This window comes from Pseudophryne corroboree, chromosome 3 (genome assembly GCF_028390025.1).
Source record: "Pseudophryne corroboree isolate aPseCor3 chromosome 3, aPseCor3.hap2, whole genome shotgun sequence".
Lineage (NCBI taxonomy): Eukaryota > Metazoa > Chordata > Amphibia > Anura > Myobatrachidae > Pseudophryne > Pseudophryne corroboree.
Genome location: NC_086446.1, coordinates 757498946 through 757571034, shown reverse-complemented (window position 1 = coordinate 757571034; position 72089 = coordinate 757498946).

Here is a 72089-nt window from a genome sequence, read left to right as displayed (position 1 = left end):
CGAGGCTGGTTTTGCTTAGGAGGGGGGACCCCACGCATTTTTTTCTTCTAATTTTACATCATTTCCCACCCATTCCCACTGATAACCATGCACGGATATCATGGATCCGTGCATGACTATCAGAACACGGTAAAAAAAAAGCAGGTCTGTTTTAAAACTGCTTTTTTTACGATTTGTATTTTTTCACGGCAGTGTTTGGCTATTGCCGGCAGTGTTTGTGAAATACAAATTTTAGTAAATTACCGAGTTCTAGTAAATAACAGGCGTATTTGACCGATGGTGTATTCATTCGTAATTTTTTACTTTGACTTCAACAAAAATACGAATGCCCTCATCACTGCCGTGAATTGAGTTTAGTAAATTCCCGAGATGACACTTTGAAAGAAAACACCATCTTGGTCAAAATCGGGACTTAGTAAATATACCCCAGAGAGAGAGAGAATGCCAGCACACACCCAGCGCCAATGACCCAGGAAAAAACACACTATGGTGGTCATTCCGAGTTGTTCGCTCGGTAATTTTCTTCGCATCGCAGCGATTTTCCGCTAACTGCGCATGCGCAATGTTCGCACTGCGACTGCGCCAAGTAAATTTGCTATGCAGTTAGGTATTTTACTCACGGCATTACGAGGTTTTTTCTTCGTTCTGGTGATCGTAATGTGATTGACAGGAAGTGGGTGTTTCTGGGCGGAAACAGGCCGTTTTATGGGAGTGTTTGAAAAAACGCTACCGTTTCTGGGAAAAACGCGGGAGTGGCTGGAGAAACGGAGGAGTGTCTGGGCGAACGCTGGGTGTGTTTGTGATGTCAAACCAGGAACGACAAGCACTGAACTGATCGCACTGGAAGAGTAAGTCTCGAGCTACTCAGAAACTGCACAGAGAAGTCTTTTCGCAATATTGCGAATCTTTCGTTCACAATTTTGATAAGCTAAGATTCACTCCCAGTAGGCGGCGGCTTAGCGTGTGCAAAGCTGCTAAAAGCAGCTTGCGAGCGAACAACTCGGAATGAGGGCCTATATGTTTACCCAGATAGCGCTGTATATCTTATTTGCACCAAATTATGTGCCCCCCCTCCTTCTTTCAAACCCTCTTTAACCGTGGATAAGCAGGGGAGAGTCCGGGGAGCTTCCTCTCAGCGCTGTGCTGTGGAGAAAATGGCACTGGTGAGTGCTGAGGAACAAGCTCCACCCCCTCAGTGGCGGGCTTCGGTCCCGCTTAAAATTACAAAATATGGCGGGGGATCTCTCTTATATACAGTGCCCAGCCTGTATGTAAGTTAATGCCACCATTTGAGGTCCCTATTGCTGCCCAGGGCGCCCCCCCCCCCCCCCCCTGTGCCTTGCACCCTTACAGTGACTGCCGTTTGTATGTGCTGTGTGGGAGCAATGGCGCACAGCTGTACCGCTGTGCGTTACCTCAGTGAAGATCTGAAGTCTTCTGCCGCCTTTGAAGTCTTCTTTCTTCTCATACTCACCCGGCTTCTATCTTCCGGCTCTGTAAGGAGGACGGCGGCGCGGCTCTGGGACGAACTGCAGGGTGAGACCTGCGATCCGTTCCCTCTGGAGCTAATGGTGTCCAGTAGTCTAAGAAATAGAGCCTGACGTTAAAGTAGGTCTGTTTCTCTCCTCTCAGTCCCTCGCTGCAGGGAGTCTGTTGCCAGCAGGCTCCCTGAATATAAAAAACCTAACAAATACTTTCTTTTTCAGGAAAACTCAGGAGAGCTCCCTGTAATGCACCCAGTCTCCTCTGGGCACAGTAATAAACTGAGGTCTGGAGGAGGGGCATAGAGGGAGGAGCCAGTGTCCATGTCTCCTGCGGAGCCCGTCTATCCCCCCCATGGTCCTTACGGAGTCCCCAGCATCCTCTAGGACGTAAGAGAAAGTGGGAAAACTCACCTATACTAGACGCTTCTGTATCTAGACTGTCTAAAAAGGTGGATTTACCTGTCCCGGGGTCTACTGCTTTGAAAGAACCGGCAGACCGCAAGATTGAAACTACGCTCAAATCCATATTCACTGCTTCAGGAGTGGCGTTAAGGTGCACTATTGCCTGTGCATGGATTTCTAAAGCCATAGTAAAGTGGTCAGGCACATTACTAGAGGACTTTGGATAGAAGTGACATTGAATTGTTTTTACGTAACATACAGGATTCTGCGGGTTTCATGGTGGAGGCCATGAAAGACCTAGGTAATCTGACTGCAAGGACTTTGTCCATGGCTGTCTCAGCACGCAGGGGACTCTGGCTACGCCAATGGTCTGCAGACTCGGAATCCAGGAGAAGTGTGAGGAACCTACCCTTCACAGGTCAGGCTCTCTTTGTGGAAGCTTTGGATGCGTGGATCTCCACGGCAACAGCTGGTAAGTCTACCTTTCTCCCCTCAGCTTCTCAGACAATGAAGAAACCCTTTTCTACATCTTCAGTGTAGTCTTTTCGGTCTGCAAGAGCGAAAAAGTAAAAGACTCCTACCACGTTCTTCAGGGGTGGCCGAGCTAAATCCAAAAAAACGGCACCTGCAGGTTCCCAAGACCAGAAACCTGCCTCTGTGTCCTCAAAATCCTCAGCAGGATGGTGGACCTCCCTGCCTGGAGAACGGGCAGGTGGGAGCGAGGCTCAGACGTTTCAGTCACGTCTGGGTGTCGTCCGGTCTGGATCCCTGGGTACAGGATATTGTGTCCCAGGGGTACAAACTGGAGTTTCAAGAGCTCCCACCCCACAGGTTCTTCAAATCAGGTCTGCCAGCATTGCTGGCAGAGAGGGCTATCCTTCAGGAAGCCATTCACAAATTTTAAAGGGCAGATATAATTGTTCCAGTTCCACCTCATCTGGGAAACCAGGGTTACTATTCAAACTTCTTTGTGGTACCGAAACCGTATAGTTCGCTCAGGCCAATTTTGAACATGAAGTCACTAATACGGGAATTTAGGTTCAAAATGGAGTCTCTGAGAGTGGTGATCTCAGGGCTGGAGGAGAGAGAGTTTATTGTATCCTTGGACATCAAGGATGCATACCTCCACATTCCGATTTGGCCGCCACACCAGGCTTATCTCAGATTTGCGCTGTTGGACTGTCACTATCGGTTCCAGGCACTGCCGTTCGGCCTCTCCACAGCACCGAGGGTGTTCCCCAAGGTAATGGCAGAGATGATGATCCTCTTCCGCAGGCAGGGGGTGAATTTAATTCCTTATCTGGTTGATCTGCTGATAAAGGCATCTTCCAGGGAGAGGTTGTTGCAGTCCATTGCTCTCACAACTCGACTGCTCAGGGAACATGGATGGATCCTGAATCTTCCAAAATCACATTTGAAGCCGACAAGGAGATGGTCTTTCCTGGGGATGGTCCTCGACACGGAAGTGCAGAGGGTATTTCTGCTGGTGGAAAAGGCATTGGTGATCCAAAGTATGGCCCGGTATGTCTTAAAGCCTACCCGTGTATCGGTTCATCAGTGCATTCGCCTTCTGGGGAAGATGGTTGCCTCCTACGAGGCTCTTCAGTACAGAAGATTTCATGCACGATCCTTCCAACTGGACCTCCTGGACAAGTGGTCGGGATCTCATCTGCACATGCACCAGAGGATACGTCTGTCGCCGAAAGCCAGGATTTCACTCCTGTGGTGGCTACAATTGCCTCACCTTCTAGAGGGCCGCAGGTTCGGGATTCAGGACTGGATCCTTCTAACCACGCATGCAAGTCTCAGAGGTTGGGGGCGCAGTCACCCAAGGGGAAACCTTCCAAGGAAGGTGGTCAAGTCTGGAATCCATTCTTCCAATCAACATTCTGGAACTAAGGGCCGTGTACAACGGTCTTCTGCAAGCGGCACATCTTCTACAAGATCGGGCCATTCAGGTGCAGTTGGACAATGTAACGACGGTGGCCTACATAAACCGACAGGGCAGAACGAAGAGCAGAGCTGCAATGTCAGAGGTACTGTAACAAGAATCATCCTCTGGGCAGAAAGGCACGTGTTGGCGCTGTCAGCAATCTTCATTCTGGGAGTGGACAACTGGGAAGCGGACTTCCTCAGCAGACACGATCTCCATCCAGTAGAGTGGGGCCTCCATCCGGAGGTGTTCACGGAGGTGACAAATCTTTGGGGTGTACCTCAAATAGACACGATGGCCTCCTGTCTCAATAAGAAGCTTCGGAGGTACTGTTCCAGGTCGAGAGACCCGCAAGCAGTGGTGGTGGACACCCTGGTGACTCCGTGGGTGTTCCAGTCAGTGTACGTGTTTCCTCCACTTCCACTCATTCACAGGATTCTAAAGCTCATAAAGAGAACAAGAATTCAGGCAATCCTCATTGCTCCGTACTGGCCAAGAAGGGCATGGTACTCGGATCTTCTGGATCAACTGCTGGAAGATCCGAGGCCTCTTCCTCTTCGGGAGGACCTGCTGTAACAGGGGCCGTTCGCTTATCAAGACTTACCACGGCTACGTTTGACGGCAATGGGGTTTAAAACCAGATATTAGCTCGAAAGGGCATTCCGAACAAGGTTATTCCTCCACTGATACAGGCTAGGAAAGGAGTAACGTCTAAACATTACCATCACATTTGGAAAAAGTATGTATCTTGGTGTGAATCCAAGAAGTTTCCTACAGTGGAGTTTCAACTGGGACGGTTTTTCCTCTTCCTGCAAGAAGGTGTGGATATTGGCCTGAAGTCGGGATCCGTAAAGGTCCAGATTTCGGCCATATCCATTTTCTTCCAGAAACAACTGGCTTCCCTCCCTGAGATTCAGACTTTCTTGAAAGGGGTTTTGCGCATCCAGCCTCCCTTTGTGCCGCCTACTGGGTCGAGCTCTACAGGAGGATGAGGTCAAGTTTCTCATGTGGAAGGCTGTCACTTTGTTGGCCTTAGCTTCTGCTAGACGTGTGTTGGAGTTGGGGGCTTTGTTTTGTGAAAGCCCCTACTTGATCTTCCATGAAGATAGAGCTGAGCTACGGACACGTCAGCAATTCCTTCCAAAGGTTGTGTCGGCTTTTCATATCAACCAACCTATTGTGGTGCCAGTTGCTACTGACTCCTCAATTCCGTCAAAGTCCTTGGATGTTGTAAGGGCTCTGAAAATCTATGTGAAGAGGACTGCTCGTCACAGAAAATCGGACTCTCTGTATGTCCTGCATGATCCCAAGAAAATTGGGTGTCCTGCTTCTAAGCAGACGATCTCTCGCTGGATCAGGGTCACTATCCAGCATGCATATTCTACAGCAGGATTGCTGTGTCCAAAATCTGTTAAGGCCCACTCTACTCGCAAGGTGGGTTCTTCCTGGGTGGCTGCCCGGGGTGACTCGGCTTTACAGCTTTGTTGAGCGGCTACTTGATCTGGGTCGAACACGTTTGCTAAGTTCTACAAGTTCGATACTTTGGCCTCTGAGGATCTATAGTTTGGTTATTTGGTTCTGCAGGAGCCTCCGCGCTCTCCCTCCCGTTCTGGGATCTTTGGTACATCCCCATGGTACTAATATGGACCCCCGCATCCTCTAGGACACAAGAGAAAATAGGATGTTAATTACCTACCGGTAAATCCTTTTCTTGTAGTCCGTAGAGGATGCTGGGCGCCCGCCCAGCGCTTCGTGATCCTGCAGAGGTTACTTAGTTCAGTACTGCTTTGTTCTTGGTTAAGTACTGTTTTTCTTACACGGTTAAGTAATATTGGTCCTCATTCCGAGTTGATCGCTAGCTGCCGTTGTTCGCTGCGTAGCGATCAGTTAAAAAAATGGCAAAACTGCGCATGCATATGCACCGAACTGTGCACGCGCGGCGTACGGGTACAAAGAGCATCGTGGTTTTGCACAGGTTCTAGCGACGCTTTCAGTCGCACTGGCGAACGCAGGGAGATTGACAGGATGTGGGAGTTTCTGGGTGGCAACTGACCGTTTTCTGGGAGTGTTTGGAAAAATGCAGGCATGGCCGGGCGTTTGCTAGGCGGGTATCTGACGTCATTACCGTGTCATTCGTCGCAGCATTCATCACACAGAATAAGTAACTACAGGGCTGGTCTTGTTCTGCACAAAATGTGTTTGCAGCTGCTCTGCTGCACAGGAGTTCGCACTCCTGCTATGCTAAAATGCACTCCCCTGTGGGTGGCGACTATGCGCTTGCATGGCTGATAAAAGTAGCTAGCGAGCGATCCACTCGGAATGAGGGCCATTGTTCAGCCGTTGCTGAGTTTTCAAGCTGGTTAGCTTGGTTTGCCTTGTATGTGTGAGCTGGTTTGAATCTCGCCACTTCCTGTGTAAAATCCTTCTCTCGAAGTTGTCCATATCCTCGGGCACAGTTTCTAGACTGAGTCTGGTAGGAGGGGCATAGAGGGAGGAGCCAGCCCACACTATCAAAGTCTTAAAGTGCCCATAGCTCCTGGTGGACCAGTCTATACCCCATGGTACTAATATGGACCCCAGCATCCTCTACGGACTACGAGAAAAGGATTTACCGGTAATTAGAATCCTTTTTTCTTGAACAAATTTCTGATTAGTTACTATGCAATTAACTGATTAGAAACCGTTGAGCAGTATTTGTTAATAAAAGTCTCTTAATGCAATCTCAGCTTCATGTTAGGATCGCCGAGTGTTTTACACTCTCACATGCCTCAGATCACACAACTAGATATTTTTGTGCCCTGTGCCGGAAAGAGAATTGGTTCCCACACCCATATTTAGAATAGGACAGTGCGCGCCAAAGGCACGTGCCAAAATGTAGAGGAGTGGCTTCATGGGGAAGGGGCGTGACCACAGAATAGTACCAATTCATATTACACCGCAAACCCTTACGCACATGATGCCACAGTAGAGCCCTTACACACATTATGCCAAGTAGAGCCTTATACACATTACGCCATGGTAGAGCCCTTATACACACTATGCCATGGTAGAGCCCCGTAAACACATTTTGCGCCATGGTAGAGCCCTCATACACATTATGCTAGGTAGAGCCCCTTATACACAATACACCAGGTAGAGCCCTTTACACACATTATGCTAGGTAGACCCCTTTATACACATTATGCCAGGTAGAGCCCTTACACACATTACACCAGGTAGAGCCCCTTACACAGATTATGCCAGGAAGTACCCTTATGCACATCACGCCAGGTAAAGCCCCTAACACACATTACACCAGGTAGAGCCCTCACACACATTACGCCAAGTAGAGTCCTTATACACATTACGCCACGGTAGAGCCCCTTAAACACATTTTATGCCACGGTAGTGCTCTTATACACATTATGCTAGATAGAGCCCCTTGGACACATTATGCCAGGTAGATCCCCTTACACACATTACCCCAGCTAGAGCCCCTTACACACATTATGCCAGGTATAGCCCTTATACTCATTACACAAGGTAGAGCCCATTACACACATTACACCACGTAGAGCCCTTACACACATTGCACCAGGTAGAGCCCTTACACACATTACACCAGGAAGAGCCCCTTACACACATTACACCAGGAAGAGCCCCTTACACACATTACACCAGGTAGAGCCGTTACACACATTACACCAGGTAGAGTTGTTACACTCATTACCCCAGCTAGAGCCCCTTACACCTATTATGCCAGGTAGAGCCCTTATACCCATTATGCCATGTTGAGCACTTACACACATTATGCCAGGTAGAACCCTTACACACATTATGCCAGGTAGATCCCCTTACACACATTACCCCAGCTAGAGCCCCTTACACACATTATGCCAGGTATAGCCCTTATACTCATTACACCAGGTAGAGCCCATTACACACATTACACCACATAGAGCCCTTACACACATTGCACCAGGTAGAGCCCTTACACACATTACACCAGGAAGAGCCCCTTACACACATTACACCAGGAAGAGCCCCTTACACACATTACACCAGGTAGAGCCGTTACACACATTACACCAGGTAGAGTTGTTACACTCATTACCCCAGCTAGAGCCCCTTACACCTATTATGCCAGGTAGAGCCCTTATACCCATTATGCCATGTTGAGCACTTACACACATTATGCCAGGTAGAACCCTTACACACATTATGCCAGGTAGAACCCTTACATAAATTACGCCAGATAGAGCCCTTACACACATTACGCCAGGTAGGAGGCCCTTACACACATTACGCCAGGTACAGCCCCTTACACACATTATGCCAGGTAGGAGGTCCTTACACACATTACGCCAGATAGAGCCCTTACACACATTACGCCAGGTAGGAGGCCCTTACACACATTACGCCAGGTAGAGCCCCTTACACACAAGCTGATTTGGTTAGTAGAAATACTGTAGCAGTTAATGATAGCGCGTTCTTTGCTGCTATCCCAGCATGGGCTAAATGCTCAATGAGACTCCTACTCAATCATCTCCAGCAGGGGTGATAAAGTAATATTTGTACATATAATTATAAATCTGTCCAGGACATAAATAATTACCCTCTGAATATGCTAAGTACTAGCCCAGTAGATTAGCATGACCATGTCAAAACTGAATTGTATAAAGAGCACTCTTTTCTCCATGGCCTTCCAGTCCCGGGGAGGTGGAGTCCTCAATGCTGTGTTTGTCTCATTGCATGCACACAGCGTCTATTGACCGCTAAGCAGAGCAGCGAGTGACAGAGCCTCCCAACTGCCCCTCCACCGTGGGACACTGTGACCCACAGGTGGGACAGTCCCAAAAAAACAGGACTGTCCCGCAAAAATCGGGACAGTTGGGAGGTATGCATATTACAGCGGGCAGCTAGCGGAGGTGGTGCTAAACATAGGCCCTGACTCAGATTCCCTGCCATAGATAGGTTCTCTTTCAGTGATACGTGGCTTTTTACATTTCATTTGCTGGTCTGGAACATATGTTTAGGTAATTATTCCTCTCACCCTCAGACAGTTTGCTGCTGTAACTATAAACCAACTACTGTATAAACGGAGGTGAAACACGGTAACAAGAGGGTTAATAGGGAAGCAAACGTTAATGTGTAGGCATACAGTAATTAAAGATAATTATTCTGTACACAGAGGAAACTGAAATCCAGGTCTTTCCTTTTGTAGTAGTTTGTGGATTCAAGAAGAGATTTAAACTCACTCATTTACATATCCATTCCAGGACAAAAATGTTCTGTTATACAGGTTGAGTATCCCTTATCCAAAATGCTTGGGACCAGAGGTATTTTGGATATCAGATTTTTCCGTATTTTGGAATAATTGCATACCATAATGAGATATCATGGTGATGGGACCTAAGTCTAAGCACAGAATGCATTTATGTTACATAAATTTTAGCCAATATTTTTTATAACTTGCATTTATGTTACATAAATTTTAGCCAATATTTTTTATAACTTTGTGCATTAAACAAAGTGTGTGTACATTCACACAATTCATTTATGTTTCATATACACCTTATACACACAGCCTGAAGGTCATTTAATACAATATTTTTAATAACTTTGTGTATTAAACAAAGTTTGTGTACATTGAGCTATCAAAAAACAAAGGTTTCACTATCTCACTCTCACTCCAAAAAGTCCGTATTTCGGAATATTCCGTATTTCGGAATATTTGGATATGGGATACTCAACCTGTATTCCGTATTTCGGAAAATTTGGATATGGGATACTCAACCGGTACCACTTTCAGACTGACAAAAAATTCCCGGGTTATTGCACATGAACGCGCATCAACCCGGGAATTTGCTCAGTGTGAAAGGGTACAGGAACAATATCCCGAGACGAGTGTCCCGGCATTTCATCCCAGGTCTCGACCAGGGTTGAATCCGGGATCGTCCCGGGATGTGGAGCAGTATGAACGGGTATGCTGGGTCAAGGCGACCCGGCACCCGTTATCTGCATAGGAGGAGGCGGTGCTTGGAGATTATTATCTCCAAGCACAGCCTCCGGTAATGTCAGCGGTGACGTCACCAACCTGGCAATATGCCGGGTCGGGCCGCAAGTCTGAAGGGGTCTCAAGCCAGGTCGCACCTGGGAAGCACCCGCGTACACATTCCCGGGTGCGACCCGGCTACTGTCAGTGTGAAAGGGGTATAAGTGGACTTCCCTCTTATTTTACGATTGATGTTATGTGCATTGAACTAGTTAATTGACAAGAAAGGTGTTTCACCACAGGTGATGGCAAGCGTATATGAATTGGGAAGTACAGGAAGTGAACATTTTGTCCCTCCTGGAATGGCTGACGTTGGGAGCTTGCATTTAGAACAGATGTAATGCAGAAGAGCAAGAAATCAATTGCGTGTTGAAAAAAGAATAGAGAACAATGACCAGTCTTGTGTTCAGGCTCAGAAGCAAATTATCACACAAGTATTCCAGTGGCAACAGCCATCATGTCCCAGTTGGAAGCCTATTCTAAAACAATACATTGGTGCAGGCAGTGAAGAGGGCTTTGTTATGAACCATCTGGTCCTTTCTCATGTTCCGGTGAAGACATTTCCCGAGAGTTTCCTAAACTCCATCATTACAGTCCAGGTTATCCGTGCTTGAGTCCAAATGGTAAATCAAACTGACTAATGTACTAATTGTCACCTGTGCTCAAGATTGGATATCCTTACAACCTGGACTGTAATGATAGCGTTTGGGAGCCATAATGGACTGCATAGATTTTGCATTTGCTTCCCAGCATATATTATTTACAAATGCAGCCCAGCTAGAATGATGTTGTGTTAAATGGCCACTATCTCCGCTGACAGGACATTAAGCTCCTGAGGGGGGTGTCGTACGGTATGCCGGCGCTCGGGCTCCCGGCGACCAGCATACCGGCGCCGGGAGGCCGACTGCCGGCATACCGACAGCGTGGCGAGCGCAAAGGAGCCCCTTGCGGGCACGGTGGTGCGCGTTTTATTCTCCCTCCAGGGGGGTCGTGGACCCCCACGAGGAGAATAGTTGTCGGTATGCCGGGTGTCAGGATTCCGGCGCCGGTATACTCTGCACCGGGATCCCGACATTCGGCATACAGAAGACCTCCCCCTGAGGGTGATGATCTTTAGCCCCCGAGGCGACCGCTCACTCCCGCAGCTTGCGCCACCCCCTAACAGAGCCAGAAGATCGCAGTGGTGAGTGTGTCACCAGTGACCAGACAAGCGGGTAGCCAGTGTAAATGGCGGCATTAGGGTAGGAGCGCAGTACTGACACTGCGTTCCGGACGGCTCAGCGGTACATCAGGTGTGGCGCTATGAGGGGCGCCCTGGGCCAGCGCATATACCCTAAAAACTGGTCACCTCTTCTATTAGGGACGTTAGTTCTACTGCTAGAATGCATTGCCTCAGGCCAGTATAATCCTGTAAAGTGCGGGAAGCCGCGCCATGTTAGGGGGTGGAGCTTCTCCTCAGAGCGGACCCAGCAGCTCACCAGCGCCATTTTCTTCCTGCAGTTCATCACTAAAAGACGCTGACAGGGAGAGCTGCCCTCCACACGACTCCAGCTATCCTGTGCGGTACCAGGGGGTTGTAGAAGGGGGGGGGGGGGGCTGTAAATTACTGTGCAATCTATTAAGGTACACAGTCATCGCCAGGCAATTACTCTGTAACGGTCGACTGGGGCGCTGTGTGTGCTGGCTACAATCTCTGTGTTTCTCTGAAGGTACTTGGGGGAAACTGTGTGTACTGATGAATGTAATATTTTGTCTCAACCTTCCGAATCCGAGCCCCAGTGGGTAGATTCTATTAAGGTAATGATATCCCAGATTTCTACTAGGATTGCACATTATGAGACTGAATCACAGATTTTTAAAACAATCTGTGGAGGTTTTGTCTGGTTCTGTCCCCACTACCTCAAAATCCCCTGATGTGTCCAAGAAAGGTGCTCAGATTATGCAGGTCGACATGGACACCGACTCTGACGCGGCAGAGGGTGATGCGGATTTGTGGGGGGGGGTGAGGCTTCCCTGACAAGAGGGGTGCAACTCATGATTGAGGCTATTAGGGATGTGTTACACATTACTGACAAACCACCTGAACAGGTAGTAGAGGCTTACTTTACAGACAATAAGAAAGCTTCCATGACCTTCCCTGCGTCTAAGGAATTAAACGCATTATTTGAAAAATCCTGGGAAAATCCAGAGGAAAAAATTCCAGATCTCAAAGAGGGTTCTTGTGGCTTTTCCTTTCCCTGAGGATGAGAGGAAAAAGTGGGAAAACCCACCTATAGTAGACGCTTCTGTATCTAGACTGTCTAAAAAGGTGGTTTTACCTGTCCCGGGGTCTACCGCTTTGAAAGAACCGGCAGACCGCAAGATTGAAACTACGCTCAAATCCATATACACTGCTTCAGGAGTGGCATTAAGGTGCACTATTGCCTGTGCATGGATTTCTAAAACCATAGTAAAGTGGTCAGGCACATTGCTAGAGGACTTATATTCTATGGATAGAAGTGACATTGAATTGTTTTTACGTAACATACAGGATTCTGCGGGTTTCATGGTGGAGGCCATGAAAGACCTAGGTAATCTGACTGCGAGGACTTCGTCCATGGCTGTCTCAGCACGCAGGGGACTCTGGCTACGCTAATGGTCTGCAGACGCGGAATCCAGGAGAAGTGTGGAGAACCTACCCTTCACAGGTCAGGCTCTCTTTGGGGAAGCTTTGGATGCGTGGATCTCCACAGCAACAGCTGGTAAGTCTACCTTTCTCCCCTCAGCTTCTCAGACGATGTTAATAAAAGTCTCAATGCAATCTCAGCTTCATGTTAAGATCGCCGAGTGTTTTACACTCTCACATGCCTCAGATCACACAACTAGATATTTTGGTGCCCTGTGCCGGAAAGAGAATTGGTTCCCACACCCATATTTAGAATAGGACAGTGCGCGCCAAAGGCACGTGCCAAAATGTAGAGGAGTGGCTTCATGGGGAAGGGGCGTGACCACAGAATAGTACCAATTCATATTACCCCGCAAACCCTTACGCACATGATGCCACAGTAGAGCCCATACACACATTATGCCAAGTAGAGCCTTATACACATTACGCCATGGTAGAGCCCTTTATACATTATGCCAGGTAGAGCCCATTACACACATTACGTCAAGTAGAGCCCTTATACACACTATGCCATGGTAGAGCCCCGTAAACACATTTTGCGCCATGGTAGAGCCCTCATACACATTATGCTAGGTAGAGCCCCTTATACACAATACACCAGGTAGAGCCCTTTACACACATTATGCTAGGTAGACCCCTTTATACACATTATGCCAGGTAGAGCCCGTACACACATTACACCAGGTAGAGCCCCTTACACACATTATGCCAGAAAGTACCCTTATGCACATCACGCCAGGTAGAGCCCTCACACACATTACGCCAAGTAGAGCCCTTATACACATTACGCCACGGTAGAGCCCCTTAAACACATTTTATGCCACGGTAGTGCTCTTATACACATTATGATAGATAGAGCCCCTTAGATACATTATGCCAGGTAGATCCCCTTACACACATTACCCCAGCTAGAGCCCCTTACACACATTATGCCAGGTATAGCCCTTATACTCATTACACCAGGTAGAGCCCATTACACACATTACACCACGTAGAGCCCTTACACACATTGCACCAGGTAGAGCCCTTACACACATTACACCAGGAAGAGCCCCTTACACACATTACACCAGGAAGAGCCCCTTACACACATTACACCAGGTAGAGCCATTACACACATTATGCCAGGTAGAGTTGTTACACACATTACGCCAGGTAGAGCCTCTTACACATGTTACGCCAGGTAGAACCCTTACACTCATTACCCCAGCTAGAGCCACTTACACCTATTATGCCAGGTAGAGCCCTTATACACATTATGCCATGTAGAGCACTTACACACATTATGCCAGGTAGAACCCTTACACACATTATGCCAGGTAGAACCCTTACACACATTATGCCAGGTAGAACCCTTACATACATTACGCCAGATAGAGCCCTTACACACATTACGCCAGGTAGGAGGCCCTTACACACATTACGCCAGGTAGGAGGCCCTTACACACATTACGCCAGGTACAGCCCCTTACACACATTACGCCAGGTACAGCCCCTTACACACAAGCTGATTTGGTTAGTAGAAATACTGTAGCAGTTAATGATAGCGTGTTCTTTGCTGCTATCCCAGCATGGGTTAAATGCTCAATGAGACTCCTACTCAATCCTCTCCAGCAGGGGTGATAAAGTAATATTTGTACATATAATTATAAATCTGTCCAGGACATAAATAATTACCCTCTGAATATGCTAAGTACTAGCCCAGTAGATTAGCAGGACCATGTCAAAACTGAATTGTATAAAGAGCACTCTTTTCTCCATGGTCTTCCAGTCCCAGAGAGGTGTAATCCTCAATGCTGTGTTTGTCTCATTGCATGCACACAGCGTCTATTAACCGCTAAGCAGCGCAGCGAGTGACAGAGCCTCCCAACTGCCACTCCACCGTGGTACACTGTGACCCACAGGTGGGACAGTCCCAAAAAAACAGGACTGTCCCGCAAAAATCGGGACAGTTGGGAGGTATGCATATTACAGCGGGCAGCTAGCGGAGGTGGTGCTAAACATAGGCCCTGACTCAGATTCCCTGCCATAGATAGGTTCTCTTTCAGTGATACGTGGCTTTTTACATTTTATTTGCTGGTCTGGAACATATATTTAGGTAATTATTCCTCTCACCCTCAGACAGTTTGCTGCTGTAACTATAAACCAACTACTGTATAAACGGAGGTGAAACACGATAACAAGAGGGTTAATAGGGAAGCAAACGTTACTGTGTAGACATACAGTAATTAAAGATAATTATTCTGTAAACAGAGGAAACTGAAATCCAGGTCTTTCCTTTTGCAGTAGTTTGTGGATTCAAGAAGAGATTTAAACTCACTCATTTACATATCCATTCCAGAAGGACAAAAATGTTCTGTTATACAGGTTGAGTCTCCCTTATCCAAAATGCTTGGGACCAGAGGTATTTTGGATATCGGATTTTTCCGTATTTTGGAATAATTGCATACCATAATGAGATATCATGGTGATGGGACCTAAATCTAAGCACAGAATGCATTTATGTTACATATACACCTTATACACACAGCCTGAAGGTAATTTTAGCCAATATTTTTTATAACTTTGTGCATTAAACAAAGTGTGTGTACATTCACACAATTAATTTATGTTTTATATACACCTTATACACACAGCCTGAAGGTCATTTAATACAATATTTTTAATAACTTTGTGTATTAAACAAAGTTTGTGTACATTGAGCTATCAAAAAACAAAGGTTTCACTATCTCACTCTCACTCAAAAAGTCCGTATTTCGGAATATTCCGTATTTCGGAATATTTGGATATGGGATACTCAACCGGTACCACTTTCAGACTGACAAAAAATTCCCGGGTTATTGCACGTGAACGCGCATCAACCCGGGAATTTGCTCAGTGTGAAAGGGTACATGAACAATATCCCGGGACGAGTGTCCCGGCATTTCATCCCAGGTCTCGACCAGGGTTGAATCCGGGATCATCAGTGTGAACGGGTATGCTGGGTCAAGGCGACCCGGCACCCGTTCTCTGCATAGGAGGAGGCGGTGCTTGGAGATTATTATCTCCAAGCACAGCCTCCGGTAACATCAGCGGTGACGTCACCAACCTGGCAATATGCCGGGTCGGGCCGCAAGTCTGAAGGGGTCTCAAGCCAGGTCGCACCTGGGAAGCACCTGCGTACACATTCCCGGGTGCGACTCGGCTACTGTCAGTGTGAAAGGGGTATAAGTGGACTTCCCTCTTATTTTACGATTGATGTTATGTGCGTTGAACTAGTTAATTGACAAGAAAGGTGTTTCACCACAGGTGATGGCAAGCGTATATGAATTGGGAAGTACAGGAAGTGAACATTTTGTCCCTCCTGGAATGGCTGACGTTGGGAGCTTGCATTTAGAACAGATGTAATGCAGAAGAGCAAGAAATCAATTGCGTGTTGAAAAAAGAATAGAGAACAATGACCAGTCTTGTGTTCAGGCTCAGAAGCAAATTATCACACAAGTATTTCCAGTGGCAACAGCCATCATGTCCCAGTTGGAAGCCTATTCTAAAACAATACATTGATGCAGGCAGTGAAGAGGGCTTTGTAATGAACCATCTGGTCCTTTCTCATGTTCCGGTGAAGACATTTCCCGAGAGTTTCCTAAACTCCATCATTACAGTCCAGGTTATCCGTGCTTGAGTCCAAATGGTAAATCAAACTGACTAATGTACTAATTGTCACCTGTGCTCAAGATTGGATATCCTTACAACCTGGACTGTAATGATAGCGTTTGGGAGCCATAATGGACTGCATAGATTTTGCATTTGCTTCCCAGCATATATTATTTACAAATGCAGCCCAGCTAGAATGATGTTGTGTTAAATGGCCACTATCTCCGCTGACAGGACATTAAGCTCCTGAGGGGGGTGTCTTACGGTATGCCGGCGCTCGGGCTCCCGGCGACCAGCATACCGGCGCCGGGAGGCCGACTGCCGGCATACCGACAGCGTGGCGAGCGCAAAGGAGCCTTTTGCGGGCACGGTGGCGCGCGTTTTATTCTCCCTCCAGGGGGAGAATAGTTGTCGGTATGCCGGGTGTCAAGATTCCGGCGCCGGTATACTCTGCACCGGGATCCCGACATTCGGCATACAGAAGACCACCCCCTGAGGGTGATGATCTTTAGCCCCCGAGGCGACCGCTCACTCCCGCAGCTTGCCGCCACCCCCTAACAGAGCCAGAAGATCGCAGTGGTGAGTGTGTCACCAGTGACCAGACAAGCGGGGAGCCAGTGTAAATGGCGGCATCAGGGTAGGAGCGCAGTACGGACACTGCGTTCCGGACGGCTCAGCGGTACATCAGGTGTGGCGCTGTGAGGGGCGCCCTGGGCCAGCGCATATACCCTAAAAACTGGTCACCTCTCCTATCAGGGACGTTAGTTCTACTGCAAGAATGCATTGCCTCAGGCCAGTATAATCCTGTAAAGTGCGGGAAGCCGCGCCTTGTTTGGGGGTGGAGCTTCTCCTCAGAGCGGACCCAGCAGCTCACCAGCGCCATTTTCTTCCTGCAGTTCATCACTAAAAGACGCTGACAGGGAGCGCTGCCCTCCACACGACTCCAGCTATCCTGTGCGGTACCAGGGGGTTGTAGAAGGGGGGGGGGGGCCTGTAAATTACTGTGTAATCTATTAAGGTACACAGTCATCGCCAGGCAATTACTCTGTAACGGTCGACTGGGGCGCTGTGTGTGCTGGCTACAATCTCTGTGTTTCTCTGAAGTACTTGGGGGAAACTGTGTACTGATGAATGTAATATTTTGTCTCAACCTTCCGAATCCGAGCCCCAGTGGGTAGATTCTATTAAGGTAATGATATCCCAGATTTCTACTAGGATTGCACATTATGAGACTGAATCACAGATTTTTAAAACAATCTGTGGAGGTTTTGCCTGGTTCTGTCCCCACTACCTCAAAATCCCCTGATGTGTCCAAGAAAGGTGCTCAGATTATGCAGGTCGACACGGACACCGACTCTGACGCGGCAGAGGGTGATGCGGATTTGTGGGGGGGTGAGGCTTCCCTGACAAGAGGGGTGCAACTCATGATTGAGGCTATTAGGGATGTGTTACACATTACTGACAAACCACCTGAACAGGTAGAGGAGTCCACAGGAAAAAATTCCAGATCTCAAAGAGGGTTCTTGTGGCTTTTCCTTTCCCTGAGGATGATAGGAAAAAGTGGGAAAACCCACCTATAGTAGACGCTTCTGTATCTAGACTGTCTAAAAAGGTGGTTTTACCTGTCCCGGGGTCTACCGCTTTGAAAGAACCGGCAGACCGCAAGATTGAAACTGCGCTCAAATCCATATACACTGCTTCAGGAGTGGCATTAAGGTGCACTATTGCCTGTGCTTGGATTTCTAAAACCATAGTAAAGTGGTCAGGCACATTGCTAGTGGACTTAGATTCTATGGATAGAAGTGACATTGAATTGTTTTTACGTAACATACAGGATTCTGCGGGTTTCATGGTGGAGGCCATGAAAGACCTAGGTAATCTGACTGCGAGGACTTCGTCCATGGCTGCCTCAGCACGCAGGGGACTCTGGCTACGCCAATGGTCTGCAGACGCGGAATCCAGGAGAAGTGTGGAGAACCTACCCTTCACAGGTCAGGCTCTCTTTGGGGAAGCTTTGGATGCGTGGATCTCCACAGCAACAGCTGGTAAGTCTACCTTTCTCCCCTCTGTAGCGGCCATTCAAATAATTGAAGAACAATGAAGTCTCTTTTGTAGATTTATTGCATTGTGAAATTCACAGGGCTCACGATAAAAGAATATCATGAACTGAACATTGACACGTTGATTTCATCTTATATACTTGTCATTACAGCGTTACATGATCCAATCAAATTTGCAGACCAATCATATACATAAACCAATCACAATTCATTTATCAGAATATATTATTAATTCATATACTCCCCTTATGGGGGATTTCCAATTAATTAGCTCAACATCTTGTGATTATGACTGTTTAATATCAAAATACATTTTACCTTTCACCTACTTTTCATTATCTTTATTCTGCAAAATACAATTCCTTATTTTGCAAAACACTAGCTAACCGCAGTCTTATGATACACTGCGCAGCTGGCCTTAACTTCTTGTTTTGACTAAAAATTCAAAGTTTCTGCAAACATATAAAAATCACATTTAAAACAACAGTTTCTTTTAAGCAATAGACAAACTGACATCCAGCTTCCATTTTGTATTCACTTATCCATATCATTCCTCTCTCTGCCAATATACTTGGCATTCTAATACACAAATCAGAAGGTTCGGTTTTACAATTCCTAATGAGGGTTAGGTAGACGCACAACATAGGCAAAAGGTAGGTTCACGGGGATGGGCCTGGCGCCAATGCTCACCGCACCGGACGGGAATCCCTGATTTTTTTATAGGAACCTTCCGGTGTTTGCTAAGAGGGTTTTGACACAGTTAGTTGAAACTCACTTGTATTTCATGTCTAACATACTCATCCTGATTAACTCCTACCCTGTTATTCAGTTCATAAGTAAAATTACCAAGCTGTGTACTTTCCCTACCTGTCTGATCCTCCTCTAAAGCCTGGTATATGGGCTCAAGTTCCTGGAGTTGTAAGCTTTCATAAGACTTGCTCATATCAGCATATACCACCTGTCTTTCCTGCTGCCCCTGACTAGTTCCCTGAGTCACCTGTTCTAGTGGTACCTCATCATCTACCACCACAATGGTCATTTCATGGTGCACTTTCAACCTCTTAAATCCTTTACCACATTGTACACAGACTGCTAGTCCACACTTGATGGTAAGATATATGATTCCTACAATCAGGGCAACAAACACAATGTACTGCAATATTCCAGAGAAAAGCTTTGCAATACTTCCTCCTAGCCATCCAAGTGGATCCCAACCTTCACCAGCACCTAACCTTCTCATTTCCTGCTGCAACTCTCCCACCTTGCTCAGATGAGCACCTATTTCAGCTCTGTGATCTTCAATATAAGTACAACATTCTTGTCCTACTACTGCACACGTACCCCCTTCTGCTGCCAACAGCTGATCCAGTGCCATCCTATTTTGTAAAGCCACTTTTCTTACTTGAGCCAGCTCTTCCACTGTCTGATTGATTGATTGATTGATTGAAACTACCAATTCCCCTACCATCTGATCTAGTACCGTTAAGGTTTGGGACACCGCCTTTTCCACAAGATAGATAGTGGACAGAGGAAACAGGGTTCCAGCTGTACGTTCACCATCAGAAAATCTGAAAGATACATCCCCTTTCTTCACTTCTCTTTTGCTTTGATGTCTCAAATATGTAAAGTCACTTGACACTAAATCATGTTCTACAGGGATATTCCTTGGGTATTGATCCAGCTTAGTAGTGGCTCTCACTAAGGGGACTACATAGTTGAGCACACATTGTCCTTTGGCACCTAAAGGAATCCATGAATATGCCCATTTACCACAAATCCAATACATACCCTTAGGCAGGGGCATTCCCAATATTTTAGTGTAAATGAGTCCTATGTATATCATAAAATACCCAGTGTTATTGCCATTGACATCTCTACACGTGCTGTTATCAAGAGTACACCCATCATGCAGTAACTGGTCTAGGGTGTTATTAGGTGTTAATACTCCATCTTTATCTATTGAATGCCAACAGTGTTTGAGGTTTGTCAGTGTACACTTATTTGACTTTTGAACTACAAATGTGGCTCCAGTACAGTTAGTATATCCCAGGTTTTGTCTTTTCACCCTGACTGTAATTTTCTTCCTACTTAACGTGTACTTGCCTGGCTTTGAATTGACACTTAAACAAAATTCAGGCCTCCCTGTGGCTGCGGTTACCTGTAGAGCAGGTGAATGCAGCAGACCTCTGTTTGAAACATCCAAATATGGGAAGTCTACTATATTCTGTACTTTAGGTGTCTTATTGGCACAAATGTGACTACCATTCTTTCGCTTATGGCAGGACCAATCTCTGTCTATCATGTCTGTTGTGCTTATGTAATGAGCCAGGAGGGGTATACCTGCATCTACACTGATGGGTAGGTGGGTACAAATCCAACATTTGCTTGTGTTGAGAGCCTTTGCAATTTTACTGTGCATTGCTATCATGGAATTACCTGTAAATTCTCCTCCATAATTAGTCTTTTGTAAGGCCCTACACACACGTGTCTTGAATAACATTTCATTGTAAACTGTTACATTACCTGTTTTACTGGTCACATTGTTAACAGACCCTGGAATGTATATACAACACTCAAGCACATTGAGTATGATTGTAATCAGACATGCCCATGAGAGAATGCACCACCATAGTCCACGGTCTGGCCTTTGGCCTATCCGCATCATCCTGTTCAGCATTGTCTGTGTTGTCCTTGATCTTCACAGTACTCTTCTAGGAGTTATGTACCCTCCACAGAGATACTGCGTTGGCAAGTGGCTCAAGGGATTATTATGCCCGAACCACTCACTTGCTGGTTTTACTGGTGAAGTGCAGAGGAGTCTTGGAGAATATCTTCCACATGTGCTGTCTCAGGAGGCGTGACTTTTCTGCAGTGGGTGTAGTGGATCCACGAAGTGTTCTACTTAATCTTAACAGCAGTTGGGGTTGTCAACAAGACTTGGTAAGGTCCTTCCCACCGGTCTGTCAGCGAGCCCGATCTCAGGAAATTTCTGACCATCACCTCATCACCAGGTTGTAGATTATGACAAGCACCTTCCACAGGGATCGGTTGTGTGCTGGTCACGGTAGCTTGGATCTTCTTTAGCTGGTTGCTTAATGAAATAAGATAGTTCACAGTTAAGTCATTTGTTTTACTGAGTTCATATGCGGGTGCAATAGTAACATTGGGCAATTTTCCAAACAGTATTTCATACGGAGAAATGTTCAACTCCCCCCTTGGTGTTGTTCTGATCGAGTGCAACACTAACGGCAATGCTTCTGGCCACTGCAAGCTGGTCTCTTTACATATTTTGGCCAGCTTATTTTTAATGGTCCCGTTATAGCGTTCCACTTTGCCGCTAGATTGCGGATGGTACGCGGTGTGTAGCTGTTGTTTAATGCCAAGAAGCTGGCACATCTTTTTGAACACTAGTCCAGTAAAGTGTGTACCTTGGTCTGATGATATCACATATGGTATGCCGTACCTACATACAAATTCTTGTACCAATTTCTTTGCTGTGATTGCTGCTGTTGCACTGGCCACAGCATATCCCTCTACCCAACCGCTAAATGTGTCGACACAAACCAAAACATACTGAAGCATCCTAACCTTTGGAAGCTGAATGTAATCAATTTGTAGGATTTGGAAGGGACCAGTTGTTTAGGGAATGTGTGAAGGCATTGTTTTAACTGCTCTTCCAGCATTCTTCTGCAAGCAGGTGATGCAAGAAGCACAGTACTTGGTTGCCACTGGCGCAAAGCCAGGTGCATACCAATAAGTCTTGATTAGACTTATCATGGCTGTCTTACCTGCATGGGTCAGTCCATGGGACATCTGTGCCAATGCTGGCAAGAGTGACTTAGGGGTAACAGGCTTACCTTCAGAGCTGTGCCACAGGCCTTTGTTGTCTTGGGTACACTTTGCACTTTCCCACTTGGTCTTTTCCTGTAAATCACAAACTTTTTGCATATCAATTAATGTTTGTTCACTTGGTATACATACATCAGTTACCATACAAACATTTTCCACTATAACCTTTTGTTGGGCTGCCACTTTTGCTGCAGCATCTGCCCTTCTGTTCCCTTTTGCAACTTCATCATGGCCAGTCATGTGAGCTTGACATTTAATAACTGCTATCTGTGAGGGCAGTTGTATAGCATTTAGTAATTCTTTTACTGCCTCCGCATGTGCAATCGGATTGCCTGTTGCTGTTAGGAAGTCTCTGTGTTTCCACAGTTCACCAAAATCGTGTGTAACACCAAACGCGTACCTGCTGTCTGTATATATATTTACAGTCTTTCCTTTAGCTAGTTGACATGCTTTAGTTAAAGCTTTGAGCTCAGCCAACTGTGCTGAGTGTGGTGGTGGAAGTGGGGAGGAAAAAACGGTTTGTGTGTCATCCACCACAGCATATCCTGATTGAGTAGCACCCGTTTCTGTTTGTCTGTGGCAACTACCATCAACATAGTAAACCAGATCAGGGTTCTGGAGTGGTGTTTCCTCCAGGTCCACCCTAGGGGTGGATTGCTCATCAACATATTTTAAGCAATCATGTGGGACATGTTGTTCTACTACCCCCTATTCCTCTCTCTGAAACTCATCAGTTTCATTTACCGGTAAAAGTGTTGCAGGGTTTAAAATATTGCACTTAATGAGGGTGATGTTTGTGGGCATAATGAGGGCTAATTCCCACTTTGTCAGGCGTGCTGCAGTGACATGTCTTGTCTTTTGGCAGGTAAGCAGGGCTGCTACGGCATGGGGAACATAAACTTTTAGATCACAGCCCAATACAATGTCTGCTTACTTGTCTACCAGCAGTGCAGGTGCTGCTATGGCTCGCAGGCAAACAGGTAGGCCACGTGCTACTGGGTCTAATTGTGCACTGTAATAAGCAACAGGTCTTTGCTTTTCCCCATGAAACTGTGTAAGGACACCTGTGGCATGGCCTAGGTGTTCATGACAAAAGAGAGAAAATACTTGTTTATAGTTAGGCAGCCCCAGAGCAGGGGCCGCTGTCAGGTCATCTTTAAGTTGTTGAAATGACATAGTTGTTTGTTCTGTATGTATGAGGGGCTCTGGTACAGAAGCCTTGGTCAGCTCATACAAGGGTGCAGTTAGCTGTGAGTAGTTAGGTACCCAGTTTCTACAGTAACCCACCATTCCTAGGAAACCCTTAGCTTTCTTTTGTTGATGGGCAACCTTATGTTTTGGATGGCTACAATCCTATCTGGGGACAGGTGTCTGAGGCCTTCAGATAAACAGTGGCCTATATATGACACCTTTGTTTGACATAGTTGCAATTTGTCTTTGGACACCTTGTGTCCATTTATTGCAAGGAACCTTAAAAGCTCAGCTGTGTCTTTAAGTGATGTTTCAAAATCTGGGGAACAAAGTAACAAATCATCTACATACTGAATCAATGTAGATCCACCTGGAAAGATGAGTTTTTGGAGGTTTTCAGCAAGGGACTGGCTAAAAATTGTCGGGCTATTTAGATACCCCTGCACCATCCTTGTCCAGGTGTACTGGTTACCTCTATAGGTAAATGCAAAAAGGTATTGACTGTCTGGATGTATTTGTATGGAGAAAAATGCTGAACACAGATCAACCACTGAAAAATGAGTGCTGTCTGCGGGGATCTGCATTAATATGGTAGCTGGGTTTGGTACCACTGGGTGCAAGGGTTCAACGATTGCATTAATTGCCCTCAGGTCCTGAACTAAGCGATAACCACGCCCATTACTCTTTGTCACCGGGAAGATGGGCGTATTGGCCTGGCTCTGGGTTTTAACCAACAACCCCTGTTGTAGTAATTCTTGGATTACTGGGAACACCCCCTGCTCAGCTTCTGGCTTTAAGGGGTATTGTGGTCTACTGGGAATTACTGCTCCTGCTTTGAGCTTGACTCTTATTGGTGGGGCATTCAGGATTTTCCCCACATTGTTGGAGCCCGTGGTCCACAGCTGGTCTAGAATTGTTGATAACATTTCAGACACTTCAGGGGGGAGTACACCCAAGGTATTCAGTTCCACCCTTTCTGTAGAGGGAGGGTCACTGAGCAGTGCATCGGTAACCAAGTCTTTGTTGGAATCTGGTACCTGTAGGTATACCCCATCTGGAGTGCAAAATACTGTGCATCCCAATTTACACAGTAAATCCCTCCCCAATAAATTTGTGGGGGCATCAGCTGCTAACAAGAAGGAGTCACTTGTTAAGGGTCCAACTGTTACTTTTACATCTTGTGTCTCCCTTAAGGGGATTACTTTGTTTGCCACACCTACTGCATGTACAACTATGTTTGTGGTAGGTAGAGTGACCTTGTCCGCTATCAGGGATCGTGCAGCACCCGTGTCAATCAGGAAAGAATGTTTAGAATCTCCAATCTTTAAATCAATAGTAGGTTCTTGAGAGTTACAAGGTATTACAGTCATGGTCTTCACGGGAGCTGCAGTATTCTGTCATTGTAAATCCTCATCACTTTCAGTGGTGCCCTTCTTTGCCTGGGACTGCCTTGGTTTCTTAGGGCGTCTGCAGTCCCTTGCAAAGTGTCCTTTCCTTTGACAATTGTAACAAGTAAGTTGCGATCTGTCTGATGATCGCCTGGCACCCATGCTATAATCAATTGGTCTATTAGCTAGGTCACAGGTGGCTTGTGCAGCTTTGACCTGTAGGTTCATGAGCTTGGTTTCTGTGTTCAATTTCTTGACCACCTAATTGTCCTCATGGTATATTGCAAGAGTGACCAGATCTTCTGGACCCTTTTTGCGCCATAGAGGATCATTGATGGTCAAACGGGTTTTTACCTGAGGCTTAAGACCTTCCACAAGAGCTCCAGATAACATGGGCTGAAGCACTTCCTCCTTAAATATATCTTCAATGCCTCCATAATTTTGGACCTCAGTTATAAATCTGCCCCAATAATCTCTAACTGTTTCCGTAGGACCTTGTTTAATCATCATTATTTTTCCCCAATTGGGCTGGCAAGGAAACTGCTCTGTAAAAGCTGTCATTAAATGTTGCCACTGTTGGTCCAGTTCTTCTCTAGCAACGTCTACGGGAGGCTTAAACCCCTCTTTATCCCACCCTAGGTCCGTTGTTAGCTTCTTGTATTCTTCAGTTGTGAGCAAAGCAGTAAATAATTGTGCCATGTCACTATGTGTTAGTTGATGTACTTTGTACAGGCGCTTGAGTTTGGTTTTGACTTCTGCTGGCTTTGATCTATAATCTGCTAATTCTGTGCAAATTTGGTGTAATTCAGCCTTTGACCAAGGAACATGTATGGACCACTGTGCACCCCGATCTGTAGTTACCACTCTCAGAGGCATTGTTGCAAGTGGTTTGCCCTGGGTGGATGTGCTACGAGTGCCAGAAGCCAAAATGTTCGATGGGTGTATGTCTGCAAAATGCGCTCCCATTACTGGTAATTTGTCTTCATAAGGAACTAAATTTCCCTGCGTGTTTTTGCATAAAGTGTGTGTGACAGTTTCACCACCTATGTTATTGTACTGAGCTTTGTATGTCTGACTGAGGGGGTCATAAACGTAAATTCCAGTAGAGTCGCCATCCCCATCAAACAAATCCATCTGCGCTACCCAAATCCCATCTTCCCCCACCAAGTAAGTGTCATGCTTCCCAGTCTTGGGGTTTACTAGAGCCTTTATTACCTTTTTCTTCTCCTGTACTGGAGGGGCACTTGGGACACCAGCCAGTGCCATCATTGCTGGGAGTATGTGTTCTAGTGGGTCTGGGCTTTCTTGTTCTAGTGTCTTTACTGGCATTGCCTGCACTACCCGTGGGGAAGCATGCCTGGGTTGTAATTGTAACGTTCCTTCATTATTTACATGACAGGACATTTGTGCAACATAGGCTTGTGGCGGGGTTACATTAGATGCCTCCAGCCATAGTGTGTAAGCTTTCCACTCCTCCCTTTTTCTTATTTTACCCCTTAAGTCTGTCCATTTCTGCATATCAAAGGTTCCTATCTCAGGTATTTCAGGTTGTTTTGTATGCCATTTCCTGAGAAATTTTACAGCCACACTTCCATATCTCTGATACATCACACTTGCTGGACTGCCGTGCGGGATCTCTAACATAGAAGAGCCCTTCGGTGTGGACATCTGTTGACCCATTGTAATGGCTAATCTTTATTTTAAAGTCCAGCCTCAATGTCCAATACAATGGTAAACAGGGACGCTCCCCTTGTTTATAGAGATATTACTCCACTTAGGAAACCTCACCACCTCGTCAGGTGCCACGGCTCTGAACAGGCACACGTGTTCCACACTCTGCTAAGCTTGGCCTTTTTGTGTACAAGGTGCTTTTCACAGTGGGTGAGTATCCCTGATATTATCCAGCATAGGAGAGTTTAACCGGAGCCTCTCTCCTACCTGGGCCCTGTCCAGACTCTGCCGGCGTGAAGCCTCGGCCAATCTCACTCACAATCACTCGCAGACTTCACTCTGAATTTAGCAAGATATGGCAGACAAAAGATCCCATTGTGATCTGTAACTATGATAACAGAAATTTCAGTCCTAAAATTTTATACAAATCACTGTAACTGGTAATAAAATGCAGATAAATTCAATTTGGTTCCATACTCACAATCTCCAAAAAGACTTCAAAGAGTTACAAACCAACAATAACACACAAAGGCAGCGGACCGAGGCAGGGACACATGGAGCAGAATTAAGATAACAGCTCCTACCTGTGGCCACGATTGATCCAGGTACCCCGGCACCAGTCCACCTTCCTTCTTCGTGTGTCAATGTTGGATTGATCTCGGTGGAACCTCCAGAATGTAGCGGCCATTCAAATAATTGAAGAACAATGAAGTCTCTTTGGTAGATTTATTGCATTGTGAAATTCACAGGGCTCACGATAAAAGAATATCATGAACTGAACATTGACACGTTGATTTCATCTTATATACTTGTCATTACAGCGTTACATGATCCAATCAAATTTGCAGACCAATCATATACATAAACCAATTACAATTCATTTATCAGAATATATTATTAATTCATATACTCCCCTTATGGGGGATTTCCAATTAATTAGCTCAACATCTTGTGATTATGACTGTTTAATATCAAAATACATTTTACCTTTCACCTACTTTTCATTATCTTTATTCTGCAAAATACAATTCCTTATTTTGCAAAACACTAGCTAACCGCAGTCTTATGATACACTGCGCAGCTGGCCTTAACTTCTTGTTTTGACTAAAAATTCAAAGTTTCTGCAAACATATAAAAATCACATTTAAAACAACAGTTTCTTTTAAGAAATAGACAAACTGACATCCAGCTTCCATTTTGTATTCACTTATCCATATCACCTCAGCTTCTCAGACGATGAAGAAACCCTTTTCTACATCTTCAGTGTAGTCTTTTCGGTCTGCAAGAGCGAAAAAGTCCAAGACTCCTACCACGTTCTTCAGGGGTGGCTGAGCTAAATCCAAAAAAATGGCACCTGCAGGTTCCCAAGACCAGAAACCTGCCTCTGTGTCCTCAAAATCCTCAGCATGACGGTGGACCTCCCTGCCTGGAGAACGGGCAGGTGGGAGCGAGGCTCAGACGTTTCAGTCACATCTGGGTGTCGTCCAGTCTGGATCCCTGGGTACAGGATATTGTGTCCCAGGGGTACAAACTGGAGTTGCAAGAGCTCCCACCCCACAGGTTCTTCAAATCAGGTCTGCCAGCATTGCTGGCAGAGAGGGCTATCCTTCAGGAAGCCATTCACAAATTGGAAAGGGCAGATGTAATTGTTCCAGTTCCACCTCATCTGGGAAACCAGGGTTACTATTCAAACTTCTTTGTGGTACCGAAACCGTATAGTTCGCTCAGGCCAATTTTGAACATGAAGTCACTAATATGGGAATTTAGGTTCAAAATGGAGTCTCTGAGAGCGGTGATCTCAGGGCTGGAGGAGAGAGAGTTTATTGTATCCTTGGACATCAAGGATGCATACCTCCACATTCCGATTTGGCCGCCACACCAGGCTTATCTCAGATTTGCGCTGTTGGACTGTCACTATCAGTTCCAGGCACTGCCGTTCGGCCTCTCCACAGCACCGAGGGTGTTCCCCAAGGTAATGGCAGAGATGATGATCCTCTTCCGCAGGCAGGGGTTTATCTGGTTGATCTGCTGATAAAGGCTTCTTCCAGGGAGAGGTTGTTGCAGTCCATTGCTCTCACAACTCGACTGCTCAGGGAACATGGATGGATCCTGAATCTTCCAAAATCACATTTGAAGCCGACAAGGAGATGGTCTTTCCTGGGGATGGTCCTCGACACGGAAGTGCAGAGGGTATTTCTGCTGGTGGAAAAGGCATTGGTGATCCAAAGTATGGCCCGGTATGTCTTAAAGCCTACCCGTGTATCGGTTTATCAGTGCATTCGCCTTCTGGGGAAGATGGTTGCCTCCTACGAGGCTCTTCAGTACGGAAGATTTCATGCACGATCCTTCCAACTGGACCTCCTGGACAAGTGGTCGGGATCTCATCTGCACATGCACCAGAGGATAAGTGTCGCCGAAAGTCAGGATTTCACTCCTGTGGTGGCTACAATTGCCTCACCTTCTAGAGGGCCGCAGGTTCGGGATTCAGGACTGGATCCTTCTAACCACAGATGCAAGTCTCAGAGGTTGGGGGCGCCCAAGGGGAAACCTTCCAAGGAAGGTGGTCAAGTCTGGAATCCATTCTCCCAATCAACATTCTGGAACTAAGGGCCGTGTACAATGGTCTTCTGCAAGCGGCACATCTTCTACAAGATCGGGCCATTCAGGTGAAGTTGGACAATGTAACGACGGTGGCCTACATAAACCGACAGGGCGGAACGAAGAGCAGAGCTGCAGTGTCAGAGGTACTGTAACAAGAATCATCCTCTGGGCAGAAAGGCACGTGTTGGCGCTGTCAGCAATCTTCATTCTGGGAGTGGACAACTGGGAAGCGGACTTCCTCAGCAGACACGATCTCCATCCAGTAGAGTGGGGCCTCCATCCGGAGGTGTTCACGGAGGTGACAAATCTTTGGGGTGTACCTCAAATAGACACGATGGCCTCCTGTCTCAATAAGAAGCTTCGGAGGTACTGTTCCAGGTCGAGAGACCCGCAAGCAGTGGTGGTGGACACCCTGGTGACTACGTGGGTGTTCCAGTCAGTGTACGTGTTTCCACCACTTCCACTCATTCCCAGGATTCTAAAGCTCATAAAGAGAACAAGAGTTCAGGCAATCCTCATTGCTCCGGACTGGCCAAGAAGGGCATGGTACGCGGATCTTCTGGATCTACTGCTGGAAGATCCGAGGCCTCTTCCTCTTCGGGAGGACCTGCTGCAACAGGGGCCGTTCACTTATCAAGACTTACCGCGGCTACTTTTGACGGCAATGGGGTTTAAAGCCAGATATTAGCTCGAAAGGGCATTCCGAACAAGGTTATTCCTACCCTGATACAGGCTAGGAAAGGAGTAACGTCTAAACATTACCATCACTTTTGGAAAAAGTATGTATCTTGGTATGAATCCAAGAAGTTTCCTACAGTGGAGTTTCAACTGGGACGGTTTTTCCTCTTCCTGCAAGAAGGTGTGGATATTGGCCTGAAGTTGGGATCCGTAAAGGTCCAGATTTCGGCCTCCCTGCGGTTCAGACTTTCTTGAAAGGGGTTTTGCACATCCAGCCTCCCTTTGTGCCGCCTACGGCACCCAGGGATCTTAACGTGGTGTTACAGCTTCTCCAATCGGACTGGGTCGAGCTCTACAGGAGGATGAGGTCAAGTTTCTCATGTGGAAGGCTGTCACTTTGTTGGCCTTAGCTTCTGCTAGACGTGTGTTGGAGTTGGGGGCTTTGTCTTGTAAAAGCCCCTACTTGATCTTCCATGAAGATAGAGCTGAGCTACGGACACGTCAGCAATTCCTTCCAAAGGTTGTGTCGGCTTTTCATATCAACTAACCTATTGTGGTGCCAGTTGCTACTGACTCCTCAATTCCGTCAAAGTCCTTGGATGTTGTAAGGGCTCTGAAAATCTATGTGAAGATGACTGCTCGTCACAGAAAATCGGACTCTCTGTATGTCCTGCATGATCCCAAGAAAATTGGGTGTCCTGCTTCTAAGCAGACGATCTCTCGCTGGATCAGGGTCACTATCCAGCATGCATAGTCTACAGCAGGATTGCCGTGTCCAAAATCTGTTAAGGCCCACTCTACTCGCAAGGTGGGTTCTTCCTGGGCGGCTGCCCGGGGTGTCTCGGCTTTACAGCTTTGTCGAGCGGTTACTTGATCTGGGTCGAACACGTTTGCTAAGTTCTACAAGTTTGATACTTTGGCCTCTGAGGATCTACAGTTTGGTCATTTGGTTCTGCAGGAGCCTCCGCACTCTCCCTCCCGTTCTGGGAGCTTTGGTACATCCCCATGGTACTAATATGGACCCCAGCATCCTCTAGGACATAAGAGAAAATAGGATTTTAATTACCTACCGGTAAATCCTTTTCTTGTAGTCCGTAGAGGATGCTGGGTGCCCGCCCAGCGCTTCGTGATCCTGCAGTGGTTACTTAGTTCAGTACTGCTTTGTTCCTGGTTAAGTACTGTTTTTCTTACTTGGTTAAGGAATATTGGTCCTCATTCCGAGTTGATCGCTAGCTGCCATTGTTCGCTGCGTAGCGATCAGTTAAAAAAAATGGCAAAACTGCGCATGCATATGCACCGAACTGCACACGCGCGGCGTACGGGTACAAAGAGCATTGTGGTTTTGCACAGGTTCTAGCAATGCTTTTAGTCGCACTGGCGAACGCAGGGAGATTGACAGGATGTGGGAGTTTCTGGGTGGCAACTGACCGCTTTCTGGGAGTGTTTGGAAAAATGCAGGCGTGGCCGGGCGTTTGCTAGGCAGGTATCTGACGTCATTACCATGTCATTCGTCGCAGCATTCATCACACAGAATAAGTAGCTACAGGGATGGTCTTGTTCTGCACAAAATGTGTTTGCAGCTGCTCTGCTGCACAGGAGTTCGCACTCCTGCTATGCTAAAATGCACTCCCCTGTGGGCGGCAACTATGCGCTTGCACGGCTGATAAAAGTAGCTAGCGAGCGATCCACTCGGAATGAGGGCCATTGTTCAGCCGTTGCTGAGTTTTCAAGCTGGTTAGCTTGGTTTGCCTTGTATGTGTGAGCTGGTTTGAATCTCGCCACTACCTGTGTAAAATCCTTCTCTCGAAGTTGTCCATATCCTTGGGCACAGTTTCTAGACTGAGTCTGGTAGGAGGGGCATAGAGGGAGGAGCCAGCCCACACTATCAAAGTCTTAAAGTGCCCATGGCTCCTGGTGGACCAGTCTATACCCCATGGTACTAATATGGACCCCAGCATCCTCTACGGACTACGAGAAAAGGATTTACCGGTAATTAGAATCCTTTTTTCTTGAACAAATTTTTGATTAGTTACTATGCAATTAACTGATTAGAAACCGTTGAGCAGTATTTGTTAATAAAAGTCTCTTAATGCAATCTCAGCTTCATGTTAGGATCGCCGAGTGTTTTACACTCTCTCACGCCTCAGATCACACAACTAGATATTTTGGTGCCCTGTGCCGGAAAGAGAATTGGTTCCCACCCCCATATTTAGAATAGGACAGTGCGCGCCAAAGGCACGTGCCAAAATGTAGAGGAGTGGCTTCATGGGGAAGGGGCGTGACCACAGAATAGTACCAATTTATATTACACCGCAAACCCTTACGCACATGATGCCACAGTAGAGCCCATACACACATTATGCCAAGTAGAGCCTTATACACATTACGCCATGGTAGAGCCCTTTACACATTATGCCTGGTAGAGCCCATTACACACATTACGTCAAGTAGAGCCCTTATACACACTATGCCATGGTAGAGCCCCGTAAACACATTTTGCGCCATGGTAGAGCCCTCATACACATTATGCTAGGTAGAGCCCCTAATACACAATATACCAGGTAGAGCTCTTTACACACATTATGCTAGGTAGACCCCCTTATACACATTATGCCAGGTAGAGCCCTTACACACATTACACCAGGTAGAGCCCCTTACACACATTATGCCAGGAAGTACCCTTATGCACATCACGCCAGGTAGAGCCCCTAACACACATTACGCCAGAAAGAGCCCTCACACACATTACGCCAAGTAGAGCCCTTATACAAATTACGCCACGGTAGAGCCCCTTAAACACATTTTATGCCACGGTAGTGCTCGTATACACATTATGCTAGATAGAGCCCCTTAGACACATTATGCCAGGTAGATCCCCTTACACACATTACCCCAGCTAGAGCCCCTTACACACATTATGCCAAGTATAGCCCTTATACTCATCACACCAGGTAGAGCCCATTACACACATTACACCACGTAGAGCCCTTACACACATTAAACCAGGAAGAGCCCCTTACACACATTACACCAGGTAGAGCCGCTTACACACATTACACCAGGTAGAGCCGTTACACACATTACGCCAGGTAGAGTTGTTACACACATTACGCCAGGTAGAGTTGTTACACACATTATGCCAGGTAGAGCCTCTTACACATGTTACGCCAGGTAGAACCCTTACACACATTACCCCAGCTAGAGCCCCTTACTCACATTATGCCAGGTAGAGCCCTTATACCCATTATGCCATGTAGAGCACTTACACACATTATGCCAGGTAGAACCCTTACGCACATTATGCCAGGTAGAACCCTTACACACATTATGCCAGGTAGAACCCTTACATACATTACGCCAGATAGAGCCCATACACACATTACGCCAGGTACAGCCCCTTACACACAAGCTGATTTGGTTAGTAGAAATACTGTAGCAGTTAATGATAGCGTGTTCTTTGCTGGTGTCCCAGCATGGGTTAAATGCTCAATGAAACTCCTACTCAATCCTCTCCAGCAGGGGTGATAAAGTAATATTTGTACATATAATTATAAATCTGTCCAGGACATAAATAATTACCCTCTGAATATGCTAAGTACTAGCCCAGTAGATTAGCATGACCATGTCAAAACTGAATTGTATAAAGAGCACTCTTTTCTCCATGGTCTTCCAGTCCCGGAGAGGTGGAGTCCTCAATGCTGTGTATGTCTCATTGCCCACTGCTCCCACCCAACCACCTGAGCGCATGTACACATACCTCCCAACCTTAAAGCTGGAGAAAGAGGGGCTTTGGCGCGGCATAGCCGCGCCCCGCCGGGAAAAGGGGAAGTGGCCCCCGGAAAGGGGTTGTTGCCTTTCGAGAGTGCCTCGATCATGAGCCACGCCCAATTTTCCTCACTGAGGGGGCATGCCCAGCGCTCCGTGAGCTGTTGGCATGTCCCCTTTCCCTCTGTCTCCCTGTGAATAGACGCTGTGCGTATGCACACAGCGTCTATTGACCGCTAAGCAGAGCAGCGAGTGACAGAGCCTCCCAACTGCCCCCCCACCTCCACCGTGGGACACTGTGGCCCACGGGTGGGACAGTGGGACAGTCCCAAAAAAACAGGACTGTCCCGCAAAAATCGGGACAGTTGGGAGGTATGCATATTACAGCGGGCAGCTAGCGGAGGTGGTGCTAAACATAGGCCCTGACTCCGATTCCCTGCCATAGATAGGTTCTCTTTCAGTGATACGTGGCTTTTTACATTTTATTTGCTGGTCTGGAACATATGTTTAGGTAATTATTCCTCTCATCCTCAGACAGTTTGCTGCTGTAACTATAAACCAACTACTGTATAAACGGAGGTGAAACATGATAACAAGAGGATTAATAGGGAAGCAAACGTTAATATGTAGACATACAGTAATTAAAGATAATTATTCTGCACACAGAGGAAACTGAAATCCAGGTCTTTCCAATTGCAGTAGTTTGTGGATTCAAGAAGAGATTTAAACTCACTCATTTACATATCCATTCCAGAAGGACAAAAATGTTCTGTTATACCACTTTCAGACTGACAAAAAATGCCCGGGTTATTGCACGTGAACGCGCATCAACCCGGGAATTTGCTCAGTGTGAAAGGGTACAGGAACAATATCCCGGGATGAGTGTCCCGGTATTTCATCCCAGGTCTCGACCAGGGTTGAATCCGGGATCGTCCCGGGATGTGGTGCAGTGTGAACAGGTATGCCGTGTCAAGGCGACCCGGCACCCGTTCTCTGCATAGGAGGAGGCGGTGCTTGGAGATTATTATCTCCAAGCACAGCCTCCGGTAATGTCAGCGGTGACGTCACCAACCCAGCAATATGCCGGGTCGGGCCGCAAGTCTGAAGAGGTCTCAAGCCAGGTCGCACCTGGGAAGCACCCGCGTACACATTTCCAGGTGCGACCCAGCTACTGTCAGTGTGAAAGGGGTATAAGTGGACTTCCCTCTTATTTTACGATTGATGTTATGTGCATTGAACTAGTTAATTGACAAGAAAGGTGTTTCACCACAGGTGATGGCAAGCGTATATGAATTGGGAAGTACAGGAAGTGAACATTTTGTCCCTCCTGGAATGGCTGACGTTGGGAGCTTGCATTTAGAACCGATGTAATGCAGAAAAGCAAGAAATCAATTGCGTGTTGAAAAAAGAATAGAGAACAATGACCAGTCTTGTGTTCAGGCTCAGAAGCAAATTATCACACAAGTATTTCCAGTGGCAACAGCCATCATGTCCCAGTTGGAAGCCTATTCTAAAACAATACATTGGTGCAGGCAGTGAATAGGGCTTTGTTATGAACCATCTGGTCCTTTCTCATGTTCCGGCGAAGACATTTCCAGAGAGTTTCCTAAACTCCATCATTACAGTCCAGGTTATCCATGCTTGAGTCCAAATGGTAAATCAAACTGACTAATGTACTAATTGTCACCTGTGCTCAAGATTGGATATCCTTACAACCTGGACTGTAATGATAGCGTTTGGGAGCCAAAATGGACTGCATAGATTTTGCATTTGTTTCCCAGCTATTATTATTTACAAATGCAGCCCAGCTAGAATGATGTTGTGTTAGACTGTTCCCGTCTGAAGGGACATTTTTTATTAGCTACAGGAACACCAAGAGGAGGTGGGGAGCGGCCCTGGGGCTTATTACCTGAGCACAGGCTAGTTGGAGGGGCATTTCTGGATCTGCCCATGGCTGAGGGGGTTCTGGTATGAATTGTCAACCACTATTGATTGACATTGGCATGGTCGATATGGGCAAAAGGTCGACACATGAAAAGGTCGACATGGATTTGTAAACTGTTTTTGGTGTCATTTTTTCCATAACATGACCAGGAACCTCAATTAGTCTGCCAAGGCCGATGCCCAATGTGATAGTAGAGGGCATGTAAAATCCAAAAAGCCAAAGTTCAGTATAAAGACCCCCAAAAAAAGAAATTTAAATGGTCTGAGGAGAAACATAAACTTGCCAATATGCCATTTACGACACGGAGTGGCAAGGAACGGCTGAGGCCCTGGCCTATGCTCATGACTAGTGGTTCAGCTTCACATGATGATGGAAGCCCTCATACTCCCACTAGAAAAATTAAAAGAATTAAGCTGGAAAAAGCACAGCAAAGAACTGTGCGTTCTGAGATGGTATCACAAATTCCCAAGGAGAGTCCAAGTGTGTCAGCGGTTGCGATGCCTGACCTTCCCAACACTGGATGGGAAATGGTGGCTCCTCCCACCATTCGCACGCCCCCTGCAAGTGCTGGAAGGAGCACCCATAGTCCAGTTCCTGATATTGAAATTGAAGATGTCAATGTTGAAGTCCACCAGGATGAGGATATGGGTGTTGCTGGTGCTGAGGAGGAAGTTAACGATGAGGATTCTGATGGTGATGTGGTTTGTTTAAGTCAGGCACCGGGAGAGTCAGGCACCGGAGGAGACACCTGAAGAAGCCCATTGTGATGCCTGGACAAACTACCAAAAAAGCCACCTCTTCGGTGTGGAATTATTTCTCCACAAATCCGGACAACAGGTGTCAAGCCGTGTGTTGCCTCTGTCAATCTGTAATAAGTAGGGGTAAGGATGTTAACCACCTAGGAACATCCTCCTTTATACGTCACTTGCAGCGCATTCATCAGAAGTCAGTGTCAAGTTGTGAAACTTTGGGTAAGAGCGTAAGCAGTCCACTGACACCAAAATCCCTTCTTCCTCCTGTACCCAAGCTCCTGCAAGCCACAACACCAACTCCCTCAATGTCAACTTCCTCCTCAGCCAGGAACGTCAGTAGTCCTGCAGGATATGTCACTGTCAAGACTGAGGAGTTCTCTCCTAACCGGGATTCCTCCGGAGGATCCTTGAGCCTGCTGTTGCTGCCGGGAGTCGATCGTCATCCCAGAGGGGAAGTCGGAAGACCACTTGCACTACTTCAACTAAGCAATTGACTGTCCAACAGTCCTTTGTGAGGAAGATGAAATATCACAGCAGTCATCCTGGTGCAAAGCAGATAACTGAGGCCTTGACACTTATGTTGGTGTTAGACGTGCGTCCGGTATCCGCCATTAGTTCAGTGGGATTTAGACAATTGATGAAGGTTTTGTGTCCCCGGTACCAAATCCCATCTAGGTTCCACTTCACTAGGCAGGCGATACCGAGAATGTACAAAGACGTCAAAAAAAGAGTCACCAGTGTCCTACAGAATGCGGTTGTATCTAGTGTCTACTTAACCACGGACATGTGGACAAATGGAACAGGGCAGACTCAGGACTATATGACTGTGACAGCCCACTGGGTAGATGTATGGCCTCCTGCAGCAACAAGAGCAGCAGCAACAGTAGCAGCATCTCTCAAATGCCAACTCGTTCCTAGGCAGGCTACGCTATGTATCACAGCTTTCCGTAAGAGGCACACAGCTCACAACCTCTTACTGAAACTGAGGGACATCATCGCAGAATGGCTTACCCCAATTAGACTCTACTGGGGATTTGTGATATCGGACAATGCCACCAATATTGTGCGTGCATTACATCTGGGCAAATTCCAGCACATCCCATGTTTTGCACATACAATTAATTTGGTGGTGCAGAATTTTTTGAAAAACGACAGGGGTGCACAGGAGATGTTGTCGGTGGCCCGAAAAATTGCGGGCCACTTTCGACATTCTGACACGGCGTGCCAAAGACTGGAGCGACATCAAACACTCCTGAACCTGCCCTGCCATCAACTGAAGCAAGAGGTGGTAACGAGGTGGAATTCAACACTCTATATGCTTCAGAGGATGGAGGAGCAGAAAAAGGCAATTCAAGCCTATACATCCACCTACGATATAGGCAAAGGAGGGGTAATGCACCTGACTCAAGCACAGTTGAGAATGATTTCTGTCTTGTGCAAGGTTCTCCAACCCTTCGAACTTGCCACACGTGAAGTCAGTTCAGACACTGCCAGCTTGAGTCAGGTCATTCCCCTCATCAGGCTTTTGCAGAAGCAGCTGGAGAAATTGAAGGAGGAGCTAAGACGGAGTGATTCCGCAAAGTATGTGGTCAATCTGTTGAAATCAGAGCCCTACATTTTGGCCACCGTGCTCGATTCTAGGTTTAAAGCCTACGTTGTATCTCTATTTCCGGCAGACACAAGTCTGCAGAGGTGCAAAGACCTGCTGGTGAGTAAATTGTCAACTCAAGCGGAACGTGACCCGACAACAGCTCCTCCTTCAATTTCTCCCGCCAATAGGGCTGCAAGGAAAAGGATAATATTTTCTAGCCCACCTGCTGGAGGTGATGCAGGGCAGTCAGGAGCGAGTGCTGACATCTGGTCCGGACTGAAGGACCTGCCAACGATTACTGACATGTCTACTGTCACTGCATATGATTCTGTCACCATTGAAAGAATGGTGGAGGATTATATGAGTGGCAGCATCCAAGTCAGACAGTCCGTATGTATACTGGCAGGAAAAAGAGGCAAGTTGGATGCCCTTGCACAAACTCGCTTTATTTTACCTAAGTTGCCCCCCCCTCCATTGTGTACTCCGAAAGAGTGTTTAGTGCAGCGGGTAACCTTGTAAGCGATTGGCGTAGGAGGTTACTTCCACCAAATGTGGAGAAGATGATGTTCATCAAAATGAATTATAAATTCCTCCGGGAAGACCTTTACCAGCAATTGCCTCCGGAAAGTACACAGGGACCTGTGATGGTGGATTCCAGTTATGTTGAATTAAGGCTCTGTGAGGAGGAGCATGTACACAGTGAAAGGGGTAAGGAATCGGAGGATGAGGTCGAAATCTTGCCTCTGTAGAGCCAGTTTGTGCAAGGAGAGATTGATTGCTTCTTTTTTGGTGGGGGCCCAAACAAACCAGTCAGTTCAGCCACAGTCGTGTGGCAGACCCTGTCACTGAAATAATTGGTTTGTTAAAGTATGCATGTCCTGTTTATACAACATAAGGGTGGCTGGGAGGGCCCAAGGACAATTCCATCTTGCACCTCTTTTTTTCCTTCTTATCATCATGTACTGTTTGGGGACTATTTTTTTTAAAGTGCCATCCTGTCTGACACTTCTGTATATGTCCAGTGGTACTGCCATTTCATTCCAGTGATTTGGACGTATAATTCCAGTGATTTTGCCATTTCATTCCAGTGATTTGGACGTATAATTCCAGTGATTTGGACGTATAATTCCAGTGGGAATTGTTTGTGTCACTTGACTTAGTCATACAGCTACCTCATTGCACTTCTTCAACATCTCTTGCATGAGGTGCTGTTTTTGAAAAGTGCCATCCTGTCTGACACTGCTGTATGAGTCCAGGGGTACTGATGTATTAGTCCTGGGGTACTGCCGTATAAATCCACCAATTGCATATTTTTTTTTTAAATGACAGGGGCGTGCTGGAGATGTTGTCAGTGGACCGAACAATTGTGGCCCACTCTCGACATTTAGCCACTGCGTGACACTACTAGATGGGCCAGGTGGTTATGTCACTTAGCTTAGTCATACAGCAACCTCATGCACCTTTTTTTTCTTCTTTGCATTATGTGCTGTTTGGGGCCTAGTTTTTAAATCTGCCCTCCTGTCTGCCACTGCAGTGCCACTCCTAGATGGGCCAGGTGTTTGTGCCGAACACTTGTGTCGCTTAGCTTGGTCATACAGCCACCTCGATGCAACTTTTAGGCCTAAAAACAATATTGTGAGGTGTGAGGTGTTCATAATAGACTGAAAATGAGTGGAAATTAATGTTATTGAGGTTTGTAATACCGTAGGAGCAAAATTACCCCCAAATTCTGTGATTTTAGCTGTTTTTATGTTTTTTTCAAAAATCATCCAGATCCAAAACCAAAACACGAAAGGGTGGTTTTGGCAAAACCAAAACATGAAAGTGGAATTAGAACCAAAACCAAAACACGAAAAGTGCCAGCCGCACATCTCTACTTCAGCCGTACAGAGACATATTGGTTGCCTACAGACCCTTCTAGATCAGTACTCAGAAGAGAGCAGCAGCCACTGCATAGCTACTAACGTGTTACATATTGACAGGAACATTTGAGTAGTCCCTGCAAGAAGGAGACACACAGGGGGGAATTTAAATGTTTGAAAAGTCGGTTGGGTGTCTATTTTTTCCTGTCTATTAGATAGGAAAAAACAGACACCCAACTAACTTTTCAAGTAATTGAATATCCCCTACAGTGTCAGTTGTGCAAATTCTGTCTGAGAGACCACAGATTAGGGGCCGTGAACAAGGATCTGGAGACTTTGGGAGTCATACCGAGTTGATCGCCCGCTGACGTTTTTCACAGTGCAGCGTATGCACCGCAATGCGCAGGTGCGTCGTACTGGTACAAAGCGAATCATTGCTGGGCAATGGATTTAACGAAGAATCTATTCACACAGCCGATCGCAAGGAGATTGACAGCAAGAAGACGTTTATGGGTGTCAACTGACCGTTTTCTGGGAGTGTTTGGAAAAATGCAGGCGTGTCCAAGCGTTTGCAGGGCGGGTGTCTGACATCAATTCCGGGACCAAAAAGACTGAAGTGATCGCAAGGACTGAGTAAGTCCAGAGCTACTTAGAAATTGCAAAAAACGTTTGCGTCCCGCTCGGATGCACAGGTGTTCGCACACTTGCAAAGTGAAAATACACTCCCCCGTGGGCGGCGACTATGCGTTTGCACGCTGCTAAAAGTAGCTAGCGAGCGATCAACTTGGAATGAGTGCCTAAGGGCCTAATTCAGAGTTGATCGCAGCAGCAAATTTGTTAGCTGTGGGCAAAACCATGTGCACTGCAGGGGGGGGGGGGGCAGATATAATATGTGTAAAGAGAGTTAGATTTGGGTGGGTTATTTTGTTTCTGTGCAGGGTAAATACTGGCTGCTTTATTTTTACACAGCAATTTAGATTTCAGTTTGAACACACCCCACCCAAATCTAACTCTCTCTGCACATGTTATATCTGCCCCCCCCCCCCCCCCTGCAGTGCACATGGTTTTGCACAACTGCTAACAAATTTGCTGCTGCGATCAACTCTTAATTACCCCTAATCCTTTTGCAGGCACACAACACAGACGGAGAGACCACAGCCATCAACCAGTTCCTGTACAATAGGGGTCATTCCGAGTTGTTCGCTCGTTGACGATTTTCGTTATGTTGCGAAAAGACGCTAACTGCGCATGCGCATAGTTTGCACAGCGCATGCTCTTAGTTATTTAACTAAGAACTTAGTAATTTTACACATGCTCGAGCGAGGTTTTTTCCTCGCTCGAGTGATCGTAGTGTGATTGACAGGAAGTGGGTGTTTCTGGGCGTCAACTCAGCGTTTTTACGGCGTTTGAGGAAAAACGCAGGCGTGCCAAGTAAAAAGGCGGGAGTGGCAGGAGAAATGGGGGAGTGGTTGGCCGAACGCTGGGCGTGTGTGTGTGACGTCAAACCAGGAAGGAAATGGCCTGAGCTGATCGCTATTTGTGAGTAGGTGTGGAGCTACTCAGAAACTGCTAAGAAATTTCTTTTCGCTATTCTGCGAACCTTTCGTTCGCTATTCTGCTAAGCTAAGATACACTCCCAGAGGGCGGCGGCTTAGAGTGTGCAATGCTGCTAAAAGCAGCTAACGAGCGAACAACTCGGAATGAGGGCCAATAAACAGACCTCCCGTTTGCTGTATTAACATACTCGCCAACATGACCCGCCCTACTAGGTACAAAATGCTCTGTTTCTGGACTTCCCTCTTAATTTATTATTGCCATCACCTGTGAAGAAACAGCTTTCTTATCATTTAACCAGTTCAACACAGGTGATGGAAATCATAAATTAAGAGGGAAGTCCAGGAACAGAGCATTTTGTACCTAGTGGGGTGGGTCATGTTGGAGGGTCTGTATTAATTCCCAATGGTTAAACTGTTATACTGCATGCCATTGAATGTTGCTAGTTGTATGTAATCTTTTTTTCAGAGGACACTCACAATGTGGTAATAACCGTTTGAACCAATAAATTGTGCCCTCTCTTACAACCCCTGTGTGGCTTATCCGAACCGATCTTATATAATTGGCTCTCATCGGCGGAAAGGTAAATCGTCACACATCCAGGTGGTTACCTCCAAACTAGATAACTTGTCACAACCCTAGGTTGTTACACCAGTTACGCCGTGTGTGAGCTGCCTTTGATTCACAGACAGCAGTGACTCAGAATAATGTACAGCTGTCTGTTAATTAGAGGCAGTTTGTGGTGGGTCTGGGACTCGGGGTTGACACAAATTGGTCGACACACCTTAGGTCGACACCTGAAATAGGTCGACGGACAAAAGGTCGACGTGAACAAGGTCGACATGGAAAAAGGTTGAGATTAGTTTTTTTGTGTCTTTTCTCCGTAATGTGACCGGGAATCCCAATTAGTGCACCTAAGGTGTGTCGACCAATTAGTGTTGACCTTACTGGTGTCGACCTGGAGTCCGGCGCAGCATGGAGACATGACACCCAGAAAAGGGTTATGTCACGGCGCCCCCACCCACCACCACACACACATATATACATATGTACATACATAGATTCACACACATTTAGGTACAGACATACATAAACACACAAATACAGTATACACAGATATATATATACACACACACACATAAACACACACAGATATACACAGACATACACATTACACATAAATACTGTATACAAAGATATATATACACAAATACACACATACATGTATACACATTAGCACACTGACATATACACACACATTTACACACAAACACAGACATATACACATAAACACACAGTATACACAGACATAAACACACAGTATACACACAGTAATTCTCACCAAGAGGCCAGCAGCAGAGCAGCTCCTCGTTCCAGCCTGGAGGGGCGGAGCTTCTATGTGATTGACAGGCAGGACCTCCGTGGGTAGAAGGAAAGGACTGAGGAAAGGGAAGGGGTGGCCACCACACTGCCTGCATGTTCCAGATCACTGAATGCAGATCCCTGACAGCCAGGAAAGTTCTTTCTGACAAGCCTTCAAACCTCCCCTCTTCCATAACAACACACCACACTACACTGCACTGCACTGGACTCTGCACTGTGCAATCAGTGATCTGCAACATGCAGGCAGTGTGGTGGCCACCCCTTCCCTCTCTTCTAGTCATTTCCTCCAACCCCTGCCCGAGATCCCGGCTCTCAGATGTGCAGTGAGCCGGCGCCTTCTGTCCCCAGAGGCACCTGGAGCTCAAGCTCCACTTGTTCCACCCTCCCTACGCCCCTGAAGGGGGGTACACACGGAGCAATGTTCATCTAATTTCTAAGCAATCTGACTAGATGCTTAAAAGTTAGAAACACATTGCTCCGTGTGTAGGGGTGCCGGCAACAGCGATTTGCGGTCCCGCGCGTCGCTATCGCTGGTGCTAGATTGGCCTGCATGAAGGCACAATCTAGCAGGTCGCTCATTTCACAGCTGGGTGAGCGCACTCCCCTCCCCCCCCCCCCCACCATCGTCCCCCACTCGCTCAGCACGCGTCGTGCTGTGCTGAGCGGGGGGAGAGATGTGTGCTGAACGGTCTGTGCTAGATCGCTCAGCACACATCTCCCAGTATGTACAGCCCTTAAGGGATAATGTGTTGCTGGTCCAGTTAGTCCTCAGGTGCCCCATTGCAATGCAGATGTTTTCAGATCTGCACCTGCGCCTCACTGTACATGTGCGACTCCGGTCCTGCTGCGCCGGTCGCAGTGCTCCAAAAGCCAAAACGTGATTGACATGCCGATGACAGTAGGGGACAGTGATAGGGAAACAAAGGATGTTGCCCCCATTTTCTGGGTGTACAAAAGCCAGTTACTGCGTCCTTGAAGTGTGATTTAGTTGGAAATCCTGAGTAACCTGAGGATCCAATGTTCATTCACTTTGCAAATACGTCCTCCCATTGCAGGGCATCGCGGCACATGCGTAGTGCGATGTAGACCACCGACAATCACTCAAATGCGAAAATATCATAGATGCATCTCACGTTTTCTTTTATCATAGTTTCCTATAAAAATGCAACACTGCGCTCTGGATAATTTACACATTATATAAAAAGAGGTGAGTAATGCTTATTTAGCAAATGCTTTAATAAACATTACATTCACCCATGGAAGAGTTCTGCTCCATACGCAACAGGACACAAAATCCTGATGTCATATCCATGTGAATGCTGCCAGAGGGTGTAGCTCTCAGATCTTCCTCCAGCAAGAGGAGGGGTTATGCTTCCAGTCTCCCTCTCAGGTTGGGATGTACTAATGGAAATCGCCGCCCATCGCCACAATGATAATCGCATATGTACTTACATACACGATTAGCATTGCGGAGGACAGCTCTTCTGATAAGAGCTGTCCTCCGCGATCCCCAGCGGCTGCCCGACTTCTGGGATTCGGCCCTGGGAGTCAGTCTGCGCATGCACAGGGTGATGGGGGCGGGCACAAGGCATGCTGGGAGGGATCAGATCGGATTTCTCACACAGCGCTGCGGAGAGAAGCCCATAGGCTTCTATGGGGTATCGCCAGCAAAACCTTGCCATACCCTCCGCGGCGCTGACCTGCTGGCCGGGGGTCAGTACATTAGGAAAATGCGGTACACGGGACTTTATATAAGTCCAGTTTATATATTTCCTTGGGCAGACTATACACACTTTAGTGTGCTTGTTATTAACGTTATTTTACCAGTATAGCACAGTCCAACCTCTCCCCTGCACTCTCATTAACTGGCACCATTTGTGCAGCATTGTGATAGTTAACAGCAGATGCAGGCCCTTTGGGACATGTGAATTCTGTACCGTTAAAAGGCTCTCTGATTGAGAATTGGATGCCCATCTGGCAGATTTTCAAAAGCAAAAGCCTGGTACAGCGTATATACACCGGGAGATTTCTCCCAGAGATGTGTGCTGAGCGATCTAGCACAGACTGCTCAGCACATATCTCTCCCCCTCTCAACACACAGAGCGATGGGGGGGGCGTTCATTTCACCCAGCGGTGAAATGAGCGATGTGCTAGATTGAGCCTGCATTCAGGCCAATCTAGTACCGGTGATAGTGATGCATGGGGCCGCGCATCGCCATCGCCATGGGGCAGTGGTGTAAGTTCATCCCAGTCGCCCAGAGGCATGGTAAATGTTGGTGTCCCCCTACATATACACACACACACACACCATATGTAGCTATCCGGCACTCAGGGTGAACAGTAGTAGCGTACTCAGGTACCTTTCCCAATAGTAATATAGATACACATAAAAAGTGGACGCGCTCCAAGTCAGTCATTACAATAAAAACAGATACCAGCATACCTTTATAGTACACCTACTGTGCTCCCTCACCCACCACCAGGTCTCGATGGAGATGCTTTGGCGCAGCGGTGTGCCGATATATATAAAAAAACACACAAACACCTCATTCACTTAAAAGCACACACGCCTCTTTCACTTAAACATACACACAAGCCTCTTTCACTTTAACACAAAAATGCATTTCACTTAAACACACACATGCCTCTTTCATTTAAAAACACACACATGCCTCTCACACATGCCTCTTTCACTCACACACACACACACACACACACATGCCTCCTTCACTTAAAAACACACACATGCCTCTCACACATGCCTCTTTCACTCACACACACACACATGCCTCCTTCACTTAAAAACACACACGCTGCTTTCACTTAAACACACACATGCCTCTCACTTACACACACACACGCCTCTCACTTACACACACACACACATGCTTCACACACACACACGCCTCACACACACACACACACGCGCCTCACACACACACACATTCAGAAATGGACACCCCTCCATATATTTGTACGGTAGCGTGTACCCAGACCAGGTGTGTGCTCTGTACATAGGTGGTCATTCCGAGTTGATCGCAGCCAGCAACTTTTAGCTGCTGCTGCGATCAATAGTCCACGCCTATGGGGGAGTGTATTTTAGCTTAGCAGGGCTGCACAAGCGATTGCAGCCCTGCTAAGCTAAAAAAATTACACACAAAACAAGACTAGCCCTGGACATACTTACCCTGTGCGATGGATCCAGCGATGATGGGCATGGCTTTGACGTCACTCCTCCGCCCTCCGTTGTCCTGGGCATGCCTGCGTTTTACTCACCACTCCCAGAAAACAGTCTCCAACGGTCTGGATCCGCCCTGCCACTCCTCCTTCCAGTCAATCTTCTAGAGGCGACCACTTCCGTCGGTAGGCGTGACGTAACCCGGCGACCTCTGTTGCCGGGCAACGTCGCGCACGCGCACAGCGTCCACCACGCATACGCATTCCGCACTGCAGCGAGAAACCGCTGCGTGCGAACGGGTCGGAATGACCCCCATAGTCCTGTAGAAATGCTCAAATGCCTCCTTTAATCCCTGCCTCTCACACACGTGCCTCTCACTTACACACACACATGCCTCTCACTTACACACACATGCCTCACACACATGCCTCTCACACACACATGCCTCACACATGCCTCTCACTTACACACACGCATGCCCCTCACACACATGCCTCTGACTTATACACACACGCCTCTCACACACACACACCTCTCACTTACACACACATACACACTTGCCTCTCATACACATGCCTCTCACTTTCACACACACATATGCCTCTCACTTACACATGCCTCTCACTTACACACACATGCCTCTCACACACACATGCCTCTCACTTACACACATGCATGCCCCTCACACACATGCCTCTGACTTATACACACACGTCTCTCACACACACACACACACACACCTCTCACTTACACACACATACACACTTGCCTCTCACACACATGCCTCTCACTTACACACACACACACATGCCTCTCACTTACACATGCATCTCACACACATGCCTCTCACTTACACACACACACACACACATATGCCTCTCACACACACACATGCCTTTTTTACTTGAACACACAACTTTCCTTAAAAACACACACACACACACACCTCACTTAAAACATGCACACACAAAACACAGTGCTTCCAACATTTATCAAAGCCCCCCCAGCACCCCCAAATACACCTTCCCCACCACAGTGCAGCTTGAGGCCAGTGCCAACCTTTGGCTATCGTCAGCCTGATGGAGGAACAGAGAGCTTCCCTCGGCTGGCTTGCTTAACTGGAAGGGCCTGGGAGGAGCTGCGCTCTGGAGCTCCCCCTAGCTGCAGCCAGTGCCAGCTCTCTGTATATACAGGAGACAGCTTCCGTGTCACGGACACAGCTCCTCCGTCTGTAAGAATCATTAAAAAAAAAAGTAGCAGCGAGCAATCGACATGGGAGACAGTGGAGGAGACAGTGGAGGAGAAGTGACCCCTTGAGGTCAGGAGCCCGGTGGCAGATATCCGTGCTTAACTTCTAAGCAGTCTAGTCAGATTGCTTTGAATTGAAGCACAGATCTCTCCGTATGTACCCCCCTTTGGTCTCGCTTCCTTCCAATCTTTTTGTTTCCAAGTCTATCTAGTTATTTACATCATGATTCACTGAGGTTTTTGGTAGACAAACTCATACAGGCTTATGCTGAGAGTTTTTCAGTAAGAAGAACAATGTGTCTGCTGCTTACAGTTTAGGACAATGGCCCTCATTCCGAGTTGTTCGCTCGTTAGCTGCTTTTAGCAGCATTGCACACGCTAGGCCGCCGCCCTCTGGGAGTGTATCTTAGCTTAGCAGAATAGCGAACGAAAGATTCGCAGAATAGCGAATAGAAAATACTTAGCAGTTTCTGATTAGCTCCACACCTACTCACAAATAGCGATCAGCTCAGGCCGTTTCGTTCCTGGTCAGCGTTCGGCCAGCCACTCCCCCGTTTCCCCAGACACTCCCGCGTTTTTCCCTGACACGCCTGCGTTTTTCCGCACAGTCCCAGAAAACGGCCAGTTTCCGCCCAGAAACACCCACTTCCTGTCAATCACAGTCCGAACACTTCAACAATGAAAATTCTTCGTTCGGACGTGAGTAAATCTACTAAGTTTTGTGCTAAAATACTTAGCGCATGCGCACTGCGTACCATGCGCATTTTTGCCTTAATCGCTCCGTAGCAAAAATCGGCAACGAGCGAACAACTCGGAATGACCCCCAATGTTGCTAATGTAATTGTTACAGTAAACAGAAACAGCAAGAGTTCTTTATATATAAGTGCAACAGTTTAATTCACCAACAACAGATAATTTATGTAACCCTTACTCCCGTTATATATGATAATCCTACCGATATTTCGCAGAGTGCCTCCACCCAAACTTTTGTTCTAGGATTTGTTAACCATAGAAAATGGACTAGCTCGGGACAACCCTAAACCCAATGTTGTATTCTATCCATAAGTGAATGTCAAATTACCGGTTTCCCTTGGATTCATTCACGATTGGAACAATCATAGGTAAGCATCATGCACAGTAAACATTTATCTTTATACAAGCATATTTACTTTGTTTTAGTTTCTGTTTTAGTTAGGTATCATATACATCTACATACATGCACTTTTCAACCGTAGATATTGTATTCTTTAAAACATAGAACATTAAACTTAATAATATATATATATTTAAATTTAAACGCCAATATTCACAATAATCCCAATATTCCTGTAGTCTCTTAAAGTTATAATCCACAGTTAATGCTGACAGTCCTTATGTATATATATCAGGGCTGTTTCTTGGGGCAGGCGAGCAGTGCAACCGCACTGGGCGCCCGCCGCGGCACTAACTGTGGTTCCCTGCTTCCCCCTCCTATTTCTCCCTGAGTAACCCGCTCGGGGGGCGGAGTTTCACGGAATGAAGCGTTTGCGTCGTTACGTCACAACGCAACCCCGTCACTCCGCGAAACTCCCCCCTCCCGAGCGGAGTACAGAGGGGGATCCAAGTTAGGAAGAGGGAAAGGCCGGCGCGAGGAGCGACTGGTGAGGCGGGCCAAAGAGCGGTAATCGCCTCTGTAAGTATTCTCTCTCTCTCTCAATGTGTAAAATGGGGACACCTGCCGTAATGTGTGAAATGGGGACTTTTGCCTGTCGTAGTGTGGGGATTTAATGTATCAAGGGCATTGCGGTGTGTGGCATAATATGGTGCAGGGGGCATTACTGTGTGGGGCTTAATATGGTAGAATTTTATTTTCCTGTGGTGGTCGTGATCTGTTGGAACTGGATTGTGAGGTAGTCTTTTCAGACGAGGCCATGCCCCCTTGCCGGGTGCGCGCACAAGTTGTTGTTTTTTATCTAGGAGTGGGGGGGGGCACATCTTTTTATGTCATGGGGAGCGCATTTTTATATCTCGCACTGGGAGCCAAATTGTCTAGAAACAGCCCTGATATATATGCATATATATAACCAATGAATCTTTATCCCTTCTGTATTTGTATTATACTGTTAAATATATTTATATATATATTTCCATAAGGCCAATAGACTTCCTTAGAAGAGGAAGGGTAATACTGATGCCATCAAATAGTAGAAGAATGGCTACTATACTGTAAAACTCTATTTGTATCCAAAAGCAGGTTCTTTCCCTGGCTGAGTAATTGTATCCTTCACAGACGAAAGTATCAAATCCTTAGACTAAGCACCTCCATGGAGTACTAATAGTCCCCTCTAGATGTCACTGCTCTCTCACTCTAAGGCTCCTTTTACTGAGGGGTTAGTTAATACCATGTCCCAGTCTTAATTGTGCAGAATTACTCGCAATCCTAAATGATGTCATACAAAGTCTATAATGAGTAATCCTTTCTTTTTTCTTTTTCAGTTTTTTTGTTTTACAGATCCCTTGCCCTCAAACTTCCTTGAAGATTTTGCCTTCAACTCTGGTAAGTATAGGTGAACATAACTAAGTCAATACATTCACTATATTAATTAGTCCACTAAGAGTCCTTAATGCTAGTCTATTTCTCCTAGGGTACTATAGCAATGAAAGTATATACAGTATTTTACGATGGAGTCCTTAACTACTCATAGTGTTCTGTCCTTATCCAGTTATCTGTCTATGGAAAGTTATCATCTAGAGTAGTGAAGTGAGTGCAGTGAACGGTATAAATCACAGACCTTAGAAGTCTTCAGTCACAGTTCCAGCTAGTGACCAATCGCTTTCTGGCTTGACTCCGCCCCTTGCTCTCCGATTGGATGACCTTTCTAGTTGCTCTTTATCCTTATCACACAGCTCTCCCCTGCTCTCGCAAACAGCTAGGAGGCTGCTTACACCCTCCACTCTTTCAATTCACAGCTTTTCCCCGCTCTCAGTTTTAGCTAGGAGGCTGACTTAATCGCTGATGATTGATAAAGTGGGAGAGGGTATCTTACGTATACTCTGGTCACCCTTTGGCTGAACTTCTCTGGGCACCGCCTCTTGTTATCTGTGTAGCCGAATCTTCACGGGCTATCAACACTGTCTTCAGCGGCCCCTCCTTCATACACTCCCTCAGCCTGTCACTCTGCTGCTGGCGCCGCCTGCTCTTGTAGCCGCGCCTCCAGCTCTCCTCCCTTCAGTCTCTTCCCAGGCCAGTGTCTCCGGAGCCTGCGCCGCCTCTTTGGGTAGCCGCACCTCCGGCCTTCCTTACCGCTGACGCTCTCTTTCTCTGCTGGCGCTGCCTCTTCCCCAGCCTGTGTGTCCGGAGCTGGCGCCGCCTCTTTGGGTAGCCGCGCCTCCGGCCTTCCTCCCCGCTGACGCTCCCATTCTCTCTGCCAGCGCCGCCTCTTCCTGGGACCACACCTCCCTCTCTCCTTCAGGCAGACGGGACCTCTGGTGGCTGTGGCTGGACTCTTCAGTGGGACGTATCAGAGGGAGGTCTCTTCCTCTCCCTCTGGCGCCGCAATGTTTACAGCACAGCTCTTACAGTGCGGCGCAGAGGAGAGAGAGAATTAGACTCCTCAGCGTCTCCCACACAACGAACCGATCTGTGCTAACTCTCCCCCTTTTATAGGGGCTGTGCAGTCCTCGTGAGCCTCAACTTGTTCCCGCTCACCGCGCGAGACACCCCTGGTCAGTTTCAATTGCGTGCTGTTTGTAGGGGGTATAGCCCAGTGTCAATGTAAAAACAGCCATTAATACTTCCACAGTTACCTCAGTTACCTACAAGCTCAGTATGAGGCATAATACCCATTCCCCATATACCTCATTAATTATACATATATTTACACATCATTCACAATATCCCTATTTAATTAATAGAACATATACCACGGGGTCACTTTTCTCCCCCTTGTGATCTGTAAGATAAGCAAATGTCTCCTTCACACAGATCACCACATTTACATATACTTCCATATACCACAATCCTATGAATAATGGACATTTCTTTACTCTACATAACCAAAGTATGGCCAACTGTTTACTATACTAGAGTGAATAATGCGAGGCTCTATTGTGGGGCTTCCTAGCTGGTCATATGTAAGAATCCTGGGTGGCCTACGTATTCTTTGAGGCCTTACTTCACAGTTCTCTCCCCCAACTACTGAGGAATCAATGTCACTATGAATAGAAGCAATATCATATGAGTCATTCTCTGGTTGAACTGTCAGAACACTATCACTAGAGTCCTTCCCACAATTCCCTCCTTCAGCTCGGTCTCTCTCTATAGAAGGGGATTCCTTTTCTGTTGTGCACAATCGGTTTTTGCGTAAAGTAGGGTCGACATTTGGGATATCATATCCATAAAAATATCCCCTATCACCATTGGATATATCTTCCAAAGCATTGTCCTCTCTGGGATGAGAGGGGTCTTGAAAGGTTATTAATCTTCCTTTTCCTGGGTTATTAGGAATATCTTCCCCTGAGGTCATATCAGGGAAATAAATCTCTTGTCTAATGGGTAGTAGATGGTGTCTGCTATAGGTAAGTATAGATCCTTCTCCATTCTCAGAAGTTAATCGATATACTGGAATATCGGGTCATTTATCGATTATTCGATATGGAATCTCCCGCCATCTGTTTGCAAGTTTTTGACGTTTTGGGAATCCTAGTCGCTTGAGTAAAACTCTACTCCAGGTAACAGTATTTGTTCTTTGACCTTCCTATCATAAAGTTGTTTGTTCTTCTCTCCCTGTTTCTTGGACATCTTATGAGCTATATCATAAGCTTCGCGCAATTCTTTCCTAAGTTTCTTGATGTACTGTGTGTGCATGGGAGGGCTATGATTGCCCATGTTAGTTCCAAGGCAAACATCAATAGGCAATCGGGCTTCCCTCCCGAACATAAGCACAGCACATAAGGGGAGTACCCAGTGGCCTCATTTATGGTACAGTTGTAAGCATGAACCAATTGACATACATGTCGCTTCCATTGTATCTTATCATTCATTGACAGTGTCCCAAGCATATTGAGTAAGGTCCTATTAAATCTTTCAGGTTGTGGATCACCCTGTGGGTGGTATGGAGATGTCCTCAACTTCTTGATGCCACAGCAAATACACAATTCTTGAATCAACTTGCTCTAGAAGTCTCGTCCCTAGTCAGAGTGAATTCGGGCAGGCAGCCCATAATGTACAAAAAATTTGTCCCACAACGTTTTAGCTACAGTCATTGCTCTTTGATCAGGGGTTACATATGCCTGGGCATACCTCGTAAAATGATCGGTAACTATTAGTATATTACTTTCTTTATCGTTTGGACCCTCTAAAGAAAGTAAATCAATACAGACCAATCAATACAGACCAATTCCATGGGTCCTGAACTGTCTATATTAACCAGTGGAGCTGCATGAGTGGGATGAACATGACTTAAATGATCCATTACCATTCTTAGATCGGTATCTTCACTCTGATCATTTCATATTTGGTCATTTGACAATATTTCCAGCCCTCCAAGTTCAGTTCTCGAGACCCAGCAATACATTAAAGGTAATACAGCATCCAATGCTCCCAGAGAACTTATCCTGTCTTGTGGAGTATGAAGTAAACCGGTTATTTGCTGACATAAACTCTGAACTGCTGAAGATGGAATTTCAACCCACTCATCATTGTTGCTATTGATGCAAGCATTAGGTAATCTGGATAGAGCATCAGCATTGGTGTTATGTGTTCCAGGTCTATACTTCAGGGTAAAATGGTAATTTGATAGTGCAGCTAACCATCGATGCCCCGTGGCGTCTAATTTAGCAGTTGAATTGATGTAAGTGAGGGGGTTATTATCTGTTTGGACTATAAAATTGACTCAATAAAGATAATCATGAAATTTTTCGACTACAGTCCATTTTAATGCCAGAAATTCCAGTTTGTGCACTGCATATCGTTTTTCACTGGAAGATAGCCCTCTACTAACATAGGACACAGGTCGTAATTGATCATCTTGCCATTGATACAATACTCCCCCTAATCCTTCTAATGACGCATCAATATGTAACCCGTATGGTAATTCAGGATTAGCATAGGCTAACACCGGTGTATGAGTTAAACAGAACTTCAATCTTTGAAAAGCTTCCTCACAAGTAGTTGTCCAACGTTCACCAAACTCCTCCTGAGGTTTGAAGTATTCTTTGTAAGGCTTAGGATATTTTGCCTGCTGACACTTTTTATATGGCGGATATCCTTTAGTCAACTCTGTCAATGGCCGAGCAATCTTAGAGTAATTTGACACAAATCGTCGATAGTAGCTGCAAAACCCCAGGAAAGAGCGCAAATCTTTCAACTTATTGGGACGAGGCCAATGCTGTACTGCTGCCACTTTATCTGGGTCTGTAGACACACCTTCTCGACTAACTACATGACCAAGATATTTAACAGTCTTTTGACAGAGTTTACATTTATCGATGGATAACTTTAATCCTTTTTTCTGTAGCCTATCTAGCACCTTGATCAATCGGGCGTTATGTTCTGAGAGGGTTCTTCTGAAAATGATAATATCGTCTAAATAAACTAATACTTCTCGGTAACACATATCCCCGATGGTTTGTTCCATAGCTCTCTGAAATGTGGCTGGGGCACCTTTCACCCCCTGAGGCATCTTAAGAAATTCAAAAAACCCGATTGGGCAAATAAAAGCAGTCTTGGCTCTGTCTTCTGGTTTCATGGGGATTTGATAGTATCCGCACCTCATATCTAAAACTGAGAACCATTGACTGCCCTGTAAACAATCTAAAGCCTCTTCTACTTCGGGAACTGTGTATTGATCGGTAATGGTATGGTTGTTTAGAGTACGATAATCAATACACAATCTAATATCGCCATTTTTCTTTCGGGCCACTACAATAGGTGATGCATAAGGACTCTCAGAATTGGCTATGACATGGTTCTCAAGCAAAGTTTTTAAATGTTGTCGGACATCGTCAAAATCTGCAGGGGCTAGCCTACGGGACATTTACCTGAAAGGAGTAGCATCAGTTAATTTAATTCGATGCTCAAATCCCACTGCAGTGCCCAAATCCCACTCTTCCACTGTAAAAACAGGCTCTCTAAGATGGAGTTCACCCAACAATTTTTTTTGTCACTAGAACTAATATCACTACCATGAAAGCAGTCCAGAAGTTTAGATTGGAATGCGTCTGCCATCCTCAGAGTTGGGTGCTCTATATTACATTTATATATACTGCTCTTTCCATTACTCAATAACTCTGAGGATGACTGAAATGCTCTGTTATAGGGTGGCGTAATAAGATTATCTTGAGCTAAACACCAATCAGATACAGTTTTAAAGAGATTTGAGTTTGTTCCCACAATGATGGACACATGGCCTTGATCCCCAGGAGAATCAGGACATACTAAAGCAATTAAAGGTAAAGGTTCTTTATACCCATTGGGAGACTGAGAAAACTCTATATGAGTTGATATGTTTCCTAAATAGGGGTACTTTTGGGGCGTGGCTTGGATCGGCATGGAGTAGCTGTGTGCAGCCTTAGCTCTCCACTAAAACCCTGTGAACCCATCCGCTTTACCCCAGCCCGTGGATCCTGCTCCCTGCCAGCTGGCCCCTGAGTGTGTGCTGCCTCTGCTGCTGCTCTTGCTAACCCGGTGTGCGGCGCAGTTGTGCTGTTGTGGACCTTCCAGCGTGGTCCCCGGCTCCCTACCTCTCCGCCGGCCGCCGCCGGAGCTCCGGGAGCGGCGTGTGACCGCGCGCCCGGCGGTGTCTGTGTGCTGGTCCTCCGGCTGGGGGGCTGCAGGGGAAAGGGCCCTACCATCTGCTGGGCCCGGTGAGGTACATGTCCGGGGCCCCACTGCGGTGACGCTGGAGACCGAGTGCGGGTGAAAAAGCCCGCGAAAAGCCGCCATTTTTAGTCCTGCTGCTCCTTCTCCCCCTGCGGTGCTGTGCGGTGCTGTGACTGTGGTTGCCATCCAGTTTCCCTCCTGGGCTTAATACTTGTCCACGGGGCCTTACAAGGCCAGTGTACTTTAAATTTTCATTTGGATGGACTGTATATATTTCACTGAAGCCAGCTGCCCTACATTAGCTGCCTGTTACCCTGCAGTGGCAGCCTGTGTGCCCCCGACTCGGCTCTCATTCTGCAGCAATTTCTACAACACACACCTGCTTCCTGACTATCTGCAGTGTGCCCACATACTTGTTCCGTTTATTTGTTGTGCCATCTCTGCCCGGCCCGGGTGGCCCTGACCCTTGTGCTGAACCTGCTGTAATACTCCTGTGGATCTGCATTCCCGTCCAGGGATACCATGGTGAGAGGGGGACAGAGCGCGGCTAACGCTGCTGCGAAACTGGAGAAATTTGCCAGACCACAGCAGACATCTACTTCGGCAAAGCGGGGTGAAGCCGTCCCACCCTCGCCAGCGGCCGAGATGGACACCTCCGACCCTGATGAGCAGGTGCATTCTACCCAGCAAATATTGCAGGCAATCTCTGCGTCCGAACAGAGGGTCACGGCCGGATTGGGCAAGTACAAATGGATGTTTCTCTGCTGAGGCAGGATATGCAGAAGATCCGAGAGCGTGTGGGTGAAACTGAACATCGGATATCGGCTTTGGAGGATGCTGCTCCACCCTTGCAGTTGAAAGTGGCGGACCTGTCTACCCAAATGACATCTATGCAGGCTAAAATGTCAGATATAGAAGGGAGACTGCGGCGCAACAACGTCCGGTTTGTTGGGCTCCCTGAGAGAGCGGAGGGCACCTCCCCGGAGTCATTTCTTGAAGGATGGCTTATTGATCTATTTGGCAAGGAGGCATTTACCTCTTAATTTGCGGTGGAGCGGGCGCACAAGCTCCCGCCTTGGCCGCCGCCGCCGGGGGCCCCGGCTAGAACATTTATTGCATGCTTCCTGCACTTTAAGGACCGTGATGCTGTGCTCCGCCTGGCCCGGACAAAGGGCCCTATCCAACTAGATGGACATAATATATCCGTATTTCCTGATTTTGCCCTGGAGGTGCAAAAGAGCCGATCTCAATTTATTCATGTCAAGCGTCAGCTCAGAGACCGCAATATACAATATGCTATGCTGTTTCCAGCCAAGTTGCGGGTGGTGTTTAACAACACCACTCATTTTCTTACATCTCCTTAAGATGCTGGTGCATGGCTGGAACGTCAACCTCGTTCTCCTCGATGATATGTTATTGCTCTGATGTTGATTTAATTCTTCTTGTACCGCTGTTTCTATCTATCCGATGCATATTCCTGTTAATATAAATGCAATGTGGGGATATATGCAGTGTGGGGCGTATAGGAGTGGGGCAAATTCATGCTACTGCTTGCTGTGCATCGTTATGGTATGGCGGTAACGGTCAGCCCCACGTTACTTTATTGCTATTTGATGTTTTGTAATGGGGCATGTGCCTAGCTATGGTTTTTTTTTCTTTTTTCAGGGTTGGGGTACTATTTCTTTCTGCGAGATGTGGAGAGCTCTTGCCGAAAATAGTGTAGGGGCTTTTCCTTGGGTTCTTTGGTTAGGCCCCTATCCCTTAGTTTGGTTACTTAATGGGAGTTATGGGATCCAGGTATGCCTTAAGTTTGCGAGGTGATACAGGGTGGGTGCGGGGGGGGTTAGTTTTTTTTTTTTTCTAAGCCATCATTTTTTAGTTCTGTGCGTACTTTGCAATGACACGTTATTTCTGCATGATATTACTCTGTGTTCTTTTGTCTCCTGGGACGTAGGGGGACTGGTTGCTCCTGTCCCTGTTTATTGTTTGCTCAGCCTTGCTATGCTGCGATGCCAGGTTTTTATGTATGTCTCTCTGTTCTATCCTGTTGCCCCGTTCCTCTATGATTTCTATGTCTGCTGTATCTGAGGGGCTCCATCTGCTCAGCTGGAACGTTCGGGGACTGAATGAAAAAATTAAAAGATCGTTGGTCCTGACTCAGGTTAAAAAATACCAGGCGGACATAATTTGCCTCTCTGAAACTTATTTGCATGGAGGTAGGGTGTTGGCACTTAAAAAACCGTGGGTTAGTCACGTGTATCATTCCACTTTCTCTAGTAATGCCAGAGGCGTTTCTGTAATGATTAGAAAGTCCGTACAATTTCACCTGGATGAATGTGAAACTGACCAATATGGCAGATATGTCTTCCTACGAGCCCATATTAATTGCAGATTGTTTCATGTATTAGCCGTATATGTCCCCCCGCCATATAACAATGAGGTTCTCCGTCATGCTGCCCGTTACCTGGCCCGGTCCCCTGCTACCCCTGTAATATGCCTAGGGGATTTTAACAATGTTATGGATAGTGTCATGAACAGGTGGAGGGAATCTGTTGCGTCTTCCCCTCCCCTGGCGTCCCCTACTCCGTTCTCGAGACTGGTGGGGGAGCTGGGGCTGGAGGATGTGTGGAGATGTCGTAATCCCACAGCTACTCATTTCTACTGTCAGTCCGCTATCCATCATGCTTTCTCTCGTATTGATTTGGTTTTAGTTTCTCCTGGTTTGTCACCGGACGTGCTGGCAGTGGATTATCTCCCTAGGGGTATATCGGATCACTCTCCTGTCTTAGTTACAGTTAATATTGGTTGGGAGCGGGGTGCAAAAATGTGGAAACTTAACCCCTTTTGGTTGACTTTACTGGGGGAGGGTGCGGATCTGATTGCCGCTTGGGAAGGGTTCCAGGAAGACAATTTACTATACAGTGTTCTGCCGCTGACACATGATGCTTTTAAAGCGTTTCTGCGAGGCTCCTTTATAAAACGGATCTCTGAAGTTAAAGCGTTTAGTAAGAGGGAGGAGGTGCGGTTGGAGTCTTTGTGCCAGCAGCTGGAATCTCAATATCTTATTACCCATTTGCGGTCTGATGAGCTGTTGTGGAGGAGCGCGCAGAGCGAGTGGTCGGATTGTTTATTTGAGAAATCCAGGCGTAGACTCCTTTTTGCAGGACATGAGCAGTATTTTCGGGCGGAGATGAATGGCAGTTACTTGGCCTTCTTGGCCCGGTCCGATTCCCCTAGAACTGTAATTCAATGTGTGAAAAATTCTGCTGGCCAAGTGTGTTATTCTGGCTCAATGGTGGCGGAGACGTTCCGTAGTTATTATTCCTCGCTTTATACCTCCCGAGCCAGTTACTCTGATGATCAGCTTAGGGATTTTTTGGCTCAGTTGACCTTACCATGCCTGTCCCGGGAGAACTCGGGGGCTCTGGATGCACCTATCACGCTGGAGGAGGTGGAGGCTGTGATCATGTCTCTCCCGGCGTCTAAGGCACCGGCATCCGATGGACTTCCGGGTGAAGTCTATAAAAAATACAGTACGTTTTTTGCCCCCTATCTCTTACAATTGTTTGACTTACTCTTAGAGGGTGGGGCTCTCCCGCGCTCTATGGCCGAGGCCAATATAATTGTCCTGTTGAAACCAGGGAAAGACCCCCTGCTCCCCGAGTCTTACCGACCCATTTCCCTCCTCAATACTGATGTCAAGATACTGGCAAAAATCTTGGCATCTCGATTGAATTTGGTAATTACAACAATAATTCACCCGGACCAGACTGGCTTTATGCCGGGTAAATCCACTGCCCAAAATCTACGTAGACTGTTCTGTCATCTCCAGAGGGGTGATTTGGTGGGGTCGGACGCGGTGGTGGTGTCTCTTGACACGGCCAAAGCGTTCGATTCCGTAGAATGGAAGTATCTGTGGGGGGTGCTAGAGAAACTTGCTTTCGGCACTCGATTTATTAGGTTTATCCATTTGTTGTATTCCTTGCCTGTGGCTCGTGTGACGGCCAATGGTTTCACGTCTGAGCTTTTTGCGTTGGAGAGGGGCACTCGGCAGGGTTGCCCCCTATCTCCTGCACTGTTTGCAATTGCCGTGGAGCCATTGGCCGGCCTGCTACGCAATAATAGCAGGGTTAGGGGTGTTGAGATTGGGGGTCATGTGGATGTGGTGGCGCTATACGCGGATGACATGCTTATTTTCTTGCAGGACTCTGATGACTCCCTACAAGCAGTGTTACAGGTAGTGGAGAATTTTGGTATCTTTTCCGGTCTGCTAATTAACTGGGACAAATCCCACATTTTTCCCATTTCTGGTCTTCTCCCTGAAAATATACGGGGGGCGCATCCTTTGCAATGGACATTGCGGTTCAAGTATTTAGGCATCTGGATTACTCCTATGGCGCGTAGCTATGTGGCCCAAAACATTGACCCCATTTTAGCGACATTTAAAGAGAAGGCTCATAGCTGGAAAAAACTACCGTTGTCTGTCCTGGGTCAGGTTAACTTATTTAAAATGGTGATGCAGCCAAAATTCCTTTATGCTCTACACAATTCTCCGGTCTACCTCCCCAAGAAGATCTTTACTGTTATTGAGGGCGTTTTGTCCTCATTTATATGGGGTGGCAGGCAGGCGCGAGTCTCTATCAGGACACTATGCAGACCTCAGATGTCCGGCGGGGCAAGTCTTCCTGATCTCAGACTGTACTATGTGGCGGCTCAGCTGTCCCATCTGAGTGAATGGATTGGGGATTCTCTGGGTACCACAATAGGGGGGTTTCTGGCTGAGCGGGCAGAGTGCTCTCCTGCTTTCTCTCTTTCTCCTCTTAAACTACTCCTCTCTGGTCTCTCAGCTTCTGGCTTGCCTCCCCTGTTACGTCAAGCCTTGCTTATCTGGCGCTATGCGCACACTTTGTATGATTGGGAGGGACACGATGCCTGTACTCCATTGTGGTTCAATAGTGCATACCCTGAGCTATATGAGATGTCGTTAGATAATATATGGATTACTAGAGGTGTCATAGTACTGAGTCAACTATACCACAATGGAGTGCTGAAATCATTTCAGCAATTGAAGGTCGAATTTGATGTACCTAACACTGCTTTGTTCCGGTATTTTCGGCTTAGACATGCTGTACAGACCCAGTTCCCTCACGGCCCACCACTGATTGTTGATTCACCTGTTAGGACGATGCTTACTTCTCTGAGTCAGAGGGGGAAGGTGTCTACCATATATGCTGCTTTAAATAATAGAAGCTATCCCGATCTATTAAATAATATTCGTATTAAATGGGAGACTGATTTGGGACGTTTGTCCCATGAGCAGTGGCTCCAGATTATGAGCTCCCTTAAATACACTACGCCATGTATAAGATATAAGCAAGTTTTTTTCTATATTCTGCACAGGGCCTATCGTACTCCAGTTACTATGCAGAGGGCTGGTCTTAGGGAAGATTCTAACTGCCCCAGATGTCGGGCAGCCGATGCCGGATTTTGACACCTACTGTGGGACTGCCCTGAGATTTCCCTTTTCTGGCGTAAAGTGTGGTGTGATGTGATCATGACAGCACCGTCCCTCCCTACCTTAGATCCTGGTATATGCCTATTTGGATTAGATCTTGAGGAAACGCACTCTGTTTTACTGTACAAATATGTCCTGTGTCTCACTACGCTGGCAAAGGTTGTTATCGCTAGGGTCTGGTTCTCGGCTGATGTACCTAGGGTGGAGCACTGGAGGGCGTTGGTGAATGAGGTAATTCATCATGAGAGACATATGTATAAGGTACGGGGTTCCACCTCCCAATTTACGGAGATGTGGGATCGCTGGAGTAGCACATGGCTGGGCGGGCAGGTACTGAGCACCTGAGCGACATTCTTAATAATATTGATATTCTTTGTCGTGGATATATATGCGAAAAGAATTAACACGCACACTGAACTGTGATCTGAAAATGTCTGTTTATTGATGGCAGTTGTTACAGTTAATTTCACTGCTGTTGTTTTGTTATGTTTATGTGATACAAAACTCAATAAAAATCACTTGATTTAAAAAAAAAATAGGGGTACTTTTGGGCGCTTAATCCCCATATGGCTAATCCATCAAATGGCAATAAAGGTATCTCAGACAGATACTGTCGGTACCAACTCTCGAATATGATTGACACTTGGGAACCACTATCTACAGTACCATGCAACTTTTCCCATTTATCAAGGCCTGTACCTTTGGAGCCTTTCCCATCATTCCCTCCGGAATGGGATCAGACCACTGGGCACTCCCCATTGCACACACTATGATAGGTCGGGAGTCAATGCGGGGTTCATCGACATCCCTCTGGCGTTTTCCGACTGTTCTACATTTCTGTCAGTATGGACTGGATTGTTCCTTCTATTATATCCATTCTGAGGACACTCAAAAGATCTATGTCCCTGTTGTCCACATCGGTAACAAGTGATGTTATCCCTATTATCTTGCCTCCTAGCGTACCCTCTACCTCTTCCCATGGGCACTGCATTTGATCTACTACTTTGTAAAGTAATAAGTTGATCCAATTTTCTATTTTGGTCTTCTAATAATTTGTATAATTTGTCATTGGCGGGTGAAATTTCAGACGAGGGTGACACAATTTTTACTCTTTTCAGACTTTTTTCTCTGTTCTCTATTTGGACTTCCTCTAACTTTACTTCTTTGATTAATTCACTCAGGTTGGAGGAGGGGTTCTGGGCACACTGCACCTCAGTCTTTGAGCTACTGGATTACTGGTTAAAGCCCCTCTTAAATCATGTTTCAAGCGTCTTTCATCGATTTCTCCCTGTTCAATCCCTCCTTTGTCTAGAAGTTTATAAAGGATTTTATCCAAGCGATAGATGTAGTCCGTAAAAGTCTCATTTGGTTCCTGGTAAGTACGATGGAGTCAAGACAGTATGTCCCCTACTTCTTCTATTGTACCAAATGAAAAATCTAAAGCAGTGAAGTAATCTTTTAAAGTTGCTTGAGAATGGCTTCTACGTGTGGCATGTATGATCTCCATAGCTGGACCTCGTAGACTCTCCACAATCCTCTGTTTTTTTATATGTTCAGGGCATCTCCACTCCTCTGAATGTTGTACCGCTGCTTCTCTCCAAACATCATAACTTTCTTCTCCCATGGGTACGGGAAGAATCCCTGAAAAAACCCTTAACCTCCTATAACCACCCTCGTAATGCCACCTTTCAAAGTGACTTACTACCTTATCCATGACTGCTTCTACTTGGGGCTCTATATGATCATTATTAGGTAGATTAGCTTGTGAAGAGTCACCCATACTCTGATGACTCCTGCGATTTCTATCTTTATTCTCAGGAGCTTCCGGGGCTTCTTCATCCCCTATAACTACCTGACTAGGCCAGATTATAATCCACCTTCTCCCTGGTACACTTTCGACTAAAACATTAATAGGGATCAAAGAAGCATCTAAATAATTCAGATTATTTATTAAAACCGCACAAGTTTCCCCTAAAGCTCCTTTCCATTTGTCTACTATAACTGGAGATTTTATCCCACACAATTTATTCACCTCTTTAATCACCCCTTCATCTGATATATTGGTAAATTTCCCGCTATACCTATACTACTTTTAACATTTACACCTTGGTCTGTACACCAAGTATATATATCTTTTTCACTTATAATCTCCATGGTAAACAGGAGTGTATGATTATCCGTCTCAGCAGTGCCTCCAGATGTAACCCTTACTCCCGTTATATATGATAATCCTACCGATATTTTGCAGAGTGCCTCCACCCAAACTTTTGTTCTAGGGTTTGTTAACCATAGAAAAGGGACTAGCTCGGGACAACCCTAAACCCAATGTTGTATTCTATCCATAGGTGAATGTCAAATTACCGGTTTCCCTTGGATTCATTCACGATTGGAACAATCATAGGTAAGTATCATGCACAGTAAACATTTATCTTTATACAAGCATATTTACTTTGTTTTAGTTTCTGTTTTAGTTAGGTATCATATACATCTACATACATGCACTTTTCAACCGTAGATATTGTATTCTTTAAAACATAGAACATTAAACTAAATAATATATATATATATTTAAATTTAAACGCCAGTATTCACAATAATCCCAATATTCCTGTAGTCTCTTAAAGTTATAATCCACAGTTAATGCTGACAGTCCTTATGTATATATATGCATATATATAACCAATGAATCTTTATCCCTTCTGTATTTGTATTATACTGTTGAATATATTTATATATATATATTTCCATAAGGCCAATAGACGTCCTTAGAAGAGGAAGGGTAATACTGATGCCATCAAATAGTAGAAGAATGGCTACTATACTGTAAAACTCTATTTGTATCCAAAAGCAGGTTCTTTCCCTGGCTGAGTAATTGTATCCTTCACAGATGAAAGTATCAAATCCTTAGACTAAGCACCTCCATGGAGTACTAATAGTCCCCTCTAGATGTCACTGCTCTCTCACTCTAAGGCTCCTTTTACTGAGGGGTTAGTTAATACCATGTCCCAGTCTTAATTGTGCAGAATTACTCGCAATCCTAAGTGATGTCATACAAAGTCTATAATGAGTAATAGAGATGAGCGGGTTCGGTTCCTCGGAATCCGAACCCCCCCGAACTTCAGCCTTTTTACACGGGTCCGAGGCAGACTCGGATCTTCCCGCCTTGCTCGGTTAACCCGAGCGCGCCCGAACGTCATCATCCCGCTGTCGGATTCTCGCGAGGCTCGTATTCTATCGCGAGACTCGGATTCTATATAAGGAGCCGCGCGTCGCCGCATTTTCACACGTGCATTGAGATTGATAGGGAGAGGACGTGGCTGGCGTCCTCTCCGTTTAGATAGAGAGTGAGACACTTGATTTACTAGTAATTTAATTTTAGTAATTTTGGGGAGCATTAGGACTGGAGTACTCAGAGAGTGCAGAGTTTTGCTGATAGTTATACTAGTGACCACCAGTTTTATTTATTATTTAAAATCCGTTCTCTGCCAGAAAAAAAACGATACACAGTCACATACCATATCTGTGCTCAGCCTCAGTGTGCTGCATGATTGATAATATCATCTATGTATATCTGACTGTGCTGAGTGCTCACTGCTCACACAGCTTAATTGTGGGGGAGACTGGGGAGCAGTTATAGCAGGAGTACATAACAGTGCACACTTTTGCTGCCAGTGTGACTGACCAGTGACCACAAGTATATTGTCTGCCTGAAAAAGTTAAACACTCGTGTGGTGGTTTTTTTTTTATTCTATAAACGCATTCTGCTGACAGACAGTGTCCAGCAGGTCCGTTATTCATTATATTATAATATATACCTGCAGTAGTGATATATATATATTTTTATATCATTATCATCCAGTCTATACTAGCAGACGCAGTACGGTAGTCCACGGCTGTAGCTACCTCTGTGTCGGCAGTGCTCGTCCATAATTGTATACCTACCTGTGGTGGGTTTTTTTTTTTTCTATCTTCTTCATACTAGTAGTTTAGGAGTCTGCTGACAGTGTCCAGCAGGTCCGTCATTATATAATATATACCTGTCCTGCAGTAATGATATATATATATATATTTTTTATATCATTATCATCCAGTCTATACTAGCAGACGCAGTACGGTAGTCCACGGCTGTAGCTACCTCTGTGTCGGCAGTCGCTCGTCCATAATTGTATACCTACCTGTGGTGGGTTTTTTTTTTTCTATCTTCTTCATACTAGTAATTTAGGAGTCTGCTGACAGTGTCCAGCAGGTCCGTCATTATATAATATATACCTGTCCTGCAGTAGTGATATATATATATATTTTTTATATCATTATCATCCAGTCTATACTAGCAGATGCAGTACGGTAGTCCATGGCTGTAGCTACCTCTGTGTCGGCAGTGCTCGTCCATAATTGTATACCTACCTGTGGTGGGTTTTTTTTTTTCTATCTTCTTCATACTAGTAGTTTAGGAGTCTGCTGACAGTGTCCAGCAGGTCCGTCATTATATAATATATACCTGTCCTGCAGTAGTGATATATATATATTTTTTTTATATCATTATCATCCAGTCTATACTAGCAGACGCAGTACGGTAGTCCACGGCTGTAGCTACCTCTGTGTCGGCAGTCGCTCGTCCATAATTGTATACCTACCTGTGGTGGGTATTTTTTTTCTATCTTCTTCATACTAGTAGTTTAGGAGTCTGCTGACAGTGTCCAGCAGGTCCGTCATTATATAATATATACCTGTCCTGCAGTAGTGATATATATATATATATTTTTTATATCATTATCATCCAGTCTATACTAGCAGACGCAGTACGGTAGTCCACGGCTGTAGCTACCTCTGTGTCGGCAGTGCTCGTCCATAATTGTATACCTACCTGTGGTGGGTTTTTTTTTCTATCTTCTTCATACTAGTAGTTTAGGAGTCTGCTGACAGTGTCCAGCAGGTCCGTCATTATATAATATATACCTGTCCTGCAGTAGTGATATATATATATATTTTTTATATCATTATCATCCAGTCTATACTAGCAGACGCAGTACGGTAGTCCACGGCTGTAGCTACCTCTGTGTCGGCAGTCGCTCGTCCATAATTGTATACCTGCCTGTGGTGGTATTTTTTTTTTCTATCTTCTTCATACTAGTAGTTTAGGAGTCTGCTGACAGTGTCCAGCAGGTCCGTCATTATATAATATATACCTGTCCTGCAGTAGTGATATATATATATTTTTTATATCATTATCATCCAGTCTATACTAGCAGACGCAGCACGGTAGTCCACGGCTGTAGCTACCTCTGTGTCGGCAGTGCTCGTCCATAATTGTATACCTACCTGTGGTGGGTTTTTTTTTTCTATCTTCTTCATACTAGTAGTTTAGGAGTCTGCTGACAGTGTCCAGCAGGTCCGTCATTATATAATATATACCTGTCCTGCAGTAGTGATATATATATATTTTTTATATCATTATCATCCAGTCTATACTAGCAGACGCAGTACGGTAGTCCGCGGCTGTAGCTACCTCTGTGTCGGCAGTGCTCGTCCATAATTGTATACCTACCTGTGGTGGGGTTTTTTTTTCTATCTTCTTCATACTAGTAGTTTAGGAGTCTGCTGACAGTGTCCAGCAGGTCCGTCATTATATAATATATACCTGTCCTGCAGTAGTGATATATATATTTTTTTTTATATCATTATCATCCAGTCTATACTAGCAGACTCAGTACGGTAGTCCACGGCTGTAGCTACCTCTGTGTCGGCAGTCACTCGTCATCCATAAGTATACTAGTATCCATCCATCTCCATTGTTTACCTGAGGTGCCTTTTAGTTGTGCCTATTAAAATATGGAGAACAAAAATGTTGAGGTTCCAAAAATAGGGAAAGATCAAGATCGACTTCCACCTCGTGCTGAAGCTGCTGCCACTAGTCATGGCCGAGACGATGAAATGCCATCAACGTCGTCTGCCAAGGCCGATGCCCAATGTCATAGTACAGAGCATGTAAAATCCAAAACACCAAATATCAGTAAAAAAAGGACTCAAAAATCTAAAATAAAATTGTCGGAGGAGAAGCGTAAACTTGCCAATATGCCATTTACCACACGGAGTGGCAAGGAACGGCTAAGGCCCTGGCCTATGTTCATGGCTAGTGGTTCAGCTTCACATGAGGATGGAAGCACTCAGCCTCTCGCTAGAAAAATGAAAAGACTTAAGCTGGCAAAAGCACAGCAAAGAACTGTGCGTTCTTCGAAATCACAAATCCACAAGGAGAGTCCAATTGTGTCGGTTGCGATGCCTGACCTTCCCAACACTGGACGTGAAGAGCATGCGCCTTCCACCATTTGCACGCCCCCTGCAAGTGCTGGAAGGAGCACCCGCAGTCCAGTTCCTGATAGTCAGATTGAAGATGTCAGTGTTGAAGTACACCAGGATGAGGAGGATATGGGTGTTGCTGGCGCTGGGGAGGAAATTGACCAGGAGGATTCTGATGGTGAGGTGGTTTGTTTAAGTCAGGCACCCGGGGAGACACCTGTTGTCCGTGGGAGGAATATGGCCATTGACATGCCTGGTGAAAATACCAAAAAAATCAGCTCTTCGGTGTGGAAGTATTTCAACAGAAATGCGGACAACATTTGTCAAGCCGTGTGTTGCCTTTGTCAAGCTGTAATAAGTAGGGGTAAGGACGTTAACCACCTCGGAACATCCTCCCTTATACGTCACCTGCAGCGCATTCATAATAAGTCAGTGACAAGTTCAAAAACTTTGGGCGACAGCGGAAGCAGTCCACTGACCAGTAAATCCCTTCCTCTTGTAACCAAGCTCACGCAAACCACCCCACCAACTCCCTCAGTGTCAATTTCCTCCTTCCCCAGGAATGCCAATAGTCCTGCAGGCCATGTCACTGGCAATTCTGACGAGTCCTCTCCTGCCTGGGATTCCTCCGATGCATCCTTGCGTGTAACGCCTACTGCTGCTGGCGCTGCTGTTGTTGCTGCTGGGAGTTGATGGTCATCCCAGAGGGGAAGTCGTAAGATGACTTTTACTACTTCCACCAAGCAATTGACTGTCCAACAGTCCTTTGCGAGGAAGATGAAATATCACAGCAGTCATCCTGCTGCAAAGCGGATAACTGAGGCCTTGGCATCCTGGGCGGTGAGAAACGTGGTTCCGGTATCCATCATTACTGCAGAGCCAACTATAGACTTGATTGAGGTACTGTGTCCCCGGTACCAAATACCATCTAGGTTCCATTTCTCTAGGCAGGCGATACCGAAAATGTACACAGACCTCAGAAAAAGACTCACCAGTGTCCTAAAAAATGCAGTTGTACCCAATGTCCACTTAACCACGGACATGTGGACAAGTGGAGCAGGGCAGACTCAGGACTATATGACTGTGACAGCCCACTGGGTAGATGTATTGACTCCCGCCGCAAGAACAGCAGCGGCGGCACCAGTAGCAGCATCTCGCAAACGCCAACTCTTTCCTAGGCAGGCTACGCTTTGTATCACCGCTTTCCAGAATACGCACACAGCTAAAAACCTCTTACGGCAACTGAGGAAGATCATCGCAGAATGGCTTACCCCAATTGGACTCTCCTGTGGATTTGTGGCATCGGACAACGCCAGCAATATTGTGTGTGCATTAAATCTGGGCAAATTCCAGCACGTCCCATGTTTTGCACATACCTTGAATTTGGTGGTGCAGAATTATTTAAAAAACGAGAGGGGCGTGCAAGAGATGCTGTCGGTGGCCAGAAGAATTGCGGGACACTTTCGGCGTACAGGCACCACGTACAGAAGACTGGAGCAACACCAAAAACGCCTGAACCTGCCCTGCCATCATCTGAAGCAAGAAGTGGTAACGAGGTGGAATTCAACCCTCTATATGCTTCAGAGGTTGGAGGAGCAGCAAAAGGCCATTCAAGCCTATACAACTGACCACGATATAGGAGGTGGAATGCACCTGTCTCAAGCGCAGTGGAGAATGATTTCAACGTTGTGCAAGGTTCTGCAACCTTTTGAACTTGCCACACGTGAAGTCAGTTCAGACACTGCCAGCCTGAGTCAGGTCATTCCCCTCATCAGGCTTTTGCAGAAGAAGCTGGAGACATTGAAGGAGGAGCTAACACTGAGCGATTCCGCTAGGCATGTGGGACTTGTGGATGGAGCCCTTAATTCGCTTAACAAGGATTCACGGGTGGTCAATCTGTTGAAATCAGAGCACTACATTTTGGCCACCGTGCTCGATCCTAGATTTAAAACCTACCTTGGATCTCTCTTTCCGGCAGACACAAGTCTGCAGGGGTTCAAAGAACTGCTGGTGAGAAAATTGTCAAGTCAAGCGGAACGCGACCTGTCAACATCTCCTCCTTCACATTCTCCCGCAACTGGGGGTGCGAGAAAAAGGCTCAGAATTCCGAGCCCACCCGCTGGCGGTGATGCAGGGCAGTCTGGAGCGACTGCTGATGCTGACATCTGGTCCGGACTGAAGGACCTGACAACGATTACGGACATGTCGTCTACTGTCACTGCATATGATTCTCTCACCATTGAAAGAATGGTGGAGGATTATATGAGTGACCGCATCCAAGTAGGCACGTCAGACAGTCCGTACGTATACTGGCAGGAAAAAGAGGCAATTTGGAGGCCCTTGCACAAACTGGCTTTATTCTACCTAAGTTGCCCTCCCACAAGTGTGTACTCCGAAAGAGTGTTTAGTGCCGCCGCTCACCTTGTCAGCAATCGGCGTACGAGGTTACTTCCAGAAAATGTGGAGAAGATGATGTTCATTAAAATGAATTATAATCAATTCCTCCGTGGAGACATTCACCAGCAGCAATTGCCTCCACAAAGTACACAGGGAGCTGTGATGGTGGATTCCAGTGGGGACGAATTGATAATCTGTGAGGAGGGGGATGTACACGGTGATGAATCGGAGGATGATGATGAGGTGGACATCTTGCCTCTGTAGAGCCAGTTTGTGCAAGGAGAGATTAATTGCTTCTTTTTTGGTGGGGGTCCAAACCAACCCGTCATTTCAGTCACTGTCGTGTGGCAGACCCTGTCACTGAAATGATGGGTTGGTTAAAGTGTGCATGTCCTGTTTATACAACATAAGGGTGGGTGGGAGGGTGGGTGGGAGGGCCCAAGGACAATTCCATCTTGCACGTCTTTTTTCTTTCATTTTTCTTTGCGTCATGTGCTGTTTGGGGAGTGTTTTTTGGAAGGGCCATCCTGCCTGACACTGCAGTGCGACTCCTAGATGGGCCAGGTGTTTGTGTCGGCCACTTGGGTCGCTGAGCTTAGTCACACAGCTACCTCATTGCGCCTCTTTTTTTCTTTGCGTCATGTGCTGTTTGGGGAGTGTTTTTTGGAAGGGCCATCCTGCGTGACACTGCAGTGCCACTCCTAGATGGGCCAGGTGTTTGTGTCGGCCACTTGGGTCGCTGAGCTTAGTCATCCAGCGACCTAGGTGCAAATTTTAGGACTAAAAATAATATTGTGAGGTGTGAGGTGTTCAGAATAGACTGAAAATGAGTGGAAATTATGGTTATTGAGGTTAATAATACTTTGGGATCAAAATGACCCCCAAATTCTATGATTTAAGCTGTTTTTTAGGGTTTTTTGAAAAAAACACCCGAATCCAAAACACACCCGAATCCGACAAAAAAAATTCGGTGAGGTTTTGCCAAAACGCGTTCGAACCCACAACACGGCCGCGGAACCGAACCCAAAACCAAAACACAAAACCCGAAAAATTTCCGGTGCACATCTCTAATGAGTAATCCTTTCTTTTTTCCTTTTCAGTTTTTTTGTTTTACAGATCCCTTGCCCTCAAACTTCCTTGAAGATTTTGCCTTCAACTCTGGTAAGTATAGGTGAACATAACTAAGTCAATACGTTCACTATATTAATTAGTCCACTAAGAGTCCTTAATGCTAGTCTATTTCTCTTAGGGTACTATAGCAATGAAAGTATATACAGTATTTTACGATGGAGTCCTTAACTACTCATAGTGTTCTGTCCTTATAAAGTTATCTGTCTATGGAGAGTTATCATCTAGAGTAGTGAAGTGAGTGCAGTGAACGGTATAAATCACAGACCTTAGAAGTCTTCAGTCACAGCTCCAGCTAGTGACCAATCGCTTTCTGGCTTGACTCCGCCCCTTGCTCTCCGATTGGACGACCTTTCTAGTTGATCTTTATCCTTATCACACAGCTCTCCCCCGCTCTCGAAATCAGCTAGGAGGCTGCTTACACCCTCCACGTTTTCAATTCACAGCTTTCCCCCGCTCTCAGTTTTAGCTAGGAGGCTGACTTAACCGCTGATGATTGATAACGTGGGAGAGGGTATCTTACGTATACTCTGTTTACCCTTTGGCTGAACTTCTCTGGGCACCGCCTCTTGTTATCTGTGTAGCCGAATCTTCACGGGCTATCAACACTGTCTTCAGCGGCCCCTCCTTCATACACTCCCTCAGCCTGTCACTCTGCTGCTGGCGCCGCCTGCTCTTGTAGCCGCGCCTCCAGCTCTCCTCCCTTCAGTCTCTTCCCAGGCCAGTGTCTCCGGAGCCTGCGCCGCCTCTTTGGGTAGCCGCACCTCCGGCCTTCCTTACCGCTGACGCTCTCTTTCTCTGCTGGCGCTGCCTCTTCCCCAGCCTGTGTGTCCGGAGCTGGTGCCGCCTCTTTGGGTAGCCTTCCTCCCCGCTGACGCTCCCTTTCTCTCTGCCGGCGCCGCCTCTTCCTGGGACCGCACCTCCCTCTCTCCTTCAGGCAGACGGGACCTCTGGTGGCTGTGGCTGGACTCTTCAGTGGGACGTATCAGAGGGAGGTCTCTTCCTCTCCCTCTGGCGCAGCAATGTTTACAGCACAGCTCTTACTGTGCGGCGCAGAGGAGAGAGAGAAGTAGACTCCTCAGCGTCTCCCACACAACGAACCGATCTGTGCTAACTCTCCCCCTTTTATAGGGGCTGTGCAGTCCTCGTGAGCCTCAACTTGTTCCCGCTCACCGCACGACACACCCCTGGCCAGTTTCAATTGCGTGCTGTTTGTAGGGGGTGTAGCCCAGTGTCAATGTAAAAACAGCCATTAATACTTCCACAGTTACCTCAGTTACCTACAAGCTCAATGAGGCATAATACCCAGTCCCCATATACCTCATTAATTATACATATATTTACACATCATTCACAATATCCCTATTTAATTAATAGAACATATACCACAGGGTCACATTTCTCCCCCTTGTGATCTGTAAGATAAGCAAATGTCTCCTTCACACAGATCACCACATTTACATATACTTCCATATACCACAATCCTATGAATAATGGACATTTCTTTACTCTATATAAACAAAGTATGGCCAACTGTTTACTATACTAGAGTGAATAATGCGAGGCTCTATTGTGGGGCTTCCTAGCTGGTCATATGTAAGAATCCTGGGTGGCCTACGTATTCTTTGAGGCCTTACTTCACAGTTCTCTCCCCCAACTACTGAGGAATCAATGTCACTATGAATAGAAGCAATATCATATGAGTCATTCTCTGGTTGAACTGTCAGAACACTATCACTAGAGTCCTTCCCACAATTCCCTCCTTCAGCTCGGTCTCTCTCTATAGAAGGGGATTCCTTTTCTGTTGTGCACAATCGGTTTTTGCGTAAAGTAGGGTCGACATTTGGGATATCATATCCATAAAAATATCCCCTATCACGATTGGATATATCTTCCAAAGCATTGTCCTCTCTGGGATGAGAGGGGTCTTGAAAGGTTATTAATCTTCCTTTTCCTGGGTTATTAGGAATATCTTCCCCTGAGGTCATATCAGGGAAATAAATCTCTTGTATAATGGGTAGTAGATGGTTTCTGCGATAGGTAAGTATAGATCCTTCTCCATTCTCAGAAGTTAATCGATATAC